Source organism: Mytilus trossulus, chromosome 11, assembly GCF_036588685.1.
Source record: "Mytilus trossulus isolate FHL-02 chromosome 11, PNRI_Mtr1.1.1.hap1, whole genome shotgun sequence".
NCBI lineage: Eukaryota > Metazoa > Mollusca > Bivalvia > Mytilida > Mytilidae > Mytilus > Mytilus trossulus.
Genome location: NC_086383.1, coordinates 27,755,537 through 27,827,625, shown reverse-complemented (window position 1 = coordinate 27,827,625; position 72,089 = coordinate 27,755,537). Strand labels below are relative to the sequence as shown.

At 31.8% G+C, this 72,089-nt stretch overlaps 1 protein-coding gene across 1 annotated transcript; it reads left to right on the top strand.

The window, feature by feature from the left end:
• The first annotated feature begins 46,729 nt into the window (after positions 1–46,729).
• LOC134690949 (uncharacterized) lies at positions 46,730–58,021 on the top strand. The gene is made up of 9 exons (XM_063551126.1): positions 46,730–47,028; positions 49,571–49,762; positions 50,797–50,935; positions 51,944–52,034; positions 53,056–53,638; positions 53,927–53,985; positions 55,035–55,171; positions 56,099–56,267; positions 56,776–58,021. Exons 1-9 carry the CDS (start codon positions 46,846–46,848, stop codon positions 57,059–57,061), a joined length of 1,839 nt encoding a protein of 612 aa, XP_063407196.1. The 5' UTR covers positions 46,730–46,845; the 3' UTR covers positions 57,062–58,021.
• Positions 58,022–72,089: the final 14,068 nt, after the last annotated feature.

The window sequence follows — 72,089 nt, the reverse complement described above, 5'->3', positions numbered from 1 at the left end:
GCCACTTAACAAACATGAATTCGATTTTAACCATCTGTTTAATTATGCCTCGTTCACACGGACATTTAATTCGAATTAAAAAAAGAAGAGTATGTGGACACGATTAGCGAATTGGATTCGCATTCGATTCGATTTCAATTCGAATTAAATGTCTAGGTTTTGATAAGCATGCACTTTTGTTGCATGTGGTAACTTTTTGCACCTATTCCTCGAACGCCAACATTATTTCACAGGTAAATTGTCTGTAGATCAAAGGATGTTCAGGGGCGTGGTGGGCGTGCGCCCCCTCTTTAATTTGCAAAGCATGGGTTGTGTCTATAGCTCAATAAAGTATATGAACAGACGACGAAAGATCGTCCGATTGCATTTGTTTTAGCATTCAGAGAAGTATATAAAACAGCAAGTTTAAAGGGTTACTATATAGCTAGCTATAGCTAAGAGATATATGAAAAATCTAAAGTAGGATTTTTTTTGTTAAATCAATAATGAAAGAAAAATAGTGAAATAATAATTCGCTTTAAGCTGTCAAAATAGTTAAATTTTGTCAAATTAAGCGAAGAAACATTGATATTTTCTAATTTACTTGCAAGTGAATCAGTCGACCTCATTAAATCCGTATTAATGTTAACTGCAATTTAAGGTTTATGTACCCTTCTGTAGCCATTTTTGTACGAATTTTTCAAACCTCAATTGTATCAAAACTACAGATATAATGAATAATAGAGATAGGCCATTTAGTACATATTCCAAGGGGAAACTTGATGCAAAGCATTGTTTTTACCGTTTCATTGCGTTTGATAGAAAAAGAGGACTTTGTGGCAAATAAATCAAGATTTTTATAGAAAATCCACAGCCTTTAATACAGAGATTTTTGTTATAAAATTTGAAACATAAGTTACTCGCTTGATTTTCTATGATGTGCTAGTGTTAGTTTTTTACAAAAAGTTCTAAGCAACCAGTAAATTCCAAAACACCTCGTGCTGCGTCACTAAAGTCGAGCGCACCCTAAAAGGTGTACTTGATTTTGGCCATATTTATATTTGTTTTAACCAATTACTACATTTATAAAGTTGTTTTGAGGAAATCAATGCTAACACTGCATGCAATAATCCTATTTCTACTAGTCATCAAATTGCCAAATATGAGAGTACAAGGATAAAGGCTGTAGATTTTCTATAAAAATCTTGATTTATTTGCCACAAAGTCCTCTTTTTCTATTATATGGCATGAAACAGTAAAAAAATACTGCTTTACATCAAGTTTCCCCATGGAATATGTACAAAATGGTCTATCTCTATTGTTCATTATATCTGTAGTTTTGATAAAATTGAGGTTTGAAAAATTCGTACAAAAATGGCTACAGAAGGGTACATAAACCTTAACCCCTAGCTAGAGATTGACAACGCATGCATTGTACGTGTAGTAGTTTTTTTTTTAGTAAAAAGAATGTCAACAATGAAAGTGAAACTACGGTAAACCATTTGATTACTTATTCGATTCAAATAAAATAATTCTTATACGGTTAAAAACAATAAGAAACATATATGTTGAATCTATAAAATTAAATCAAACAGACCTATAAAATTCCAATTGCACGTGCTGGTGTAATCTATTCATATCTTTATCTATGTTTACATCGCTTATATGGTCATCTGAGGTCAAATTGATAGTTAATTAGATGGCGCCTGGACTAAAATTCACACGAAACGAACCTACATATTATCTACCCTATGCTCTATAAACTGTTCATTTTGGACTTTTGGTAGTTTGGATAAAAGTTTTACATTGTTATAAATCAAAAATCAGTGACCATGAATTTGACAGCTAGTGCCCCTTTGACCGAATCAACGTGGTCACTTTTCAACTGACCTACGGTGTATCTAAGTTCTGTAAATATATTATACTTTGAAGGAAGGTGTCAAACGCGGTACTGCGTTTGATGACAAATATCTTAGGCTTTTAGCAGTTGAAATACTACAATTGTGACGGTGTAGTTGTGGATTTTATAAACAATTTCTTTGAAAATCAAAGTTAAAAAAAAACATCCCTACCTCACTTTTTTACAAAGTAGGTGAAAGTGCCATACACGCAGTTGGGTTGGTTATTTCTTCATTGCACGGCCAAGAAAAAGGTTAGATTCTTTCTTAATGAAAGATAGAAATACTGGTTTATGCGAAAGGTTGTTTATTAATTTATATCATAATTAATATCTCTGTATCAATATATGTTTCTCACTTGCAACCTGTAAAATTTGCCGAAGCATGCATAAACGGTCAAGGCCCAAACCCATACTTCCGTATTTCATAGTGTCTTATTAAAAATAAAGGTATTGTCGCAAGGATATCATTCTGATTTTAGTTGTTTGCAGTAAAAAATGTATATAAAAGGTTTGCCACGACCTCCGAATATCACAAAAAATAATAACGAATCTTTTTTTTTATAAAAAAAAAGACATTTAACAATCGCTGGCAAATGTAGAAATTTGTGTTTTGAAATCTAATATTGGTCGTCAAGTAGCTATTACTGAGTCAATGAATAGAAGCTCACAAATTTTGTTGTTAACTATGGTAATTAAAGATTGACAGGGGTGGATTTATGCGGTATTAGGTTGAAACTTTAATTTCTAGCTAATTTTGCCACAAAATCTTTTTCGCAACGTTTTCGCTTGGCAAGATATCTACATTGCACATGTTGCAAACTCTGTAGAAGAATATTTCAATAATCTCGATAAATATACCTAAAAAAAAATTCGCCTCGCTCCGCTCGCCACTCATTTAACTTTGTGCCCCCACCCTAATCAAAAATCCAAGATCCGCCCCTGATGTTGGCATTTAAGGAATAAATCTGTATGCTGACTTATAAAAGTGTTTTAGTCTTTAATGCTATCTAGTCTAAGCAATTTGTGTAGGTTATAAATAAAAAAGGAAAACCGTCAAAAAAAATAAACAACGGGTGATATATACATTGTATAGACGAAACGGGGTGATTGAGTAGTAAACAACAATGACAAAACCAGTGTATTTTAATTTTTGACATGACCCATTTCTTTCGTTCCATACACAGAAATACAAGTATTGAGATGCTCAACATGACTAGTTTTGCAATCTCTGTGTCAGTATCTATCTTCAGATATTTTGAGTGACATACGAATTTTAATTCTACTATTTTTGAGTGATTTTATTTGAAAAGTAGATCCATGGTTGCTATGGAAACCGAATGTTTGCTTAATTTAACCCAAATTCACTGATACTTATCAATAAATTTAGTTCACTTCAGTTACATTCTGATAATTTTCAAGACTAAAAAAATCCAAACACACAATGATACGTCAACTTGCAAGGAGAACTAAATTAGATAAACCTTAGAAATATTGCAAAGTGGTACTATTTAAAAAAAAAGTGCATTTCACAAAAATGACCATAATTCTTTTAATTTTGATAATTCGACCAAAAACTCTTTTCTGGTGTTTTTTATCTATGTGTACTTCATAAAAATGCAAAAAACTCATTTTGGTTCTAATACCTCCATAAGCCTGAAAATCTCATGGCTGGTCACATATGTGAACGGAAAATGGGCTTTGCATACGTGTCTCTAACGATTTAGAAAATCTAGAATATGTGTCAATAATGAATATTTATATTTTTAGACTTTAATATTGTTGTTTTTTTTAATATTGTCTCTACAAGTTTGTGACGAGTTAGACCTTGGTATTTCGTGTAGACACATGTTTTGTTGAAGACTAAACATGCGGTCTTGATTAACCTATAGTGTTTTTGTCGTTTGGTTGCCGTCAAATTGAATTATATCCCATATCTCCTATATTGTGTGCTTTAAAATCAGCTTATGAGAATTCATAATTGATAGGTTTATTTGCAATTCATTTATGAATATGCCGCAATATATTAATCGGTATGAGCTGTACAACATACTATATATGAACTTTATTAATTTCGATTTTAAAAAAGTTCCTAGAAATAGATATTTTAAAAAAATCTTAATAAACTGCAATGATCACAAATCTAATTTAAATCCATTTTTTTCGTGATTCTGAAATACGTTGTTCCTTTTTTTTTTAATTCTTTTTTATCTGATATGATTTGACTTTAAAACACTGATAAGATAAATTATGTTCACAAAGTATCATAATATTCCTAGTTTAAGAAAAATGAAAGACATTTTTATTTTGTTTTTTACAAAGTTGTTAATTTTAATTTGCTAGTCAGTCATATTCGGATTCCGGGTGACATTGCGTTCTTTGCCCTTTGATTTGAAAATATACAATTTAAGCATTATTACATTTTTTTATCTTTGCTACGCTCGATGTTTTTGCTTCCGCTGTATCAAAGCTAATGAACAAATCAAAATGTCCGTACAATGTATAGTAATATTTCTGTTCATGACTTGTTTATTCTTAAATATAAGCGTTGGCTATTTTTATCTGACAAGTTCACACATGGACTTTAAATTAGCCTAGAAAGTTCGCTATAGTGTTCCATCAATATCTTAGTTTACGTTCGAGAGCTTAGTGCACCAAAGCGGCCTGGGTGGGTTTTAGACGTACCAGCAAGTCACTGGCGAACAAAAGCACAACCGTCCTTTTGATGATAAATTTGTTAAATTGCTGGGACTATCATACTAATAGCATAATAGTCCCCGTTAAATCAGAGCTCTACCGTTGATTAGTAATTATTATTAATGTTATTATTTATTTTTACGCGGTCTTAATTTGTAAATAATTATTAAGTATAATATGTATAGTATAGCGTCGTGTAAGTCATTTTTGGGCTAGACATTGTTTGCTTTATAGTGTATTGGATAATTTTTATTGTAATCAATTTATAATTTATTACAAGGAAAACTAAAGTAGGTAGACCGTATGTCATCGCATACAAGACAGCTAATTTGATAAATATGATAGACTGTTACGCCTACATTGATACTTTTGTCCATTCGAATACCAACAGACACCTGTCAGTAAAAAACATTTGCAAGCTTGGATAAATTAGAGATTTATTTGTGTATTCGATATTGGAAAATAAATTAAACTATTCGTTTTATCTTTTTCAGGTGAATTTCAATTACTGTTTATTTACTTTCTTACAGGAAAGTATTTAAATATGAGCGTACCACATGTAATGGAATCTTACAAGCATTTTGTATAGCGACTTGTGTATTCCGGAACGTACTATTTTCAATATTTCACAGACCTCTGAAAAAAATAGATCATACAGGTTTCATCTACCATGTGTATAAAAAACACTATCAAATAATATTTGATAATTGTAAAAGATTAAGAATATTTTTTTTATGTACTAAATAATCTGAAATAAAACAACACATATTTTTCTCGGCCTGAATTCAACCGTAATCTAAAAAAAACATATTTTTCTCGGCCTGAATTCAATCATAAGCAAATTTTCATACTTTTTTTTTATCTATTTGCAAATGACGAAGAATTCTCCTTAAACTGTGATTCTTTAAACAGACAAGCTTTAAAGGACAAAATACAAGCGAGTACTACCAGCCAAGGAAAATGAGTTTCTTTATAGTAACTAATCTAAGTGGTCATCGATGTGTAATTTTTGACGCTGGACATTATTTGTGGACCAATGCAATACAAATAATGTTTACTATCAATCAAAATCAAATGCTTTCGAATGAAACAATATGCTACAAATTCATTTGATTCACTGTGGGTTTTTTTTGTTTTTTTTTTATCTAAATGAAAAAAAAATAAACTGCTCCCGTTTGATATAAATAAGAAGATTGGTATGAAACAACTCTCCGTCAAATCACATGGTATAATTTGATTAGGGCTCAAAAGTACGACCTCAACACGGAGCTTTGGTCCTCTTTGAACAGCAAGCTATAACAGTCCCTAAAATGACAAAAAAATTAAAATGGAGAACAAAAGTATAATCTATAAGTACGGTCATTTCGCAGATGTGCCTTAGCTTTGACATTGGATTTAATGACATAATGGCTGTATTATGGGTGAAATATTTGCCGCTAGACGTTTAGTAAAAAACATTCAAATCCAAATCAACCCGCTCTATATGATGCAAAAGAAAAGTGCAGGCAGTGCTTTCAGATGAATACGATCAGATATTTTTTACAGCCATCAGTGCACATGATAAATAAGTGAAATACGAAAACAAAGAGATGTAAGGTATACGCCAAAGAGACAGCAACCGAACTACAGAAATAACCAAAAGACATCTAGAGGGAGGCGTGTCGACTTCAACAAAAGACAAATATTCCAACTTTAGGTCTCATAAGTGCTATCAATTATTTTTTTCGGCCAGAACTCGGACATCGTAGAGTCTATACATTTGTAACATATTGGACTTTCATGTTACGTATCGAATTTTATTTTCAACAGATTCACATTTCTAAACCGTGCATCAATATGTTGATGTTTTTAATTAAATTTCTTAAATGTCACGTGTATTGTTCATTCATTTGTTAAAAATTGTGAATCATGCGACTTTACTAAGAATACACGCATTAAACTAAATTCGATAAAAGTTGATGAAAAAAAAAATTAAGGTTGTTTTTCTTGAGTGATTTACCTGTATAAAGCTCGGGTCGCAACGATGCTTAAAACGAATTGATGCCAGTTTGAAATAGTTTAACGAGGGCGTGGCCTATTAGTTCGACGTACATTACCAGCAACTTGATTTCAATTGATTCACCGCAAATGAATTTATTTCATTGGCGTTAAAATGAATTGAAATTAATTGAAATGAATTAAAAATATTTTTTTAATTTTGGTCAATCTTTATCAATTGACAATTAATCTCATTTTATTAGCGTTAACACGTTTTTGTCCGTTCAAGCTAACTTCGAGTTACTAGTGTATACACCAGACCCTGACTTAGGACAGGTGAAAACATTTGCAGCGGAATTAAACGTTTTAATTGTACCAAAACTTCTCACTTTTCCGGAACAATAGCATAATATCCCAACATAGAAAAACACACGATAAAATATCAATTGGAAAGATTAACTAAATCAAAAAACGTAAAAATACACACTATGAACGAATTAATTTAACCCTGTGTAGTCGATGATTATTTGTGTAGGAGATATCTCCCAAACCACTGTTTTCTTTCCACCGTAACCGTAAATTAAAGCGTACATGGTAAAGCCAAAGGGTCTTTTGCGAACTGTTGGTTGATATATGACCGTGATAAATATCAACCAGAAGTGACCTTAAGTAAACCGGAAGAAGATATTTGTGCAAATATTTTTTGGATGAAGTACCTAGAAACTAAATGTGTTTTAAATATGCGTACATGAACCTATTATTTGAGACCGGATATTAATTTCACTAAACTTGAAGTACCTGATATCTCCCATAATACGTGTATTACAGACAACAAATATAGAGACCATATATTTTTGGAATCAGTGTACATAAAGCTTCCATTTGAGACCAGAAGTGACATTTTTTTAAGCGGATGTCGATAAATATAGAAACATTTACATATTAAATCAGTATGAAAATACCTATGATTGGACGCCAAAAGTAACTTAGGGTTAAACGAAAATAGCTTCTCAGCAATAATTCATAAAATTGATGTGAAAAGACCTTAAATTGTTTTCTGAACAATTTTTATTTTTTTTATTTTTCTTGATTCTGTTGAAGTTGATTTTATTTGAAAATAAGCTGCATTTTAGAAATAAATACATTATTGACATATCAATTACAACTGAAATTATATCAATGCCATCTTTTTGAACTGATGCAGTTTGGCTCTTTAATCGGATACTGTCTTTCTCGGATTCATTGTTTGCATAGCACGAAAATATCATCAGATTACAAGGGATAGTTCATCAAACCGCCATTCATTCAATGTATATAAAAGTTCAACATCATATAACAATAGTTTAAGTTCATCAAACCTCCATTCATTCAATATATATAAGTTCAACATCATATAACAATAGTTTAAGTTCATCAAACCTCCATCCATTCAATTTATATATAAGTTAAAACATCATATGACAATAGCTGTTGCCCATCAAACCTCTATTCATTCAATTTATATAAGTTCAAACATCTTAATAGCTTAAGTTCATTTTACGGAAATATATGACGTTCCGTCGATATAATTAATGTAATTAAATAAACGAATCACGATCTAATGAAATTTATTTTAAAGAAGCAAACGGAAAAACGTGGTAACAAGCATGATGTTTATACTGTATTATAGATACTAACCGTGCATCTCAAGTATAACCAATAAGGAATTGCCTTACCTTCTATTATCTAAGTCTGCATGTTAAAACTTAAGTTTCAAACAATAAGTGAACATACAGCAATCCACCATCGTTGACAATACGATAGTGTGTTCTACACATAGATTTGATTTTAATAACGAAGAAGAGACGATAAGAAAAATAAAAACAAAAACTAAACAACTAGTCTTTGTACCACATATGGCTTAGTCAATTTAGTTATACAGATGCAGGATTCCCGTAGTATATACCGTTTTCTTATTATATTACGTATTGTATATAACTGTTTCGATAAAGTGATTGTTCGGACAGCCATGATAAACGAATGTATCCTACAATTAGCCTACTTATGTACAAATTATAGGTATACGAATAATACTTTACTTTATTTGTACTTCTACAAATAAAATATCCTGTTCATCCTGTCGATTTTTTTTAGAAATCTGAGACAATGATTTAGATTTTTATAACTAAATTCAAGTGTTGGGAGTTATTTCAGGATAAACACAATATACAAATGTATAAACATTGTCGAAAATATAAAATGCATTTGTGCTCGTTGCAAAACAGGACAAAAGCTAGACAGGGCCTCGATTTTCGCCCTGTTTCTAAAGCTCATACTAATAAATTATTTTTTCCGACAATATGCATGTATTGTATACGACAGGAAACAACGATTACAATATACAAAAGGTCAATCATGTCGTAAACGAGTTCAGTTTGCTAGGAGGTCCGATCTGTTTCATTGGTCAAATTGGTTTCATCATTCAAATCTAATCAATCTCCGTTTCTTGGATTGGTGATACATTGGTGACGGTTGACATTTTAGGGTGTATTATAGCTGACTTTGAGGTATGGGCATTGTTAAAAGCAGTACGGAAGCCTGTTATTGTAATAGATGCGTTATATGTTTCTGTCAAGTAAGAAACAAACTTAAATTTTGTTTAAAAAAATATTTTTTTATGATTCAGAATAGACTATTATCATCAGAAAGTGCATCATAAGCCTTTTAGACTGGCTTATTTTTTTGAGTTTTAAAACATTTATATTCTTCTTCTTCTTCAGGGGTGTGTAGTTTCTCATTTTGGTCCCTGTGAATTTTTTTTAAATATGATAGCTAGTGTGCAACAAAATTCATTTTTGGATAGCTGAGTATTAAAATAGCCTTTGTATTGGGTATATAAGAACATCAAGGTTACGTTATGTATGTAATATAGGCTTTTTTTCTGTATGACAGTCCGTATTTGCATGTCTTTACCATACATTGGTCCGGCAATTATTGTAATGTTTTATGGTAAATAAATGCAGAATGCTGCCATGGAAGCTGCAGAAAAGACAAGCAATATCGAATATTTTTGCATAACATTCATCTATTTCAACTACAGAAAACATTTAATTCAATTTCATATGTAACATGTCTTCTGATTGGCTAAAATGATTTGATGTGCCCCACATTTTTTATGTTATTTATCAATAGACAGCAAATAACACAAGAAGACAAAATAAAACATACATTTGTAGTAAATAAACTCAACATATGGTTTGAGCTCAAATGTGTTATAATTGATTTTTGTATGTAAGAATGCAATGAATAATATATCATTCGATATAAACTCATCATAGCTACTAGGATTGATGTTTGTAATCACGCCGACGCGCGCTTTTTGTCTACATAAGACTCATTAGTGAAGCTCCAATGAAAGAAAGTTTAAAACAAAATACGAAGTTGAAGAGCATTGAGAACCAAACATTCCTAAAAAAAATTGCAAATACAGCTGAGGTAATTAATTCTTGAGGTCAACTGGCCTTAGTATTTCAAAATTCAAAGTTCTTTTAACAGGTAATTTATAATTATTAATTCAATGTAACTCAAGTCAACACAGAAGTGCTGACTACTGGACTGGTTATACGCTCCAGGAATTAAAACTCAATCAGCAGTGGTATCAAAACCAGTGGTTGTAAATAGCCTCATCATAGAAACCAGGATTGATTTATTTTATTTACGCCGACGTACGTTACGTCTAAAAAAGACTAATAAGTGACGCTCGAATAAAAAAATGGAAAACAAAGGTTGAAGGGCATTGAACCAAAAATTTCTAAAGGATGTGACAAATACAACTTCGGTAACTTATTCCTGAAGTAGAAAAGCCTTAGTAATTCAAATATTCAAAGTTATATTAACAGCTGATTTGTAATTATGAACATAGCAATGATATCTCAAGTCAAAGAAGTGATAAGTACTGAGCTGGTGATACCATGTTAATGTAAGATATGATTCTACAACTTTAGTTTATGTCTAATAAATTCATCTACAAAATAAACACTTTCAACCTCCGTGACATTATTATTTTGTAATTACACATTAAGACAACCTTGTGATTATCTATATATAGTGTAAAAGTAAAGAATCAAAATATTAATGAGTTTTGTTTAGTGATCAAGTCATCATTCAAGTTAATTATACGTATCTAGATATAATGGTTAGCCTCATTTGAGCGCAATAACAGTTTAATAATCATAACAAATGGCCAATTCTTTTGTTCCTTTTAAACACGTACTACTCATAAACAAGGTAAATGTGTAATAAACACTGACTTATCATCGTCATCATCCATTATATGGTTATAAGCAGAGCAAACACTGTCAACACATCAATTTCTGAATCGCATTGAGAGATGATGAAGCCACACATAAATGATACAGAGAACATCACCACTACAGTAGCACCATATGTTTCTAGAACATTACCATTAGCAATTGGTGCACCAATGATCATTATAACAGTGTGCAGCATCGTCGTTTCCTCAATCGTCGTTATTTACCTCATTAGGTCAAAAAGTGAAAATTTCTTCAAATGGAAAGTGATAGATAGGTTTAGTCTTTATACGGTTGTATATGATCTTCTTTTTTATGCCGTTCAAACAGCATTTGGAATTCATCAAGGTATTGGTAAATATGCGAACATTAACCAATTAGCGTGTTCAATTTACGGAGTATTAACACTGGAGTTCGCATTTGCACAAATTTTTCTGACCACGATAATAGCCATTTATGCTTTCAACCTTGTAATCAGAAGTCGGAATTTGCCGTTAGGCAAGTATGATGTTTTTGTACTTTTCCCTACAATTGGAATTCCTTTGGTTGAACTGACAACAGCAGCATTCTTTGACAAGTTTTCTCCAAACCCAGTATAGTAAGTAGTACTAGTACTTAAGGCCAAATATTCTGTTTTGTTAAAGCAATAAATAACATAATATTACAATAACTTTTGTTCTAAAATAAAAAAGTGAATTAGGTCTGAATCTTTTTTGTCGCCAATGAAGGTAACTTAGGTCTGAATCTTTTTGGTCATCAATAAAGAAAGCATAAATAATGCAATTGCCTGCACAACTTGTATAGCATGTATAACATTTAGTGTTGTGTGTGCTCCGGTTTACAAACAAATATAAAACATTGTAAACGAATCTTATGTCTCATACTTGTGTAAATAAACTCATCATATATACCAGCTTTGAAATTTAGTATTTGCATGTTTCGTATACAAAAGACTCATCAGTGACACTAGAATCGAAAATAAGTTAAAACGGCAAAAAAAGTACAAAGTTGAAGAGCATTGATGACCCATAAGGTCTAAAAAATTTGCCAAATACAGCTAGGGTCAATTATTCTTGAGGTAGAAAAGCCTTATAACTTCATAATTTATTTTTTTGTAATCAGTTAGTGTATCGTATTCTTAGGTGGTTTTCACACCAAGCGCCATTAAAAAAACGTTTACAATTAGTTTAATGTAATGTACACTCGTTTCACCTATCATTTGTTTACATTTATACACATTGTTTAATTACCTGAACCTAAGAGTTGTTCATGTTTGTAAACTGCATGTCATTTAAATATTCATTCCTTAAAATTGAATGCAAAATTTTTATACGACTTTTCTAGAAGTTAAGGAACGACCATTTGACTTAAAAAAAAGGATATGGATTTTCTTTAAAAAATATTCTGACACCCAAATTGACAAAAAATCAGTTCTGGTCATACAGATGAAAATAAATTATCTGAATCTAGAGTTTCCCCATTCATTATAGTGTTAAATACTGGGGGGGGGGGGGGGGGGGGAAATCATTTGATTGCTAGCATCGAAACACACTAAACGTTTGCGAAAAAAAATCTAACTCACAAAAGAAGACATCTTGCAAGACCAGCATCAGAAAAGAGTTCTACTATCTACGAACGATCAGAGATGGGAACACCTTACCTGCCTCGGTGACTGCTGCAAAAAGTTTTGACTCGTTCAAGAGACTACTACATGCACATTAAATTTCAAGTCCCATAATTTTGTTTGCACTGTGTATAAATGGTGTGTACAGCACAAATCACTGCCTTTTTTTGGACTTGTGCAGTTTGCAAGCGCACCCCAAACAGTGACAGGATATTCAACCAAAATGACAGTGATCACTTAGTGGTAGAAGAAGAAGTGGAAGTAGAAGAAGAAAATAAACACCACCTGCCCCACCCCATCCCCAACCCTTCTGAAGTTAAGTGATTACTCCTCTATGAAAGCTATTTTGATGATTTGCAGTAGTTTAAAGATAATAAAGATGTATCGATTACGCATTAGAAAACCTAGACGTGCTTACAGACGAAAAAAAGGATTGAGATGTTAAGGATCACTACATTTCTATATTTTCTGTTTGTTTTGAATGGTATATCTTCTCTAAGAAGTATTTAGCAAAGGGAGGGGATAATGTTTTTTTTTATTATTTCTAAGTGTATGTAAACGGATTTGAGATACTAGACAAACAAACAAATTTACCTCGCACTTTTTTAGTAATGAATTTATGAGTGAATCGTTGTTTGACTAACCACCAGTGGCAAATATTTCCGTGTACGTCCAGTCGATGCGGAAGACCTGTTCAAATGAATTATGTGTTCGGCAAAAATGATGCTTTGAGTCTTGATAAAGCTTTCTAAAGTTTTTTAAACAAATACATATATCAAGTTTAGACAACTAATTCTTTCAAGAACTTTAGTAATAGTTGTTAGCAATATCAATTTTATTCAACAATCGTTTTTCCTTAAATAAATATAGTTAAGTTAATCTAATATTCTTAATGCCTTGTTTTGTGTACACTTAACCTACACAAGACCTACATTGACTATGGACTGCATGTAGACAAATCATGACTAAAACTACATGCGTTATCAATGTGATCGTAATTGTGTTTATTTTACGTGTGAGTTACACGAACACAGCACCGAGTTTATGTCAATGTAAACACGGCCTTGTACTTGTGCAAAACAGATTTTGATGAGCTGATTGAGCTTTTGTCATATCTAAATTTAACTTTGTCCTCAAAGTGAAAGTATTATTCCGTGGATTTAATTATTTTCATGGGTAGTAATTTTCGTAGATTGGTAAAATTTGCATTTTCGTGGATATTTAATTTCCTTGTTTTGCTGATCTTTGCATAAAAGCCTATAATATATTTTAAATTCGTTGAATATGTAAATGCATGGTTCACCTAAACCCACGAAACCCACGCAAATTGGTATCCAACTAATATATTTATTCACAGTATGATCAGATTTCATATTCGAAGATCAACGTTTTATTTATTTTTTATGAATCTGTATTCACCAAAATCTCATGTTTTCAGCAATTGAAATCACACTGTTAATTGATACGGTTTCAAATCTTATTTGAATAATTTATTTCGAAATGAACAAAACAAAGACAAGAAATTCGACGGATAGTCTTACACAACCCTTCATAATTTGTCTCGGACCAGATAGGTTTACTACTTGCATTTGTATAAAGGAGGCTCGCTGGTACAAACATAGCAGCGAAAAATTAAACTTTTTTTTTTATTAAAAATAAAATGTACTACATTATTCGCCATAACTTTATGATATGGTACACAAAATAAGCAATTTGAAACAATCGATTCTCTTTGGCTCCTGGTGACACTTACAAAATGTTTATATTATTGAAAAAACTTAAAATTATCTCCCTTTGGTGTAAAAGTACATTTTGTGTGCTTTAAAATTGAAGTATCTTTTTAAACTCATCGATGACCTATATTTTTTTATATTTGTTTTCTAAAAAGCTGTGCATGAACTAAATAATTGTAAAATAAACGCGATTTCTGTAATTATTTTTTGTTTGTTTCGATATAACCTCTATTTCTTCTATTAGTTTAACAGAAAAAAGGACATTAACAGAAATGTATGCTTCTTTCGGAGGCAGATTATGAGATTAAATGAGCGGTGATTCAATTTTTTATTTCATTTTTCGATTAAGAAGATGAAAGATTTCTTTTATAAAAAAAAATATAGCGAAATCCTATATTAAAAAAAACTTGATTTATACCCGCGAGCCCACTTAAAATAAAGATGTGTTAAGGTAAAATTAAAACAATCTAAAACTTATACTATAAGTCGGTAAAGCATCAGTTAAGGAACAAAATAAGCTGAAAATAGTTTTGAGATATTAGATATTTAAAATATTGCTAAAAAATACCTTTTAAGTGGTATTTGCATTGGTACTTTTTGGGTCTAAAATTAAAAAAAAAAGAAATCGTGATTCTGCCTTAATTGTGGTAAATGACCTATTTATGAGTTATTACGTCTAATATGAAAAGATGAATTGGTGTTAAAGGGCAAGCATATTTTACCTTGTATCGAACATGTCGAAGGTAAAAGCCAAGGATTTCGAACATCTGACACAAACTGCAAACGTACAACCTAGTTAACAGGATAGTCAACCATTTTAATTAATTGCTTTTACGCTATACTCTTCGTAAATTAGATATTCACATATTTTGCGGAACACTGCATGCTCCATAGTTGAGCTATAACAAACATATGTGCAGAAAATCGTATACATACATATAAGAAGATGCGGTATGAGTTCCAATGAGACAACGCTCCATCCAAGTCAGAATTTATTAAAGTTAACCATTTTAGGTCAAGGTACGGTCTTCATCACGAAGCCTAGGATCACACCAAACATCAAGCGTTAAAGGGTCCTCAAAATTACATGTGTTAACCCATACAAACCCGAAACCAACGGTCTAATCTATATAAAAATGAGAAACAAGTAACACTTATGCACCACATAAACAGACAACAACCATTGAACATTATATTCCTGACTTAGGACAGGTGCAAACAATAGAAACGGGATTTAAGGTTTTTAATGGTACCAAACCTTCTCCCTTTTCTGAACATATATATGGTATTTGAACTTTGGAAAGAATCACATACAACATGTATACACACATTGGAATTGAAAGAAAAGATTTGTGTATTTTTTTACTTTTTTAATTCTCTATATATTTTATAATTGCAACCACTATTATTGTATCTTGCTTCTTTTTCGTAAATTAAACATAAGACAGGAAACAAACTGTAATCCGCTAAAATCTTCTTTTTTCTATTTTTCCCTGTTTTATTTTACAGCTGTTCCATAAAAGAAGAGCGTGGGTTTGTCACCTTTCATTTTCTACAAATATGTCTCGTGACATTTTTGTCATTTGTCATCATAATAATCCTGTACTTGATCATCTGGTGTTATATCAAAAGACAGACAAGAATTATGAATGAATCCTCTGGGCAACAATCAGCAGTCAACTCGAGACGTCTTGCTTATAAACTATCGCTATTTGTGTTAGTTCATGTAATACAGTTTGGTGCAAATGCAATCGAAGGAGCGTGGATTTCAGTTGTAGAACCACCAATGGGTCTTCGATATGCATCAGTAATCATCGGTGCAGCAGGTGGAATAATGAACGGTGTGGTGTTTCTTACAGTGCGTAAATAAAGATTTAACAATAATGGTGGAGCTTCTCAAACTCAAGCTGTGAACATGACTGTTCTATTCATTATTTGTGAACCCTTTTTTTTTGTCGTTCGTTCATGTGACTGTTTAACATTATCAAAGAAACCCATTATTAAGATTATGAATATAAAAGAATTTGAACATTTGCATTATCTTTAAAAACAATGTTACAAAAACAATAAATTGCAAGGTTCTTTTGACTTTGTAAATACGACTGGCAAATGACTAAAAGGGACATAAAACAGAGTTGTAATGATCTAACTTCTATTCTTAGATTTTTTTTAATCATTTGTCAGTACATTACCAACGTATTTGAAAAAGGAACATTATAAATAGCTTCAAAAACGACTAAACTGATAATACTTTCATGACTTTTGAACCGTGTCTTTCTTTGACTTCATTTAGACGACGACGAATCCACACATGAATTGTTACCACCATGAGCAATATAACAATCGATACAATTGAATAAAAAAGATGATCTTTCTAGAAGTAAGAGTTGCGGAAGTAACAACGGGATAACTCGAAGATAAACAGACAAATTCATGATAAAAAAGATAATGCTAAAAGGTAATCAATAGTAATGTTATACAAAACACTCCGCGGAGAGAAGAGAAAAAAAGACTGATCAACGTTATTTAAAAAAAAGTACCCAGGAGATGATTTCAAGTTCTACAGAATGATAATCAAATACTGATTCCCATCTGTCAAGTTTCGCAGTCTGATACAAACCTGGTGATAACACTTATTTGGTCGGTCATATTCGAGAAAATATCATGGTTACAATACATGCAACATATCCGTCGTTATCTTTACAACAGATATCTATAATACTAAAATGACGAGGTCCAATTTGTCAGCCGTCATCGGGTAAAAACGACAAATAAAAAAAAATAACTTTATTTATCGCTAATATAGGACAATGTTGTAGATTGAAAATTACACCACTACAGACCCTTTTGTTTTCCACTTGATTAATATTGCCATTAATTAACAAGTTTCGGGTCGAATCCGATACCGATACCAATTATTCACCTGTTACCTATTACCTTATCTGTACGTTCCGCATCTGACAGGCGCACCACCAAACGGTGTATTCAGGATTTGCTATATACACGTGTCACCATCACAGGGTTGACACTACTAAATTCAATAATTATCAAATTGTTCCCTATTGTTGTATTTTAATCAGTAAGACTTTCTGAGAAAATAATATGAATACTAAAAATCTTGACTTTAATTAAGGCGTATAGGTACAGTTTTCAATTTGTTAGCGGGTATGACGTAAAACAGCGAATCAAAGACTATAACTTTATTTATAACTAATATATATTTTTTTTTTAATTTTTTTTTTTTACCTAATACTTTATTTGAATTTTACATTTGTTAGATATACATGAAGTAGCGGTACCTTATCCCGGCCTCGTTAACGTTAGTATATAGCATTTCATTGATAAAGTTGGTACTTGTTAGTGCACAATATATGTATATAGTAATAATGACATGTATGTAACTAAACAGAAATATGGTAACATGATGTATTATAAATTCTAATTTATGAAATTAATTTAATTTTTGCTGCAACCAGACTATGGAATTTTTCATATTTGCCTTCTTTATTTATCAATATTTCATGATATTGAAGAAATTCTTTTTTGAAAATTTCAAACATATTAATTTGTTTTGTTTTTTGTTCTGATATATAGTATCCTTTGTATACAGTCAAAAGAATAATTGTTATTAAATCATTAATACTGTAATAAGTTGTATCGTTTATTTTGTATCCGTACAAAAGTGATTTAATTGATATGATATGATGTCCTATTTTAAGTTTATCAAGTAATAGTTTTATTTGATTCCAAAATGATTTCAGATATTTGCATGTTAAAAAGTAGTGCTCATAATCTTCGATGACATCACAAATATTACATAGTGGAGTTTCAGTTATTTTCCAAAAGAAAAGTAATTGCTTGGTTGGTAAAAGGTAATGCAGAACTTTCCATCTTAACATTTTGGATTTATTATCTTGTAAATAATAAAAGATATAGTTTAGCATTTGCTGTCTTTTATTTGTTCTGTTTTCCAAGATAAATAGGTTGTCCCATTTTTGAAATCATATTGGTTTTTCATAATATCTATTTAAGAGGGAGATGTAAATGTCTTTGGAGGAAATGTTTTGAAGTGATACCATTTTTCCTTTTTTATCTTTAAATTTAAATTCGGAGTCAATGGCAACTTTTGTATTTATTGATTCTTCTTTAGTTAGCTCTTGTAACCACTGTTTTTGTTTTGCTTTCATTAATTTAGATTATTCTGAAAACCAGTGTTGTGGTGATATTCGATGTCATTTTGTCTCTTAGCAGCATTTGACTCGACTAACAGAGTTTTATTGTAAAGTGCTATGAAATCGTCTTGTCTTGCTTTATTTTCAGAATTTATTGCATCAACACGACTGTTGGATGATTTGATAGCCTTTTCCAAAATGATGGTTTTGTTTTCCACTGAAGCAATTGCGTTTGAACATTGAATGATTTGATAGCCTTTTCCAAAATGATGGTTTTGTTTTCCACTGAAGCAATTGCGTTTGAATATTAAATGATGTGATAGCCTTTTCCAAAATGATGGTTTTGTTTTCCACTGAAGCAATTGCATTTGAATATTGAATATGTTTCGATTCCTCCAGTTTCGAAATTTTATCAATCAAGATAGTTTGATTATTTGACTTATTACAATCAATCTTAACACTTAAGTTGGTCGATATCTACTTTATATTCGTTAAGCATTGTCCGAAGGTTTTCATTTTCAAGTTTCAAACCTGAAGTTTCACTTTTTAAATACCCTATCTCCTTTGACTCGGTAACTTTATTTATAGTCTGATTTTTTAGTTCCAGTACCACCCGTTGAATATTATGAAGTTGACCTATGTACTGTTCAAATGCAGTGGTTTGTTTTTGTCGTGCATGGCTTTCTTCGTTGATCATATCTAAAAGCCGGTAGTAATGTGTATCGGTCAAAAATGCTGCATTCTTCGACGGATCGCTGGTCGAAGGTTCTATCAAAAATTGATTTGAAAGAGGAAACACAATTGACAAAAGAAGCAACAATAACATTCTAAGTAGCTGAAAATAAAAGGAAACTTTACTTAAATTAAAACAAAAAGTGTTTATAAGATTTGATAAACTGTAATATTCAAAATGAATCTTGAAGGTGTCAATACTGATTTTTTTATAACAATTATAAATGTTTGATTTGCAATATGCTTGACTAGAGTTTCTTGACATAAAGTTTTTTATCGGACGTAACCATCATTTCACTGATTAATTAGGATGTAATTACTGGATATTGGTTTCAAAAAGCAAAATAACAAAAAGACAAAAATCTAACTTTCCATACACGTAAGAAGTTAGTGGAAGCTATAAAACCAAGTTTAATTAATGTGATGTGTTTGATCTTTAGAGTTTGCCATTAGTAAAGGAACTTTCATTTTTTTCAATTCCGATGTGGGTTTTTTTTTTTTTTTTATATAATTCCTTTTGAATTGCCTTTATTAAAACAGTAATAAATGCTGTATGTACTTAGTGATTGTAGAATGTTTATCGAGAGAAATAACATGTATAGCGTTTGTGTTAAACTCGTGATATAAATGTCAATTTGGTTGTTATCTCCTTCGTTATATGCCAATTTCTTTCATATCAGATATTTGAATTTATACTTTTTAAGATCTAAAAATCATTTAATTGATTTGTTTATCTCTTTATGTTCCTCATGAGCTTGTACAACATTCCAGTTATCTGCGTATATTTCCAATTGAAGTGGTATTGTGTCAATGTATGCATCTTTTGTTGTCTGCATACGTTTCCAATGGAGGTGTCACTGTATTCAATGTATGCATGAATTTTTTATCTGCATACGTTTCCAATTAAAGTGTCATGTTGCTAAAACATACACGCTTTTAAAAAAGAGCTAATTGTGTTTGTGTGCTATCAATAAACAAGTGTTGATTTCTCTTGTTGATGAATTTTTCAACTTATGGAGTAAATTCCCTTTACGGTGTGGGCGTTTCTGTAATGCCCTAAGAAAGAATATCTTTCATTTGTCCTCCTATAGCTGGTCATAGGTGACATGGTCACGAACGTTTTGATTGTCCACAAAGAAAATAATCCAGGTTCCAGTTCAGCCCTAACGTATCATCTGGTCGTCATTTAAGATCAAGTGTGTGTGATTACTTGCTTTATTTGATTGTTCCCATATATGGATCGTGTTGTTTTTTATTTACCTAATGCATATTTTATATTTACTTTGAGGGTTTAAAATTTGCAATTGATCTTCCTTATGAAACGCGCGTATTAAGTTATTAGCTTTGATCTTTGATAACTCTTAGCATGTCTCCTATACATTTACCAATTCAGGAAAATAGCAGTTGTTATCTTATAATTCGTTTCTGTAAGTGCTACATTGTCGTTTGTTTTTCTTGCACTTTAGTGTTTCTGTTCTCTCGTTGTTTTCCTGTTGTTGTTGTTGATTTGTTTCTCAAGATTTTAGTTTGTAGCCTGGACTTGTTTTCTCTCAATCGATTGATGACTTTCGAATAGCGGTATAGTACTGTTGCCTTTATTTATCCTGATTTATATATTTTTTTCAAATGTATTATTGAAAATAGTTTAGCATGCCTTTTTTGTTACGGGATACAAACCATTCTGTATTAAAATCATACGGACAGTGGCAATTTAAGTACATGAGTTTAGCTAGTTTATCATTAAGTGTTGATTGTTATGACTCTTGAGGGTCGTTTGGATACAAAACTTTACGACAAAAGAGATGAGTTCAGCTTTCCACTTGTGAACTTTCCATTTCTAATTAGCAACATTCAAGCAGCATATGAACACGGGGTAAATGTCTCCCAATTAATACGATATTCCCGTGCTTGCATTTCCTATCATGATTTTTCTTTAACTTTTACGGACGCTATCATGAGTTGGTTGACCGTTATGGAATAACCGTGTCACAATAATATGTTCCTTATGTCGGAACTACAATCCCCTTCCCTTTCATTAGTGTGACCTACCGAATTAGACTATTTACCGGATTAGTTATCAGAAAAGCAACACGACGGTTGACACATGTAGAGCAGGATCTGCTTACCCTTCCGGAGCACCTGAGATCACCTCTAGTTGATGGTGGGGTTCATGGTGTGTATTCCTTAGTTTTCTATGTTGTATCATATTTACTTTTGTTTGTCTGTTTGTCTTTTTCATTTTTAGCCAGGGCGTTGTCAGTTTATTTTAGATTTATGAGTTTGACTGGTATCTTTCGTTCTTATTTTAGATTATTGCAAATAATGTGTCGTTTTAATTATTTTGCATTGCGTAAAGTCATGAAAGTGGTTATTTTCCATTTCAAATATTTACGATCAAAAATATATACTCACGATCAAAATATTATAACTTTTTTAGTTAATTCCAAATAATATCAAATTTATCAATCGTGAGTAAGAATTTCATATGTCCAAGTTAATTGATCAATGTCAAAGTATGGAAATAATGGTTAAACAAATAGTTGATAAGGCATGAAATTGACCGTATAATGTACACGACATTAACGAAAATATAACCAACTGTTCTATTTGTTCAAGTCGGATTCAACTTCTAGCTAGGTAACAGTGCTTTCAAATTTTTAAATCAGTATGTCCCATTTATGTGCATTATGATTTCTGGTCCGTGCGTCTGTTCGTTCGTACGTCCGTCTGTCCCGCTTCATGTTTAAGTTTTTGGTCAAGGCAGATTTTGATGAAGTTGAAGTCAAATTAATTTGAAACTTGTTACCTACGATTTGATCTTTCTAATTTTAATGTCAAATTAGAAGTTTTACCCTTTTTCATGGTCCATTAAACATAGAAAATGATAGTGTGGATGTTGCATTCGTGTAACAGGAACACAATCTTGTTTTACACCTGTTACAATTTAAGAGCCTTCCATTGCTTTAAATTAACTTTAAAAAGGACAAGCAAAAAGTTGTTGTTAAATCTAAATTAAGAAATTTAAGTTGTATTTATGTGGGATTTAGGAATTCGTGTCAGATGTTCAAACTGCTATACAGGGTAAAACATTTTAGCCAAGAATACGCATTTTTCTTTTAATATAGGACGTCAATAGTTCATCATTGGTAATTTGGCGAAATTTAAACAAATTCTCGATTTGTTTTCTTTCGATTCTAAACCCAAATAGCATCAATGGAAATACAACGTTAAACTCTTCCGACTTAAAGTACCAATTTTAGATTCTAGATTTTTCAAATATCGCATGATTATATCACTGCCTGCATGGGTGAAGTTACTGAGGTAATAAAACATGTTTGATGTGTCCAAATGTAGAAGGAATACCAAATTCCTGTTAATCTGACAAAAAAGTCATTTTGTCCATTGATACAAATGTATCTTACAACATTTTTGGAAAAACAATAATTGCCTTCGTATATCAACCAAACTGTCATTACCGTTCATTATATTCCTTTTTATTAGAGGTGCGGCTAAGTATGGAAATTCAACAAAAATCATGCATTGGCTGATACACATATAGGAATTTGCACATACGTTCTTAAGGTGTACTTTAACATATCAGTGGGGAAGCCAAAATATTTTATAACTTTTTTATGGTGGCCATCATGAAATCAAAGTTGACACCATTTTGCTAAATATTTGAGAGCAGATCCACAACTTTTTAATCTGATAAAGGTCATGAAAACTATTAAAAATATAACAAAATGACGTGAAAATATGGTCCATTGCAGTAGCCAAGAACAAATAAGGTAAACATTGTGTTTGAGTTTGCAAACTATTTAGTGCAAGATGATCGCAAAATGTTGCATGTAGAAACTTTTGTATAAAAGATAATGAAGCATTTAAAATGTTGACGCTGCATTCGGAATCACAGGGAAATACCATAAAAAAAAAGGGTACAGTCTCTTCAAATTGTAATGCTTATATTGGAACCTTTATGATGTATCATTCATAACTTTGACCATATTTTGTTAATGGAACTTATAAAAAATAAATAGAAAAACAAAATTACTGAACTTCATGGGAAATTTAAAACGGAAAGTCCTTTATAACACGACAAAATCAAAATCTTCAACACATCAGAATTAATGAAAACAAAACTGTCATATAAATTTACGACGCACGTACTGTTTCTTTTTTGTAAATAATACTGCAATAACAGCTGTCAATATAATAGAATGGCAGTGAATGATATTGATATCATTACTCAAATATGCTTCACTTGCCTCCTGTTATAGCCTCAAATTTCTTATACTGCCATATTGACTTATACCAAACAGCTTTTACCGTTATACAAATGTTTTGTCTTTTTTATTTCTGTCCAATGTTTGGCCTATGAAATATATAGATCAGAGGGAGGTGGAAAATGAAAACAAGAATTGTCAAAGTTGAATTGACAATGCCGTGCAAAAAGCGAAAATAGTCAAAAAAACACTCAACAGTCAACACAATATATAAAGTAGAATCAAGCGAACCCAACTAGAACACAGAGATGGGTCCGATTACTTTCAATGTAATTGATTAACTAACAATTACTTTGACATTTGTACGATTAAATTAAATAAACGATTACATCATTTTTGAAAGTGTCTGATTAAATTAATGATTACTTTGACAAAGTAATCATGATTACATATAAATTACAATGAATAAAAAAACAAAAAAAAACATTTTGAATGATGTGAATGAATTTAAGTTTAATATATAGCACAAAGGATTTTGTTTTGTATATTATAAAATGACAACCTCAAACTTCATCTATTTAATATACCACAAAAGTTCACTACATACATACATTTGTGCATGAACATTGTGTCACCCATTACAAAGTCTTTATCATCATTTATCTCTGAATTATTTTGACTTCGATTGAATATGGCTTTATAAAGAGTTTGCTGTTTGTCTTCTGGCCTCTTCAAGACTTTGTATGCATTTCAAGGAGCAATGTATGAAAGTTAAAATATGGATGAAATAAAGTTACCAGATCAAAACTATGTAAAATTTTAAAAGAATTGTTTAAACAAATTGTTAACAAAATATAATACCATAAATCAATGCTTTTTACATGTCCAGTCCAAGTACATACTAAAATTTACTTATTTTAAGCAAGATATTTGTCCAACTTTTAATTTAGTTTGTGTTAATTAGATAAATTTTCACATGTCTGATTTATCTTTTATTTTATAAATTGTCCTACAGCTACATTATGTATACTCAATTGGAAATTGCAATAAAAACAAACCTTATTTGGTTTCCTACCTGTCAATTCAGAGGTGACAAAAATCACAATATCAACAAAAGATTATAATTCAGGGTTAAAGAAAAGTATAATACTACTTAAGTATAATAGGTTTTAATCATATATATATGTACATCTTTAAATTGTGAATATATGTACAATATCCTTTTCTAGAGACATAAAATTGTATGACATGTCTCTGCTTAGGCTAATGATGACTTTTAAATAATGCAGCAGTTTATTTCTTACTGAAAAAAGTAAAATCACAAAAATACTGAACTCAGAGGAAAATCAATTTGGAAAGTTCATAATCACATGGCAAAATCAAAAAACAAAACGCATCAAAAACGAATGGACAAGAACTGTCATATTCCTGACTTGATACAGGCATTTTCAAATGTAGAAAATGGTGGATTAAACCTGGTTCTATAGCGCTAACCCTCTCACTTTGATAACAGTTTCATCAAATTCCGCTACATTTACATGATGCGTTAAATAAACAGTTACAATTAATAAAATAGTCAAAATATGGGTACATCAGTCATCATCGTATAACAATTTTAAAAGGAACAATTTAACAGGACACAAAAACATCTACTATCAACGAACACATGGATTGATTTGAGTGTCTGACGTCAGAAAAATTAAATACGTCACATAAATTTGAAGTATACAAATCAATTAAAACATGCTTTAAAATGTAAACCAAACTATCTTAACTTGTTGAAAAAAGGGGTTCATGTATTGACCACAGTTCAAGATTTGTTTCATTGTAATCAGAATGTAATCATAAAGTAATCAGGATTACAGGGCATTGTGAAAAGTAGTTGATTAAATTAAATTACATGTAATCAGATTTTTGGCTGATTAATGATTACAATGATTACTTTGAAAATTGTAATCAATTACAGCTGATTAACGATAACAATTACCCCAAGTCTGCTAGAACATGAGTCGGTCTCAAATGCTCCTAAAGGTTCAGAATATACTGCTCTATCTGTGGCATCCGTCGTGTTGATGGTGAAAGAACAAATCAAGTGATAAGTCTATGTCGGTATACATTCCAATGAAAAGGAACGGGAGTATGGTTTCTACAATTAGAACATATCCTTCAACATCTGTGAAACGAATATTTCATAACAGTCAATCAACTAGTGTTGGCGTCCATAATATTCTCAACAGTAAGCATTTTAATCTATTGTAATAAAAAATCAGGATATCAAGTACAATGTGTAGATTTAGCTAACAAAGTCCTTATATTTTATAAAGTAACGTTCAATTATAGTATCGCTAACTGTGGTTAATTTTCCAATCAATCTATCATGAAGGGGGAAAAAAAATATTCGACTTTCATTGATAGTCTTCTTTGTAAATGACGAACGGTTCTTTATATTGGTATGTTATCGTTTTAAACATTTCAAATTCATGAAATTATATTCGTACATCAATATTTTTGATACACTAATAGCAAAAAATAAAATATATTAAATTGATACACTTTGTAATTATTCAAAATTTTATCAGAAACCTATACTTAATTATAAAATAACGAACCTGTTAAAGGGAGACAATACTCGCATTACTGTTTTTCGAATAGGCACATAATACAAAGGAATGTCACATAAATATAATTAATCAACTGTGCAATCGTGATTCACCTTCAACATGTTCAATTATAAATATAACCGAAAGTTGTTAATCTATAGGATAGTTAGGATTAATGAAAGCCAACCCCATGTAAACATATTTCTTTGATATATTTTTAAATTTCCTCAGAAAAATGCTCGAGCCACTTGACTTTCATAGCTCATATTTAACTTTTTTTTGCAATATTTTGATAGAGTAATTAAACATTTTTTGCTTCTCAAAGTGTTGGACGCAGTAAAAATCATTTGCTTGCATCATCTTACTCAAATACAGATTAAATTAAGTCTTGAACATTTCGACATTTGTTTGTTTATTTTTAAAAATACCGGTTTGTTAACAAATCACAAGTACATGTTAAGATCCGACTAAATATCCATATCCCGATATCGTTAGGTAATAATGCTACATCAGTGATCTATAATGCCCAAACTTCAGGCGCCGTTCGATCCATGGCCTAACCTACCATCGTCAGTTGCTTGCGACAGTCGTGCGACATTTGCTAGTACCCACGACAATGTGTTCGTCGCACGTTATTCGCATGACTGTGGTAAGACACACCCAGACAGCCACACGACAGTGACATGACAAAAAATCGTAGAGCAAAACAGGTGCATTGGAAATAAACGCATTTATTCTAAAACCCGTTATTGGCATGCCACATGCTACGTTCTTCTCATATATGTATAATGGTATGATACTCAACTCAACTTAACGGGAGGGAGTGACCTTGATTTTCATATGATAAAGACATAAATATTATTAAGTTTAATTGAGGTCTGGAGCTGGCATGTCAGTTACTGCTAGCAGTCCTTAGTTCATGTATGCATCATTGTCATTTTGCTTAGTTTCTTTTGTTACCTTTTCTGACATCGGACCTGGACTACTTTTGAACTGAGTTTGACTGTGCGTATTGTTATGTGTTTCCTTATCCTACACTGGATAGATCTAAAGGAGGATGGGCTTTTTAGTCTTGTATGTTTTTCTAGTTGTTCATTAATATGTTTTGAGTTAAGTTTGACGTTCATTTTAACTGAATTAATACAAATTTTTACGAAGGGACCAGCTGATGACTATCTCCGGTGGTGGGATTGTCTCGCTAAGACCCATTGGTGACATTCGGCTGTTGTCTGCTCTCATTGACATATTCCCGATTTCCATTCTAAATGTTAGGCTGAAGTCAGGCAATACAGTTTTTTTGGGCTTGACATGGGATTTGATCAATGCAACACAGTAATCCGCTGTTCAAATGTCATCAATCGAATTAGAGAAACCAAATTCGGGTTTGCAGATCCATGAATAACAATAACAATTACATTAAAAACGTGTTCTAAAATACAGACGAAAGTTTCTTTCAAAAGTGATATTCACTCTCAAAAGTCAAAAATAGCACAACACTGACCTATAGCCAGCAACAAACAAAACAAAACACAAAAAAAAACAGAAAAGGACGATAGGACAAACAATTTAACAAAACACAACATTCCAAACTGAAGACTCAATAACACGAACCTCGCTAAAAAATCGAACAATAGGATATTATGGTAAGTACTGGTGAATAGTAAGTAGATTCTGACTTACAGGTGTACTTAATGTCTGTTGATACTGAAACAACGTCTGTCAAATGTAGTATTACAAACTTATGATGTTTCGCTGGTGACAATATGTGGCTAATTTATTTTCTTGAATCTGTTGAAGTTGATTTTATTTAAATATACACTGCAGTAGTAGAAATATGATAAATATTTACATATATTTTCCGACTGAAATTATCTATTTTAACTGACGCAGTTTGGTTCTTTAATCGTCATAAGAATGTAAAGAATAGTTCATCAAACTTCCATTTATTCAATTTATATATAAGTTAACACATCATATACCAACAACTGTCGTTCATTAAACCTCTATTCATTCAATTTATATTAGTTCAAACATCACATTACAATAGCTGTTGTTCATTTTACGGATATATATGACGTACTTACTAAATAAGTAACTTAATTAAATACTAGTACAGGAAATCAAGATCTGGTGAATTTTGTTACAAAGAAGCAAACGGAAAACCGTGGCAATAAGCATGATGTTAATACTGTATTACAGACACCAATATAGCATCTCAAGGTTAACAAATAAGGAATTCCCCTACCTTCTTTTATTTGAATCTGCATACCAAAACTTTATTTTCAAACTATAACAATCCACAATCTTTGACAATACGATAGTGCTTTCAAATTTGCTCATTGTTGAAATCCCTACAGAAACCTAAAATTATAGGACATGAAGTTATTTGTGAAGTTTTGTCCCATTGTCAATTACACCACATATTCTTTTATTATTTCGATCAAATTGAGAATGAAAATGAGAAATGTGTCAAAGAGACAACAAAACGACCAAAGAGCAGACAACAACCGAAGGTCATCCATGGGTCTTTCATGCAGTGCGAAACTCCCGCACCCGGAGGCATGCCTCAGCTCTAAAGAAATATATACTTGTTCAGTAATAATGTACGTCATAGTTAACCATGAAATATACACAAGAAACTATAATTAAAAATCCTACTAGACTAATAAAGGTCAGACGCTCCTAACTTGGGACAATCGCAAAATTGAGGCAGCGTTAAACATGCTCTCTACCTCTATCAAGTATAGAAAAAATCACAACTAAACGTACCGTAAAACTCAGTTTAAAAGAAGTCCGAATACGATATTAGAATAGATAAAAAACGAAACTAAACAAAACAAAATACAATTATAAAAATAATAAAACAGGACTACTAGCGATTACTGAAATTCCAGCTCCAGACCCCAATTATAATGATTTAAAAATTGTGTCGTCATTCTATAAATATCAAGTACAATCCCTCCTGCGAAGAGTTTAGTGTTGAATCAACATAAAATATATGAGAAGAATATAACCCGTATCATGCTAACAATTGGATTTATGATAAATGTGTTCATTTACGATGCAAAGACCATAAAGGTGAATCAATAGTAAAGCCAAAATATGCATTTTTTTATTGACATTACAACAGTATCGTACCTATAGCCCATCTTAATTAGTCTGTTTAAAGGTTCTGTCAGCTTTTGAAGTGAATGCCGACATTTTGTGCTTTGTAAAGAATGTTACAATAAAAAGATTTGATGTGAAGTACCTGAACGTATAAGATGTCTGCATATTGAATCATATTTCGGAATAATGTCCTTGTACCGATGATATCATTTAATAAATGTTTTGACTAGTTTGTGATATCAAAAAACCCTGGTGTTATAATTTTTCAATAATACTCAAATTTATCTCGCAAAAAATCGCATGCATAAACAAATAAGTCCTCACAATATGAAATTAACACACTTTGTTAGAAAATAAAGGCGAAAGATATCAGAGGGACATCAAAAGTCATAGATTAAAAACAAACCGATAACGCTTTGGCTGCAAACTTTAAGGGAAAACCAAAAAAGACAAACAATAGTTCACAAAACACTACATAGAAGATCAAGACTGATCAAAACGAATTCCACAAAAAAAACTGGAGGTGATCTCAGGTGCTAGGGAAGGGTAGAAGAGATCTTGTTCCACACGTGACACCCATCGTGTTTCGCATGATTTTAGAAAACCGTTAAGTAGTCGAATTCGGTAGGTCACATTCGTGAAAACGAAACGGGATTTGAAGTTACGACATTAGGAATATATCCGATATCATAGAAAAATATCTTGAATTAGAGTTATGGTAACTAACAGTAAAAAGATGAGTTTTAAATGAAAGTTGAGGTTGCGTTATATCGTTGCCGGTTCTTCTTTTGTGACATATTATTGCTATTGAGATATTTAAGATTTAATCATTACTAATCGATAATTACTTGTATTTAAAACACTGTCATATACTGCTCCATATGTGCCAAGTTACGTGTTGCTCATGCGAGTACAAACCCGGTAGTAAGTCTAAATCGATAGGTCGTATATAAGAAGCTTTGGCAAATGGGTAAAACAAGATGCAGAAAATGTTGTAAATATCGAATACGTTTGCCTACCATTTTTTCATTATTTAATTCTGAAAATAAAATTCAGAATCAAATCATAATGACAGAATGTTGTTTTTTTCTGTCATTTCGAATAAATCTAGGTCACACTCTTCTAGGCGCTTTTCATTATGAATTTTCCTCAGAGTTCAGTATTTGTGTAATTTCTCTTTTTAAATAACGCACTACGCGGATGATTCGGTGTGCACCACATTTTTGTTTTATTTATTCATTGACAGAGAAAAAAAGAAAAAATAAGATAATATGGTAATATACGGCTTGAAAACAGTTTTGTTTTAGATTGATCTTTGCATATTTGTAAAAAATGTATAATAAATTATTCTTTCAAACAGTCATATTAATGTGAGATATTATTCTACGACAGTTACTTTTTTATATCTTATAAAGTCAATTATCTACCAAATAAACAATTTAAATCTGTGGGACATAATTATTCTGTGACAATACATTAAAACAACCTTTTGATTATCTATGTACAAAATATAGACAAAGGAAATCAAAATATAAAAGAATTTGTTTTCATATTGCCATTTCATTTGATACGTATCTTTTTGTAATGGTTAATCTTATTTGTGCGCTCTACAAGTTTATTAATCATAATAAATGGCCATTTTTGTTTGTGTCTTTGAGAAACGTTCTCATTAATTTGTAATTATCACTGACGAATCATGTCCGATCATATGATTATAACCAACACAAACACAGAAAACTGATCAATTTCTGAAATGCGTTCAAGAATGAGAAAGCACTACATAAATAATACAGAAAACATTACTACTTCCGTATCATCATATGGTTTAAAAAATTACCATTAACAATTGGTGCACTATGATATTGTTATAACCTGTCTAACGAACCCCACTAAAAAATCGAACAATAGGATATTATGGTAAGTACTGGTGAATAGTAAGTAGGTTCTGACTAAAAGGTGTACTTAATTGCTGTTGATATTGATACAACGTTTATCAAATGTAGTATCACAAACTTCTGATGTTTAGCTGGTGACAATATGGGGCTATGTGTTTTTTCTTAAATCTGTTGAAGTTCATTTTATTTTAATATAATATATACTGCAGTAGTAGAAATATAATAAATATTTACATACAGTTTTTGACTGAAATTATTGCCATCTATTTTAACTGACGCAGTTTGGTTCTTTAATCGTACAACAAGTTTATCGCATGTATTGTTTGCATAGCACAACATTGTCATCAGAATGTAAATAATAGTTCATCAAACGTCCATTTATTCAATTCATATATAAGTTAAAACATATAATAACAACAACTGTCGTTCATCAAACCTTTATTCATTCAATTCTTATAAGTTCAAACATCACATGACAATATATGTTGTTCATTTTACGGATATATATGACGTGCTTACAAAATAAGTAACTTAATTAAATACTAGTACAGGAAATCACTATCTGGTGAAAATTGTAACAAAGAAGCAAACGGAAAACCGTGGCAACAAGCATGATGTTAATACTGTATTACAGACACCAATCAAGCAAGGAATAAAGGAAATAAAAATATAAAAGAATTTTTTTTATAACGCCATTTCATTTGATACGTATCTTATTATAATGGTTAATCTTATTTGTGCGCAATAAAAGTTTATTAATCATAATAAATGGCCATTTTTTTGTTTGTGTCTTTGAAAAACGTTCTTATAAATCTGTAATTATCACTGACGAGGCATGTTCGATAATATGATTATAACCTACACAAACACAGACAACTGATCAATTTCTGAAATGCATTCAAGCATGATGAAGCAGTACATAAATGATACAGAAAACATTACCACTTTCGTATCATCATATGGTTTAAAAAATTACCATTAACAATTGGGGCACTATAATATTGTTACAACCTGTCAACACATTAATTTCTAAATCGCATTTTAAGGATGATGACGCCAAACATAAATGATACATTAAACATAACTACTTCAGTATCACCATACGATTTTAAATCATTACCATTAACAATTGGTATACCAATGATCATTATAACACTTTGCAGCATCATTGTTTCCTCCATCGTCATTATTTACCTCATTAGATCAAAAAGTGAGAATTTCTTCAAATGGAAAGTGATTGATAGATTTAGTCTTTATACGGTTGTATTTGATCTTCTATTTCACACCGTTCAAACAGCATTTGGAATTCATCAAAGAATTGGTAAATATTAACATTAACAAGTTAGCATGCTCAATTTACGGAGTACTAGTACTGGAGTTCGCATCTTCACAAATTTTTCTATGCACCGCTATAGCCATTTATGCTTTCAACCTTGTAATAAGAAGTCGAAATTTGCCATTAGGCAAGAGGGATATGTTTATACTATGTCCTACAATTGGAATTCCTTTGGTTGAACTGACAACAGCAGCAGTCTTTGACAAGTTTTCTAAAAACCCAGTATTGTAAGTAATAATTGTACTTAATTAAGGCTAACGGTACTGTTATGTAAACAATTTAAACATATCATATTGTTATAAAAAATAAGTATCCCTGGTTTAAAGAAAAGCATATTTCACTTATATAAAAAGGAAAAACAGTTGAGTAACTGAAACCAATTGTATAGCTTGTATATTTGTAATGTCATGTTTGTTCCAATTCTCCAAAATATAAAACGTATCATCCGCTCTATCTTATACTTGTGTATACACATGTTGTAGAGATGATTTTTTTTTTCATATCTTGCAACTGAATGTAAGTTTGTCAGGAGTGAAAGAATTATATAATTATACCTTATATAACAAAGTATTTGAAAACTTCGAAAATTGACGTTACAGCGATTCATGAATCTGTTTACCCCAAAATAACATGTATTCAAAATCAACTAATATTACACTGCTAACTAATACTTATTCCTGTCTAAAGTAACCATTTGTGAAGATAGTTATGTAATGAATAAAAAAACAGGAATTTAAAAAAAGTAAAACGTTTATAGGTATAGGGGTCTCATTTGGTGAGAGAAAATGGGGGGGGGGGGGGGCTAATTCCGCATCTGGCTTAACGTTTTGTCAGATTCCCGTATCCAACTTATCATTGTTATTATATCGTTTGTAATTGCGCGTGTCCCAACCGACTTCGTTTCTCGTTTCACGCAGAACAATTTGACTTTCACGAGTCACGCTTACAAAATTTCGGCCGATTCCAAGTCACGATGAGACCCCAATGAGAGCCACTATGTAGTGCTCTAAGCGTGGCCATACACAACCCTCGTTTTATTTCCTCAGAGGTGAAATACATGGATTTTAGTAGATTAAGGATTTCCAATTTCACTTTCTCAATTATTTTTTTCCTTTGAGTAGAAAACAAGGATTTATTAGGAATTTATTTTCGTCATGAATTTATTTTTTTTTTTATTAATTTCATGCTTTTCACTTTACTTTTTGTCCATTAGATTTACAAATTTTGCAAAACATCGCATGCTTGTGTAAGAATATACATTTATGCAGAAAATCGTATGCATCATTATGGTGTTTGAACATAAGATAAAACCAGAAGTCTTGAAAGAGTGAAGAAGCACATTCAACATACAAGCACATTCAACATACAAGCACATATTGAAGTTAATAAAATATTGGTGTATGTGATGAATTATATTTCTATATTTTGTGGTTGCAATATTTATTATTGTTTTGTTCTCCCTTTTCGTAAATCTAACACATAAATCAAATTGTATTGCGTTCTAATCTTTATTTTCTTATTTCTCCCGTTTATTTTTTTTGTTTCAGCTGTTCTTTGATAGAAGAGCGTGGGTTCATCACCTTCCATTTCCTACAAATATGTCTCGGTAAATTTTTGTCATTTGCCATCATAATAACCCTGTACTTGATCATATGGTGTTATATCAAAAGACAGACAAGAGTTATGAATGAATCTTTTGGCGAACAATCAGCGGTCAACTCGAGACGTCTTGCGTTTAAACTATCACTGTTTGTGTTGGTTCATGTAATTCAGTTTGGTGCAAATGCAATCGAAGGACTATGGATTTCAATTGAGGAACCACCAATGGGTCTTCGATATGCATCAGTAATTAATGGTGCAGCAGATGGAATAATGAACGGTGTTGTGTTCCTTATATATATAGTGCGTAAATAAAGATTAAGCGATAATGTTACGGCTTTGTAAAATTTGTTGTGAACATGACTGTTGTATTAAATAATTTGGTAGCATATTGGTGATTATGTGGATCGCATCTATCCCATCGAATTGGAGATAAAGGATACTACAGATACAGTAAAGTCGGCCTCATATCTTGACTTACATCTAGAAATTGACAACGAGGGTCGGTTGAAAACAAAACTTTACGACAAAAGAGATGATTTCAGCTTTCCAATTGTGAACTTTCCATTTCTAAGTAGCAACATTTCAGCAGCACCTGCATACGGGGTATATATCTCCCAATTGATACGATATTCCCGTGCTTGCATTTCCTATCATGATTTTCTTGATAGAGGGTTACAGCTTACAAGGAAGCTATTAAACCAAGAGTTCCAAATGGTGAAGTTGAAATCATCCCTTCGTAAATTTTAAGGACGCCATCACGAGTTGGTTGACCGTTTTGGAATAACCGTTTCACAAATGATATCGGATATGTTCCTTACGTCGTAACTACAATCCCCTTCCCTTTCATGAATTTGACCTACCGAATTAGACTATTTACCGGATTTGTAATCACATAAGCAACACGACGGGTGCAGCATGTGGAGCAGGATCTACTTACCCTTCCGGAGCACCTGAGATCACCCCTAGTTTTTGGTGGGGTTCGTGTTGTTTATTCTTTTCTATGTTGTGTCATGTGTACTATTGTTTTTCTGTTTGTCTTTTTCATTTTTAGCCATGGCGTTGTCAGTTTGTTTTAAATTTACGAGTTTGACTGTCCCTTTGGTATCTTTCGTCCCTCTTATATGTCGTTATCAAAGGTGCCGGGATTATGATTTTGTACGCCAGACGCGAGTTTCGTCTACACAAGACTCATCTGTGACTCTTATATCAAACTCACAGCTCATCAATTGAAACCAGAAAGCCTATGAATAGATAACAATATGTACATTTTGATATACATGATATAGAATACAAACAAATGGTTTAAATGACTTTTAAAACGGTTTTTGTAATTTACTTTTGCCTTTTAAAAGAACAAAACTAACTGACAAACAAAGAGATACCAAATCACACTACTATTCTATAAGGTTGAAAGTTTTAACAATCTGTCCATATATCATCCTGGCCTTTGTATATTTCGTGTTCAATTGAAATTACTGTTAACTGAGACTATTTCGAATCTTAATAAAAAGTCCTCTAATTTTTCGTCAATTTATTCCTTTCTGCATTCATTGTATAAAAAAATCAACGTATGGTTAGTTTGATCTCTTCATCGGTTTTTTTTTCCTCTGAATTTCCTGTTATGACGGCATGAAAAAAATGATCATGTCTGATGACGTCACATAGAAAGAACACATCTTTTTGCAGATCAGTAGCAAAGAAGGAATAAGTTTGCCTGCGTATTGCTTGCAAATCATTAGGGAAACAGATTCCACCACCAAATCTGGTGTAATACGATATTTATGCACTCCCGACAGTTAAATTTTAAATGTTTAAAACGCTCGGCGAGCCTCGTGCTTTAAATTTGAAAAATTAACTGTCTCGAGTGGATAAATATCGTATTACACTCGATGCAGTGGTATAATCTATATTTATCTTGAATAAACAAACAAATTAAACAATTTGATAAAAAATCAAATTGTTTTGTATAGTGACCAAAACTTTAATTCATACAAAACAATATGTATTTCCTCGGACCTGAGAGGTAAAATTTTTGTTTTTCAAATTATTAAAAGAATTTTCAAAAACAATAGCATGTTCCTGCTTTGTGTTACATACACCTTTAAAGAGAAAACAGGCATGTACAGTAGTTGTCGTTTGTTTATGTAACATATACGTGTTTCTCTTTTCCCGTTTTTTATATAGATTAGATTTTTCCCGTTTGAATGGTTTTACACTAGTAATGTTGATGCCCTTTATAGCTCTTTGTTCAGTGTGAGCCACGGCTCCGTGTTGAAGGCCGTATATTGACTTATAATGGTTTACTTTTTCTTTTGAATTATTATTTAGATGGAGCGTTGTCTCATTGGCACTCACACCACATCTTCCTATATCTACATACAGCATACACACATAAATTCCATTGAAAAAAAAACATGTGTGTCTTTTTTGATTGTTTTTACTTATTGTTATTTGTTTATCTTTCTTTATGACCGCAACCTTGTATTGTACTGTTCTCCCTTATGCGAATATTCCAAATAAATCAAATTGTTATCCTTGTTTTTCATCTTCTTTTTTTTTATTTCGCCGTTTCATTTTTCAGCTGTTCCATAAGAAAAGAGTGTGGGTTCGTCACCCTCTATTTTCTACAACTATGTCTCTTCATATTTTTGACAATTGGTTATCCATGTTATCATTATTCTAGGCAACAATCAGCGGTCAACTCGAGACATCTTGCATTTAAATTCTCACTAAACATGCTGTATGAGTTAAAGATAAAATATTAAAACATATCCACATTTTGGTACTTATGGATGGGAGAGGGGGGCTTATCAAGAACCTCATCAACCCAAACCGGCAATACAATTGCCTGACCAAACATAGCCTTGAAATCAACCACCACTTGGATATTGAAAGAATGAGGATGTAGCACATGTACTACCGCCAAAGATATCAACCAATGAGGTTATACACATATCCTCAGTGATTGATATAATCTTGCATCCAGTTCATGTTAAGTTATGAGCATATACAACTCTATAGTTCATACAGCATATTTGCAGGCCAATCTCAAATTACACCACTAGCAAGGCTCTTTCCCTTAAGGAATAGTATTCCCAATACTCAAAACAAAAATACCTTCACCACTTTTAATAAATATTATTCCTTATTACATTAAAACACTACTAAAGATACATCATTACATGTACACAGTTCTTTATAAATAATTCATATTTCAATAAATTCTCATGAATTTGACCACATTCAGACTTTTAAAAGTTGAGTTAAGGCAATGAACTCAAAGTGAAAATTGTCATTATTTTAATAACATCTTCAGCATGTGGAAAGCTTGTAAGCAAAGGGACTTCACATCCAAGTGTAAACTATGCTGGCTTGTCTTTTTCTTTACTGTTGTTGAATCAAAACACACTCTTTACTTCCTAATCAGGCACATTGGCAATTGTATTTCCACTCAATTCTTCACATGTCTGCTGAAAAAATATTAACCAATAACAAATTGTTTATTTGTACTTAAGACAGCATTAGCCACACCTTGGAAAGGAAAAATCATTTGCCTATAATCCACGTGGAAAACCACTAAGGAATCAGTGTCACTCGAACTGTAGACAAAGAAATTTAAAATAAGAAATTTAACCATACATACAATTTTTAAAGTATACATTTGTACTAGTATTCAAAATCATTCAACATTATACATGTTATATATATTAAATAAAACAAAACAAAACAAAAATATTGCAACCATTACTTAATCTCCCAAGACAAACAGATTTTTGTGACATATTTCAATACATCAATGAAACCATATCCAATAGTAAACACCATGAAATTACGGACACATTTTTAAAATTACTTTTAAATAGGTTTATTAGAACATAAAGCTGCTTCAATCACAGATTATTTTTTTTTACCGTACCATATTGGCATGTTATGTTGCTCAACACAGACATACATAATTTAATGCTGTACCCATATTTTCCCATTCATAATTTTCCTGCTTCAGAAATCAAAACATTACTTAAATTGCAATTTGCTCTCACCATATTCTGATCAGAAAAAATCTTTTCCTTTTAGGTTGTTCGAACTCATTACTCCGGTAAACAACATTAAGGTTCATGTGGACCCTATGGCTAAAATGGCTGTATTTTCACCTCAAAATTTTCTCTGAGTATAGGCAAACATGTGCATCTGGAAAAGATTTAAGGCATAGCATGCCCTAGATAAATAGAATTCAAATGCATTGTATGATTTAGAAAATTCATAACTTAAATGGATTTTGACGTACACTTTTTTTCGTCTCTGCAGAAGATGATAAAATGAACAAACAGTTGAGTTTACCTTGATATGGTCCACTCAGGTACACAGTTTACATAAACAATTATTGTCAGGTATCTATTGTCCATCTAATGTCCATGTCAATTAAAAATGCTCACCTTAATTTTTACCTGTGGGGAAGTTCTCAAACCTGTTTCCCAACTTAGTTTATTTTGGCACCTTCTGGAGGAATGAAAAAAGTGCACGGCAAAATCCTGGTAAGTTTTTATTTTTTTAAAACATAAAACATATTTAAAATTCATTTATCTAGGACATGCTATGCCTGAATTTTTTTACAGATGCCCAGGTTTGTCTGTACTCAGAGTAAATTTTGAGGTGAAAATACGGCCATTTTAGCCATAGGGTCCACATGAACCTTAATATCGGATCAAGTGACATGTCACACTTAATTTATCCAATTTCTCAATAATTTTATTCGTTTCTAACAAAGTCTTTAAAGAGCATTTTCTATCAGTATGCACGATGTAATAATCAATGAAAAGTCCACAACACTCAAAAGTAACAAAAGAAACTATAGGTTTCCAAAATGGCCAATGCCCCCACTTCCACATATATTTTACATAGCAATAGCACTTTGCCCTGCGTGTAACCGGCGCACGTCATAACAAATATCTGACCACCTGGGTTGATAATAACTACCCAAGGTCTAAATTCCAACACAGGTTGCCACCAAGGTCAAACATTCCCATCTAGTTCTATCAAGAAGCCGGGCCGCCAAGGCGAATATAAATGACCATCAATGTCTTGAGGCCCCCAAGGCTGGTATTTTTAATTCAATGTTGCCACCAAGGCATAGGTAAAAAATCATAAAAATGACCACCTAGGTCTATTATAAATAACTACCTAGATATATTGCCACCAAGGCATATATAAATGACCACCTAGGTCTATTGCCACCAAGGCATATATAAATGACCACCTAGGTCTATTGCCACCAAGGCATTTATAAATTACCACCAAGTTCTTAAAGTCACCAAGGCAAATGTAAGTAAAAGTTAAGGTTTATGTACCCTTTTGTCGCCATTTTTGTTCGAATTTTTCAAATGGATTTTCTATAAAAATCTTGATTTATTTGATACAAAGTCCTCTTTTTCTATTAAATGCAATAAAACAGTAAAAAAGGTACATGGCATTATTTTTCGTCTGGGGATAAAAATTTCATCCAAATAATAAATTTGGTCCGGTATGATGTCATCCAACTTTCTACAAGATTTTATCTGTTCACGCATTGGTATAGGTATAGGGGAGGGTTGAGATTTCAAAAAACATGTTTAACCCCGCCGCAATTTTGCGTCTGTCCCAAGTCAGGAGCTTCTGTCCTTTCTTAGTTTTGTTTGATTTTTTATTTTATTTTCTTGAGTATATTTCGAAGCTTAGTGTGACGTCTATTATCATTTCAAACTAGTACATTTTTGTTTAGAGGCCAGCTGAAGAACGCCTCCGGGTTTGTGAGTTTCTTACAGCATTGATGACCCATTGGTGGTCTTCGGCCGTTGCCTGCTTTCTGAACGGGTTGGTGTCTCTTTGACAAATCCCTCATGTCCATTTCCAAATTTTTAATTCAATCTGTATATAGTAGATATTGTGTCCGCTTTGAGCAAAACCTCTGTCGTACTGATATATGCTCATGCCAAGGAAGTTGTCTTTGTATGGATATGTTGACCGATAAGAATGATGAGATTACAAATTAAAATGAAGCTATAATATTCCGACACCTAAATGGTCCAACATCCCATTAGTCCGACGTTTCGATCATTTAGGTTATACACTAACGGGATTTTAACATAAGAAAGCCAAATGAAGGGATCAATATTAGAATAAACCTGTCCTCCGTTTGCAGCGGTGAAACAAGATATAAAAAAGTAACACTTAGTGCCAAAGTAGCCGAACGTCATCACTAGCGTAATTTAAAAATTTGTCAAGTGTTGTTTGATTAATTAGATATCTCAAGATACACAGTTTGACGTACAATGAGTGATCATATTTTCCTTGTGATGTTTTATATTAAAATTGTCAATTTGTTGATATAAATATACTAGTAGCGCTTTACTCATTTTAGTAATGTTAGTTAGTACTCTTATCATATTTCATTTAGTGATGTAAATGAAATTGCGGTATGATCAAGACTCAACATATTGCACTACAACAATAAAATAAAATCTGTCCTATGGTTGTCTGGTCTTGAAGCAGTTGGCAGACTTTCAAACTAACAGGAGACCATACACTTCCTCAATTTTAATGTACAGCTCATCATTGGACTGTTCTAAACAATTAAAAATATGTCATATGTTATATTTCCCCCTTGCTTTAAATATTTTGTTTCGGATTATTTATATCAAATTTGCAAATATATGTATGTAAATACGTGCAATCAAATGATATGGGGTATTATAAGGTTTAGATAATGCAAGGGCGACGTCAGATACATTTATGTGACTTAATACAAGGGGTACAATCAAAATCACGTGATGGATATACACACCGGAAGTAACAGTCGAGCAGACCGCTTGAAAGGTAAGTAGTCGTATTTACTTGTTTATATCAATAAAATTTAATAAATAAGGTAGTGCACCGAATGTCGGATACTATCTAGTTTTGAAATACACAAGTATCCTTGCTGGAAAGCGTGCAGTTAATGCTAACACTTCGACACAGTTCCAAAATTTCACCAGATAACTGTGTCGAAGTGTTTGCAATAACTGCACGCTTTCTAGCAAAAACAATTGTGTATTTTAAAACTACATACTATCCGACATTCAGTGTGCCAACTTATTAATCAAAATTTAATTGATATAAACAAGAAAATGCAACTACTAACCTTTCAAGCGGCAGTTCGACTGTAACTTCCGGTGTTTGTATAACCATCACGTGATTTTGATTGTACCCCTTGTAATAGTTGATTTTCAAAGACTCCCAGAGAAAACGTTACGTAACATGCGTTACACTCAACCAAAACTAATTAATACTATGATAGAAATATATTTTCCCAACAGTAATGCGGCATTTCTATAAAAAAAAAAATCGTTTTTGCATTTGTTTTGACTCGATTTTTCCACTGGAAGTATCCGTGTATTGAAATTGGACCCATGACCTTTGACCTCGATTAAAAAAAAATGCACCATAACTTCTTTTGACGACCGGGATATTTAGAAAGTACATATTCTTAGCTTCCAGTGGTATATAATTTAGCCGTGTGTTAGGTAGGTGCATTAAAAATGTAAAGGCTCTCATATCACTCGCTTATAAGCAAAATAAGGGGTGATGTGATGTGTTCCAGTAGGGTACACTTCTGTGTTTTTGTGTTTTTACTTTTTATCAAGTTTCTCATGTATCACAAGTCACGTTGTTCAGGGTAAATACAAAGTATCACATTCGAAGAAAAGAGGACAGGGTCGTATTTATTGTTCATTGTAAAGTATCCATGAACAATAACTTATAATGAAGTTATATAATATTATCATTGCAGTGATGGTCTAATATATTTTAAGAAACGGCCGTGAAAGTCGAATTTGAACAGTCAACGTATGTTCCACCACGCAAGAAAAAGAAATCATGATCTTCATAATTTATATACATGCACTTTAAACCTTGAATTATATATGTACTGAATGTAGAATAGATACTTGAAATAGACACAGATTTACAGAGGATACAAACTGTAATGCTGCCAATTAAACCAAAAATGATGCTGTTTAAATACCACGGCTATGCTGAAATAGTGAACACATAATGAGTCTTTAACTGAATTCAAGATATCAAATATTTGTGAAGATATTGATCAGGATTTGAGATAGGGAGCTAATTGTTGAGATATTACTCTATATACAAACGGAGGTAAATGAACCATATCAACTATCGAAGTACTGAACACAAGGCGTTAAACTCTTGACAGGTGCATAAACATTGAAAGCAACACCCCCCTTCCCCCTCGTCAGGTTTTTATTTTAACAACGAAAGTCAGCATGATTTTGTTAAGAATCGTACTTGACTTAAATTAGAAATCTGTGATTATAAATATATTAAAAACGTTTGTTTTTTATCCCTTTTTATCCCGTCTCGTTTCGGTTTAAGTCACAGATAGATAAGATGTCATATGTGACAATGGGACAACTCTCCATCCGAGTCACAATTTATAAAAGTACTAGTATACCTTTATACGTCAAAATACGGTCTTAAACATGGGGTCTTGGCTCACACCGAACAGCAAGTTATAAAGGGCCCCAGTTTAAAACCTTTTAAACAGGAAAACCAACAATTCAATATATATCAAGATGTACGTAATTAGTGGTGAATTGTCATGGAAATGGATATAAAAAAACAAGGATATGGAAATGGACAAAAAAAACAAGGATAAAGATCCCTATACGATTTATGAGAAATTAAATGGAATACATTTGACATAAATGTTATTTCTATTGAATTTATTTAGAGTGTTTTAAAACCAAACTTTCCTCCGTAAGTTAAATTTTATCAAATCCGTCTCTTACTCTATCTATTGCTTGAGCAAGTCAGCTAAATTAAGGCTTTACAGCTAATTTCCTAATGCATGTAAAGAAAAACTTTGATTGACTTGCTTGCTTAGTTTGTATAATTGTTTATACAAACTTTGTAAATAAGATTGTCATCTTTAAACAATATGTATCGGCATAGTTTAACCTGTATTTATATAATTATTATATTTGAATTAAATTGAGTGTTATCATAATGATTGTAAAAAATACAACAAAGCAAGCACGCTAACTAAAGTATTGCTTTACATGCTTGAAAAAATACGCTGTAATAGATAAAAAAAAATATATATCATACAGTGAAAATGCGCCGTATCATTATTCGACAGTAAACTAGTATATATTTGTTTAGGGGCCAGCTGAAGGACGCCTCCGGGTGCGGGAATTTCTTGCTACATTGAAGACCTGTTGGTGACCTTCTGCTGTTGTTTTTTTTTTTATTTGGTCGGGTTGTTGTCTCTTTGACACATTCCCCATTTCCATTCTCAATTGTATGACTCGCGTAAAGAAAGCATCATAGTGGAATTCAGTTCAATATGAAGAAACTGAATGACAAAACCTATTCTACGTTATACAACTTTAATAATTGTATTGAAATGAATATTTTTTCTGCAACAACATCTTACCTGTTTGTTATAAAACACCTGCACGATCTGTACGTGAAATGTCCTAAATATTCACCTATTTTGGTACACGAGACAATATCTGAAAAAAAATCTACTTTTCATGACCCCCACTTCACCAGCAATTATTTTTTTATTCAACCATCTTTTTTGAAAATTTCAGTATAAACTAAATTATATATGCTCCAACTCCTGCCAATTAAACACTCATTCTTGTATTTCTTCCAAAAAAATATTGTAATTTAAATGTCCAACCCCCCCCCCCCCCCCCTAAAATCATGTTGTCCCCTATGTTTTTTTGAAAACTAAATCATTCAAATAATATCCAAATTAATTCAACAGGCGTCCGATTCTCACATATATGATATATTATATAATAAACTTGTTCCTAATTTGTCTTTTTATATTATAACTAGAGCATGTAATAAAATTTTGCAAATTTTAAGAGAAAATTTTATTATCCCAAGGGGTGATTTCCCTCCTGTTACCACTAGGGTTTTTTACCTGTGGAAACGTTAACAAGACCAAGAGTTATTTTCCCATTATGTATTTTGAAGAGCATCATTTTCTGAATGCATTAGTACAAAGAAATAGATGGAAAGGCGGCCAGGTTTGAAAATTCAAGCCCATCCAAGGTACGAATTTATAGAAAAATACTTTATGGTGTTCTATCCTCAGCTGTTATAGCCTTTTCTTACACTTTCTGAGAATAATTTTATGTGTGCACCACAACATTAGGTGTGTTTTTATATCATCTTTTTAAATGTTACCTGATAAAAAGTAACAGCATAACCATCATCAGTAACAGGAAGGATGCTAAAGACAATTTCACTAAAGAATCGAAAAGTTTATCTACTATATGCCAACCATTTCATTTAGTTTATGTTATCACCACCTTATCAAATAAATTTCAAAATAATACACAGTATATTGAATAAATAAATAGGGTTTTTCCCTTTGATAACAGCAGAGAACATTGTGCAATTCTAGTATAGTAGATAGTAACAGCAAGGAATTTATTTTAGAATTTTTCATTACCTAGGCATATGTTTCATCTTGCAAATACAGTTTCAAAGGATAAATGACATTGTTTGCTGTTATTTTCCAATTGTGACCTATCTAAAATGATGTATTTTTCTTAAACTTTAAAATAAAGCAGAAAAATCCCTTCCGTTACCAATTCTATCCTGTTACCGTTGTCCTGTTACTCAAGACTCCGAGTTTCATGTTACCGACATATCTGACTATAGATTGAAATAAACAATTAATTTCCCCATAGGCGACAATGGTAGCCTTTTTCGAGATACAGACTTTAGAAAGTTGATTTTGTTAACGAAATCTTGCTAGAATCAAAGAAAAGTTATTAGGACAGTATTTTTTGGTCCAAAAAATATAGGTTCGCGTTGCTTTTCTTAGCGTATTTTCTACTTATCGCCCATGCCTATCAATTTTGCCCTTAAAAATATGTGTCTTGTCCTAGCGTTGAAAAGTCATCTCAGTGCCTTTAAGGCTACGGAATAATTATGATTTTGCCTTTGGTATGAAGCAGAGTGCACCAAGTCTCTAATAATAAAAAATAACGGGCTCACATATCGACCAATCAGGATTCGCCATACTCTTAATTCTGAATACCATGTTATGCTCATAAAATGGCTGCGCCCATAAAATCTAATGGTGTATTGTAACCTATATATATTTAAGGGAGCTTGATGGTATACCGCCATCTTGGATTGTACAATCACAGTAAAAAATCGGTCTAGTTATTTGCCTAAATCTGCAAATTTGGAGACAGATTTGCAATTCAATTGTTAGAAGATTCCTATATTCAAAGAAAACTTGTTAATCAATTGTATTATACAAAATATTTTAACAAATATCACTTTCTTTGGTTTTAAAATCATTTTTTTCAAATGAGCCATTTAAGGGTAGATAACTCTTTTAGTACAAAATTTATACTGGGCTAATAGGATTTTTTTTTTATATTTACTTGTAGCAAGAAAACAAGTTCGGTGACACCATGTTTTCTTTTTATTTTCTTAAAACATATTATGAAACCTTTCTTCTCACAATTTATTTCAAAATTCTATCTCATAGAATTTTTTTTATGCACACTAATGTGTTTTTTCATGAACAAACTAACCAAATTTTGGCAATTTTCAACAACTCATAGCTTGAAAAATAGCACGGTGACCCATACTTTTTATTCAATTTTTGAAAATTTGAAAAGAGCATAATAAAATCTTCATGTAGGCAAATTATAAAAAAATTCTGTCTCAAAAAATATATACTGGTGATCTACCTTAAGTATACTTCTAAACCTTTTGTATTGCAAATGCTAAAATCAATAATTGGTATTTGATAAACTATTGCAGGATATACTAGTAAACCACAAATAGTGTCTTAAACTTATTTCATATTCCCATTAGAAACTTTTTAAAATTGGTTCACTTTGGTAACAGGAAAGAACTGGACAACAGTTCCTATAGATCCACAATGTGTGTTCTTCGATTTGTGCTATTAAAATACCGGGTCTAGAAATTATTTTTTTGTTTTTTCTTATTGCCAAAAAATAGACTTTTTTTCAGATATATTGTCTCATATATATTTCACAGCTATTTGGATTTAGGCGCGAAAAAAACCCGGTCGCATCTCTTACTTTGTTTTATTAGTATTATGTGTTTCTTAACATATTCTTTTTGATTAATTTTCTTCATTTTCTTTAAAAATTAAAAAAAAGTCGTCTATTTATTTATCATTCTACATCAAAAATTTATGGCATATACAGTAAAAATGATATTTTAGGATCCGCACATACACTGATCATAGGGAAATATTTTCCTCCTGATAAAAAAAATCAACTACTGTGAATTTGTTTCCAACGGATCAAATTTCACCCGGCTATAATTTTGCTTTACTTTTGTAGGTATTTAATTAGAGGTAGATCTCTGTCAATTTTCACTCTGTTACCATCTTTAGCTGATTCGGTAGAAGTTCAGCTTTTTTTTCTGTTTTGGAAGCTGCAAGTAGAAAAGCTTCTTCCGTTATGAAGATTTCTTGTTGATGAGCCGATGCCTGCCCTCTGCATCGTTGTTTGTACGTGTCGGCTGGCTGATGACCACGATAGGGTACGCGTTGGTTGAGTACGAGTTGTTGTGTACCATACAGAGGTGCTCCAAATTAAAAATGGAGGAAAGATAAACAAGTGAAAAGAGAGATTTGATTTGATACACACTGTGAAAAAAATATATTTGAAAATAAAAACAAAAAATAAAACTGTATTGTAATTATTCTGAAACTAACATGTTCATTATGATATTTCTTTGTTTCAAAATATTTAGTTTCCATATATTCTTGTTATACTTGATAAACTGTTTACCTAGTACACCATGCAGAGGAAAACAAAAACAAACTGGCGAGGTGGCATTTGACCTACTGAAATCATATATAAAAATATATCTCTATAGGCTATAGAACAGTGTAGAAATCTACATATTTGCATACCACTGGTCAGCAAGATGGCGCAAGAAAGACCAAGACAGAGAACGAAAAGGAAGAAGTCCTTTACAGATGCGTTAAAACAGAAATATTGTGTGGATGAAAGCTCGGAAAATATGTCGGGCTTTGTGATTGAAATTGCTTTTCATGGCAAACCAAAGACGAGTGGTTCTGATGCTGAATTAGCTTACTTGCGAAATGTGGTGGGTTTATTTACGAACATTTAAGTAAAAAGAAACTGTTCATAGATTCTTGAAGTCATGAAATATCAACAACTGTAGCATCCTGAATCAGCTGATGAAAATTAGGGCAATTTGCCAGATACATGTATATTGTACAATTTAAATTTTTGAGTAATGTTTATTAATTCTTCACTGAGTCATGTAATATTTTTCTCACACCGGTCAGGAAATGTGAAAATAGCACAAAAATTAGAGAAATGTAATTTCTACTTTAATGGAAATAAATAAATGAATCAGCCGGTTGCAAATTGATGTCTTATCTCACATGACTCATAAAAGAAGATGTGCTAGAATTTAATAAATTGTAAAACCCTTTGTTGTGGGTCTATTAGCGTGACGCGGTATTGCTGATTTTTTTGTAAGCTTGATGCATGAAAATCAAATTATTGTTGGGAAATGACAAAAAATGAGAATTGCTTACATACAATGTACATAGTGTAAGCGGGATACAGGAATCTGACAAAACAGAAAGCAGGATCCGGGATCAGAACCCCCCAATGAGACCCCCTTTGTTCTGAATGAAATGACAGTCTGAGAGTTTGACAGCTGTCTGATTGCCTGTATCATTAGTCAAAGTTACAGTAAAAACCTTAAAAAGTACAGAATTGTTAAGTCTTTATAGTATAATATACATTATCTTTTCACAAGATCATGACATTCATAATAGATCAACACAGTGGCATGGAATATACGAGGAATAAGTTAATTACCTAGAGCCATGTTCATGATGTTATTATTTTTTGTATATTCTATGCATTCCCATTTTTTTATTAAACTTTTCCTTCAACATGTGCAAAAATGTAATACAATTTGGTGTATTTAATTTGATTTTAAGATCAGTAACTAGTCCCCTTTCAAGACTAAAGGTTTGCACTCAACCTGTTGTCTGTCCATCTGTCAGTCTGGAAATTCAGTTAATCACAATTTTTTCTTCATGCTTAAAAATATTGATTTGATATTTGGTATATATAGTTTTATAATGAACAGTTACAGATCAAGTTCAAATTTTGTTTGGTTTTGAAGGTTATTCTGCAGGGGCGGATCCAGCCATTTAAATAAAAAAAAGGGGGGGGGGGGGGGTCCGGGGTCCCTGGATCTGCCAATGTTCTGTTGCAGAGTTATGGTCCACAGGCTTTTTAAATTCACTCCAAATGATCAGTTTTCATCACTTGTTGCTTCGTAGAACTTTGTTTTATAAATTGCATGTTTACAGGAACATAGTGGTCAATTAGTGTGCAGGAAGACAATAATTCAATATAGCAGTTAACATTTATGAAGATTTTGATAATATATTTAAAGGATTTTCTTTTAAAAGAAATATCTAGTACACTTGTTTTACAGTTAAACTTAACCATTCAAGTACATCTTGCATTCTTGTACATGTATGTACATGAACATGTATATTTTTATAAACTTTTTTTTTAATTTGAAGTTTTATATGACATTAAACTCTGATGTTTGACATGTTAAACATTACATTAAGTTTTGAAAAGGACAGACTTAATGTGATCATAGACCAGTAAAGGACATAGACGTATGCATCTCTATTAAAATATCTACTTTCTGTGAGTTTGCGTCAATTGTAACAGGTTGCATGTATATCATGTATATTAATCACACTGGTGGTTTGTTTTTTTAAATCCCTCATTTTTCATATGATCAAAATGATATAAATAGAAACATGTGTACAATGTATATAATTAAATGCAAATCCTCAAGATAGTACATGTAGTAACAGACATCTGAGCTGAAGCACATAAACAAATACAGTTAAATTTCATAGATCTGTATCTTTGTGATAAAAGAAGAACTACAAATGTATATCAAGGATTATATATGTTTAGGGAAAAGAATGGGATAGATATATATATATATATACTATAGTTTATAAGGCCCATTTAAAAAAGACCATTTTCATTTTATTTATAGTCAACATTCATGACATTGTATATTCTGCTTGTTTTTGCCAGGCATAACTACATTACTTATAGATGTTGATTCTGTAATTTCTGTTACTTTAGTTTAAGATGTACATATACATTCCACCACTGCAACAAGTGTGTTGCAATATTTCTACACTCGAGACAGATAAATTGTATATTTAAAGCACCAGGCTTGACAAGCTTTTACTTACTATTGAGCATGTTGAGAGTGCAGAAAAATAGTAATACACTTATAGTCGGAGACAATAATCACAATCATTGACAATCATGACAATAAAATTTACAGATGTCTAATCTTTCTATTTTGCATATTGGACCGTACATATTATATAAAAATTAGGGCCATGTTGTATGATTGCCAATGACATAACTACATGTATCCAACAAATTTCAAATGAAGTTGATGTAAGTAATTATAGGCAACCGTACTGCATTCAAGAAAGAGAAAAATCATACCATACACTCAACTTTAAAAGACTCCAACATTCATGACATTAAAAATATGAATCAATTCAATTAATAAAACTAAGTTAACTCACTTAATTTTTTATTTTTTTCAGATTTTAAATAATAGTGGTGTATGGAAGGCAGGCCTCCCACATGAAGGACTGAAGTCGTTATGTCCTAATGTTGTGGACTTAGATTTGTCAGACAATTATCTACATGACTGGAGTGATGTGCTGGAATTACTTTCACAGCTACCATGTCTGAAGTTTGTCAACTTTGCTAGAAATCCTTTAAAAGATGAGTGTGTAAGTCACCAGTAGTCTGAATAGAAACTTTTTTTCAAGATTTTGAAGGGATGAAAAGGGGGCGCTTATTATACACAGGACAACTGCTTATTATACACAGCTAAATATGGTATGCATAACTTCTTGCAGGAGTGCAGGTACAGTAAGACCAATAGAACCACGGTAAAAAATTATACATCACGGGCCCGCAGTCCTATAAGGGCCTGGGGAGAACACTGGGTACATGTAGCAGGTTAGATTCATGAATCAGTTCAAACAACAGACTTTAAAACTGGTATTTGCTGCCTTAGGCTAAACATATGTCATTTAGGAGTTAGAGCAAAGACTGGTCTGCCCTGAATCAGAATAATGTGTCCTAGAGTAGGGTTAAATTTCTCTTGCAGATGGCTGTTATCTTGTGAACTCAAACTTCTTTTAATCCTGCTCAACTTGTTGGTCTGCCACAAAGCAGGGTTCATTTTTAAATAACATCGACATGTTCTTCATGATCTTGTCCTTAATTTACATGTAATTTACCACAGGGTTTTGAAAGAGTAAGAATTTACCATCTTCTAAAGTAGAGCTGGGATTGCTTAGTGGTCTAGGTAATTTAACCATGTTTTAACTATCATGACTGTAGGATCACTTGCCTGTCAACACCATACACACCATGATATTGGCAAAAATGTTTAAAGTGGCATTAAAAAGTCTAACAATGAATGGATCTACATGTATGTCCATATGTAAGCAGGATTTAATTAACACCTTGTACAAAACATATTGGAAATCAGTGCATATTTATATTCAGGTTAAAATAAATGACTGTGTTTTTGGCTAATTACCAAAGACATTTTGTACCTTAAGTGATCATGAGCTGGTTTAAATTTGCATGATATCAGAAAAAAGGATCAGTTTTATGTATTTTCCATTTCAATGTCGATAAAAACAGTAGAGTATAAAAAATGAAACATATATGTATATAAAAGAATCCATGGGAAATATGAACTTTTCTTGATATTATACATTGGTAATTAAATCCTATTGATTATTTTCAGCAAGCTTTAGAGAAATGGAGCACAAGTTTACCCAGTATAGAGAATCTAGTATTAAATGGTACTATGGTGTCCTGGTCAGATATACTTAACCTGTCCAAGAATCTCCCATCACTTAAAGAACTCCATGTTTGTGCAAATGGTAAATCTTCATATTACAGAGGCCCCTCATGGGGGTGCCCAAGTTAAAGTAATCAAATTATCACAGTCAATATAATCACATACTGTGGATTCATTATTATTAGTTGAATACCAATTTTCGTGGATTTCGTGTGCACAGTGAAACCACAAAATTAAATATTCAATGAATGATAATTTTTCTATAGGTTTGTATGCAGACTTCAGCAAAACCATGAAATAAAATATCCACGAATATGCAAGTTTTCCTTAATCCACGAAAATTGGTACCCACAAAAATAAATGAATCCACAGTAAACGAAAATAATCAAATAATCAAGAAAACAGTCCTAGATTATCAAATAATCATGAAATATTTGGTTTGATGATCAAATAATCACCTTAAAACAGCCAATTTATCACATACTGTGGATTCATTTATTTTCTGTGGATTGAGGAAAACATTAATTGCACTTTCGTAAATATTTTATTTTGGGGTTTTGCCAATCTCTGCATACAAAGCCTAAGGAAAATTTACAATTCATTAACATTTAAATTTGAGTTTCAACTGTACTCATGAAAGCCAGGAAAATTGGTATACAATAAATAATAATGAATTCACAATAATAAAAAAAAACATGAAGAGGCTCATTATAGAGAGATCCTGGAGTCTAATTATACTCTAATATCTTTCACACCCAATTAAGGACATCTTTAGAAAATGTTGAAAATATTGTCTTCGAATAAAAACTTCACATTGATAATTGTTATGAATAACCATGGTAACATAACAAGTACAAATGTAACGGACAACAGTTATATTGGTCTCTCAAGGGAGACAACTCCAGGTATTTTTTTTGTTTTTAACAAATGCAATTTCCAATTATGTAAAAAAAAAAAAAAAGGTCTTTGCATAAAACTATTTCTATGTACATGTATATGTGTGTGTTCATATTTCTTACTAGAAGGTCTAAGAGTAAAACATAGAAAGTATAATTGAAAAGAAAAAAAACGCTTTAAATATTTTTTCTAGATTTTGACAAAGTAACCTGTAACAATGCTGATGTAGCACAGAATCTGCCTAATTTACACTGTCTCAGGATGAATAATAATAGGATTCAGAGGTATGTTCTAGCTAATTGTCATGTGATAGATAAACATTTCACCACTGGAACACGTGTGCTGCAATATTTTTCTATTCAAGACAGTTCAATTTTAACATCTAAAGTGTGAGGCTTGCCGAGCTTTTTAAATGATTAAAATTTAACTATTTAGAGTGGCCATTTTTATTACTTCACAATAGGAAATTCAGAAGAAACCAAAATAATTTGATGTTATAATTAAATTTTGACCAAACATTTAGGGAGAGCAGATATTTATTTCACTGGTGAAGATAACAAATTTTCTCGCAGCTTATAAGAAATGTGAAAACAGCACATAAATTGGAGAAAAAAAATAAAACTCAAACACTGCTAAAGACAGTGATCGATATTATAGAAAGGAAAATTTCCCCATAACATTTAAAACAAGAATATTTTTAAGAATTGAGAGTTTAACTGAAGTATTGTATTCTAATTGTATACCATTAACAAGCAATTAAAAAATTAGTGGTGAAAAAAAAAACATAGTTGGTTGTTGGTCATGTTTGTATGGTTTATGACTATTTCCAATATGGTTTTGGTCATACCTGTTACTATGGATTCATTTATTTTTGTGGGTACCAATTTTCGTGGATTGCAGAAAACTTGCTTTTTCATGGAGATGTAATTTTGTGGTTTTGCCAAAGTCTGCATACAACATGAGAGAAAATTTGTAATTTGTTGAACATTTAAATTAGTGGTTCACCTGTCCCCACGAAAACCTCGAAAATTGGTATCCAAAGAATAATAATGAATCCACAGTATCTTTTACTTCATTCCAATGTGTTACATAATATAATGGAAAGTTGAAAGCATGATATGCATGATATGTGAAGAATATATTCAACTCAACTCTTCATCCATTGGTTACAATATATAAAAAGTAAACCATCATGTTTACACTTTTTTCCCTTTTTCAAAGTTTGTTATTACTAAGTATTAAAACTATTCACTCTTAAATTCAGTCAAAAATTTATTTGCTATTTACCTATATTTTTTCTTGCAGTTGGGAAGAGATCTGGAAATTGAGACATTTACCACAGTTACAATCTCTGATATTGTCAGAGAACCCTCTACAGAATTTGTCTTATGAGCACAAAGATGATGATGTCACTGATTTATGTGTATGCGATCAGAACAGAGATATGAATGGTAATGTTGAAGTTCAAAATGAGATTCAAAACATTGTTAATGATCTTGTGCATGACACATTTAGAAGTGTAGCAACAGAAGAAATGCAGATGGGAAGTTTTGAGGACACACTTTATGTTCCAGAGGAGGAGGAGGATGTTATAACATCACATGACACAGAAACATCACATGACACAGAAAATGATAGTCACATGGGAGGAATGGAACATGACAAGGGAGATAACTCAGAATGTGAAATATTTGATATGTCTATTGATGAAGGCTCTGACAGTCAGGGAATAGTTTGTTCCAGATGTGGAAAATTTAAAAAAGATATTTTAGGAACAAAACCATTCTCCAACTTGTCCAGTTTATGTCTGAGTCAAACAAAACTGGGTGATTGGAAATACATTGAAGCCTTGAGTAGATTTCCATCATTGAAGTCTGTTCGAGTTATGGTAAGAATAATTTTCTGCATTAATAAAGTGATTGGGAAAGTGATATATACTTTAACAATGTATAATGTACATGATGTACAGTGATGTGAATGGTACTCAAAATATTTTTAGTTTCCAATCACAATCAGTATACAAATTAATTCATTATTCCTTCAAAATATTTTGATTGATGTTTTTCATATTAATGAAGAAGATTTTTGGTATAAATTTTTAGCAATTAGCCATCAACACAAAAAAACAAATACAAATTAAGTATTTTTAACATGCACTTTTTTCTTATCTTTATAGGATATAGAACTGACTACAAAACTAAGTCAAGATGACAGGAGGAAGCTTCAGATAGCAAGGTAATTAGTGTAAATGCCATGTATAACTCTCTAAACTATTTTTAGGATTGCTTGATTCTTTGTTTATGGTCTCATGTAAATAAAATTGAAAATGGAAATGGGGAAACAATCTGACCAAAGGTCTTCAATAGTCTGCTATTTTTTACAAAAATATTCTTCCCTTAAACTACTCTCCCATTATAAGAAACAAAACTTTGCTACAATCATGACAATCATTCTTGGATGTATTTAGTTTAAACATGTTAAAACTGTTTTATGATTCTGCTTGCCAACCAAAATGGCATTTAAGGCTAAAAATACACAATAGAGGGTACAATGCCAGAACTGTGCATCAAATGAAATAGCAAATTTTGAATTTGCATAACTTCTTGTACTTGTATTTTAATGTTCTGTGCTGGCACAACACTACCAATTGTAAAGAAGATAGCATATTTTCAATAATATGCACTGTGCCACGCACAACACTATCTATGAGGGGGAGGACAGGGGTAAGGGAGACAGGGAGAAAGGGGGTAGGAGAAAGGAGAGGAAGGCTGGGAGAAAGGAGAAAAAGTTGGAGAAAAAAATAAAATATGAAAAAATAAAATATCTCTCTTTTTTCCGGTAAATTAAAAAAAAAATAAGGAGAAGAGGGATAGGAGAAAGGAGAATAGGGATGGGAGAAGGGAGAAGGGTACCCCCTGTCCTCCCCCTCATCTATACAAAATACATTGTATGGAAAGTGTTATGCACCACTCAAAACATTATTATAATACAGAATAAACATGAAATTTATTGAAAATTTTAAGTACAAGAAATTATGCAAATTCAATAAGGGCTATTCCAGAAAAAATGTAAGGAGGGAGGGGGGTTGGAAGGCAGTTTTTGTCCGCACCTGCCACCCAGAAAATTGTAATTGAGAATTATAGTGTGAAAAGTTGCTCTGATACCCATCACCCAACCCCTTACATTTTTTCTGGAATAGCCCTAATCAAAAATAAATCCCAAGTTGAAATAATAGCCTGCTTCAAAAAAATTGTGTTATTATGTATGTTACTTTTTTTTTTTAGCCTTCCAAATATAAGCATTCTGAACGGCAGTGAGGTGACCGTGAACGAAAGAGACAAGTCAGAATGGCATTATCTACGATTCTTTATGGACAATCCAAATAAACCTCCAAGATATTTTGAGCTGGAGAAAAAACATGGTATGTTTGGAACAGTGGATTGTATTCATATTCAATTTAAGATTTTCCAGCAAAACATCAGTCTTGTTTAAAATGAGATTTATATATATTTATGCCACTACTGCTAGCATTAAGGTTAACATTCTTAAGGGGGAGGGGGGAGACTTTGGTTAAGGGAGATAACTCTTTAAATCAGTTTAATGTTTTCGAAAGTCAAGTTTCATCAATGTAATTTAAGCAGTTTATGTGAAGCAGATTGAAAATAATCTATGTAACCTAGAAGCATAGAAAATATAAATGAAAATGAATTACACAAACTTACCAATGATTTTAAGTGTTATTTCCCTTTACCCTTGTCTTTATTCTTTAAAAGTCTGTTACAAATTTGTCTTTAAACTTTTGATTCTTTTTCCTAATGAAAAGTCTTTTATATATTATATTTTGCTGAAATAGAAATGTTTTGTGATAGAAAAATTTCTTCAATCAACTGAGTTGCTACAGTATTCTATATTAATGTCTAAAAATAATGAGACTAAAGGCTTAATAAAAATTAACCACATTGATGAAAGCATTTTAATAGATATAATATAGATGAATAAAATCGTATGATAATTAAAAAATTGAAACTTTAAAAAAAATTATGTATGAAAAAATAAAATTATAGTTAATTGTTTAAGGGAAATAGAATTTAGGTGTTTGATATTTTAGACCGCAATATACTAATATAAAAAAGAAAAACTCTTGTATCACATGTTCAAAATAGGAAAATAATTCAATAGTTAAACTGAGAACTATTGCTTTTTTCAATTTTTAAACGATCTGTCTTCTTATTTAATATTTTTGGATCTTCCTACTAACCCTTTTTGTCTGGATACAGGAAATTATTTATAAACATGATCCAATTTGAACCATATTTTATATGAATATTTCTATGATTTACAATTCCAGGAAAGCCTAAACCATTAAGAAACGTGACGATTGTTCCAAGAGGTTTCAAGGAATGGATCAATCTTACACTTGTGTATAAGGACCAGATGATAACATCCAGAGTAAGAGTTGTAGAACCTGTTGGCAAGCTGAGATTGTTTGTTGCCAAAAAGTTCTGTTTGTATGCCTCGTGAGTATATTTTAAGAATAGATGGACATATGCGAAATACAGAAGTTTTTAGTAAATGTATACTCAAGATTCCTTTATATTATATAGTATCATTTTTTAGAATTGAGGAACAACTGTTTTTATACCCCATTTATGGGCATTATGTTTTCTGGTCTTTGCGTCTGTAAGTTCGTCTGTCTTTTTCGAGAGAAATTTATTTATAATGAATAGCATTAATTTATTTTGAATTTATTGAACCATTAAATAAATTTTTGACTTTTCCCATTTCATAATCTGCGAATTATGAATAAATTTCTCTCAAAAATAAGGCGAAAGGACTTTTTAATATTATTTATATTAACAATAACAACGTACCAACATGTTGGTGTATGAATATACAACGTAAGAGTGGGTGGGTCACCATAAAAATTGACAACATTGAAAATAAAAGTAATACTTTTAACCAATCAGAAGACAGTAAATACACCAAATTATTTATTTAGTAAAAGAAGTATTTCATGTATTTCAGGGTAAAAAATTTCAAGATGTTTCATTTAGCATGTGGTCCTTTCCATGAGGAGGAAAATAAAGTATTTGAAGAATTATCAACAAGATGTGAAAATCTACCAATGAGCCGATTTGACATCATGGAGGGGGATCAAGTTCATATTGACCTTGACGATGATGATGACTTCACCAAGGACAAGGGATTCCTACATTACTTAATGCTGGAATCATATGTGGACAAGGGAGAGGGGAGCAAAACTCCAATTAAGAATACTCCACCCAAAAATATTGCATTTGTTGTGAAATGATAGACATGTTCTACAACATTGTAACGTGATAGTGCTTATTAACACATGTACATTAAAAGTTCCCCATTCCAACAAACCTAGCTTAAGAGGATCTCTGCATGCTCTAGCTGTTATCATACTCAAAATAAATTATTTATCATTGTAATTTAAGACATATCAAATTCAATTCTATGAAAGACACATTTCTTTTCTTGAGAATGTTTCTTTGCCATGCACAGCTTTTGTGTTTTCATTATCTGATCTCTTCTTCATTCTTCTTTTCTAAAAGTGTATTGTGTTTGTTGTGAAATGATTGACATTGCTTCTCTACAATATTGAATAGCATTATTTTATTTATTTGTTAAATTGTTATTATCTTCAATAATAGTGCTTCTTTATACATTACAATTGTCCATACCTGCAAAACCTAGCTTAAGAGAGACTCCTACTGTTATAAGACTGTTATGTTGCTAAAATACACTATGTTCTATTGTAATTTAAAACATACCTATTGCTAAGGAAGCTGGCTTGTCATGTTTTAGATTATTTGCCAGATTTTCAGAATCCTCTGGTTTTATCCGTTTGAATGGCTTGAAAAAATTTGCCCTGTGACCTCCATTTTTTTTGTAAATCTTTATCATGTATAATGAAAAGCCATCTGTAAAAGTCTTATAAATTTTAATTTTTACTTTTTAACCGTTTTTGAGAACTTCAACTTGCATGACTTGTCAATGATAAAGCTATGATAGGACGAGAGAATATTTTCCCGCCAAAATTTTGATGTCTTATATCTCGAAAACAAGCATGGTAACCTATATATTTATTTTGCTCTTTGGATTTCTTTATGAAACCCCTATCTATAATAAACTAAAGTTTTGAAAAGTTAATTACTTTAAAACTGAGAAGAGAACTCCCTTAATTCTATGATAGACATATTTCCTCCGTTTAAAATGTGATTATGTGATTACTTGACATCACACCCCCCCCCCCCCCCCCCCCCCCCCCAGGAAAAGCCTTGAAAAAACATGTGCAGTTCATTCTTTTTCAACTTTGTAGTTTCTACCTGAAGTGTATAAATAATGCCTAATGCTTTTATGTTACTATATGTTTTTTTTTTTTTTTTATTTTTCATCAAATATTTCACTTTTCAATATATTTATTTACCTTTTTCATCTTATTATGAGTTTGCAGTGCACTAGGTTAAACAATTCTATAACTTAATACACATTTTACAAAAAACACATTGAGTTATGAGGATAACTGAGTTCTTACACTTTTATGTATAGACACATCTTTTAGTCTGGTTAAACAAACTATCATAATTTTCCTGTAAAAATGAATTTTCAAATGCTTATAAAAATTTGTGATTTTTTCCCCTTGATTTTCCATTTTGACAATAAGAAACCACCTGGCTTAATATATATAGAATAATAGGTAATTGAGTTTTTGATACTGACTATATCATGTTGAATATCTAAACGAGCCCGTCACGCAATGTTATGACGTCACGCAATGTATTACCTAATATTTTCCTTGATACAGCCAGTACTTTGATACTCGAAAATATTAGGCAGTAAGATCAAAGGAAAAATATGAATTACCGATAATTAGATTTAACTATATCTACTATTTCCAGAATGTACAAAAATCAATTATGGAACAGAACCAGCAAAGAGAGGAAAGTTAACAAAAAATAATAAAAAAGTAATTGACTAACTGTATTGCTTACCAGTAGAGGAACTAGTATGTTTTGTAAGGGGGACCCACTGACTAACCTAACTCCACTTTGGTCGCACTTCAATGATTCCCTATATAATCGACCAAATCAACCCAGCTCCCCTCTGGATCCAACTATGCTTCCTAACAATATCTACTTTATACTTCATAATTGTTTGAAGACTTCTATGTTGTGGAATTTTTTATTTATTCCGTTAAATTCCACTGTAATGTTGTGAATTATGGCCATTTATAAAAATCAACATTTACATTTGTAAAAATTACAACATGGCTTTATATTTTCTTAGTTTATTGTTTCAGATTTGTTTGTTTTATTTAATTTGTTATATTTTTTTTTTATTTTTTTTCTGATGAATATATTATTAAATTAAATGCTGATGAATTATTTATATATTACACAAGATTAATTATATATGATTACCTTTGGTTTAAACAATTGTTTTAATGTGTTAAGTAAATTAATCTTTGTATTATGAATAATTGATGAATTGATATTTGACTATTGATATGAGAATCTTTGAGATGCTTTGTCTAATATACATGATATATGTAAAAGACATTAAATTCTTACTTTGTTTTAGTCATATATTTTACAGTATCATTGAATGAATAAAATTAAATAGAATAAAACTAGTTTTGTTTTAAGGTAAAATGGGATGTTGCTTGGGATTTTAATGTGATCTAGAATAAACTGCTGCAATGTGGCAAATACTTTGTGTGCCAAATACTTTGCTGGCAAAAAAAGATTTGTCTACCTTGCCATGTAAAACATGTAAAATAAGTAAGATTGCAGATAAGACATTTAATATTCACCTGAGACCAAATGATATGGATTAGATTGCTTAAGGCACTTCCACAAGGAGTGATAGTTAAATGTTATTGGAGGTTAAATATAATGCAGTGTTTAATGTATACAAGCTGAAGTCCTGCCTATATATAAATGATTGCAGATGCCACTATCTTGATCATAATGCCTGGACAAACATTTGTACAAACAAAGCAATGCCAACCAAACTTTTAAAATGCAACCATTAGATATATATGTTTACTGTATTTTAGTATATGGAGAAGATCTTTTATTTGTATTGGTTGTTGTACTGTAAAACACACTGCTACTAGATGAATGTTCCTGATTTATGATCGTCTGAATTTTAAAAAGCTGTGATTTCTTTACATTACCAATTGATTTTCTACACCAATATTATTTATTCAATATGTGTTTCTCTGTGTTAATTGATCTTAAGTTGTTTGTACTGTATGCTGTCACGTTATGTGTTCTTTCAAGAATTTGCTTTCATTGCCATATGAACAAGAGGTTTGGTTAGCATTTAAACCAGATTCAGCCAACCATGTTTCGAAATATTTTTTAACATTGCCATATAAGCAAGAGGTTTGGCTAGCAATAAAACCAGATTCAACCAACCATGTTTTCTGTAAAATGTCTTGTACCAAGTCAGGAATATGAAAGTTGTTAAAAGTAATAATTCTATGTATGTTGGCATTTGTTTTTTTGATGCATTTCAGTGTTGTCGTAGTTCCGTTGTTTTTATCTTATAGTTGATGTTTTACCTTCAGTTTTATTTTGTAACCCGGATTTGTTTTATCAGTGGATTAACGACGTTCGAACAGCGATAAAGTACTGTTACCTTTAAAAAAAAAACAGGTTTTATTCATCATTTTCTACATAAAAATAACTACCCAGTCAGGGAATATGACTATCAGTTTCCATTCTTTTGATGAGTTTAAACATTTCATTATGCAATTAGATTTCGGCATTTGTGTTGGTTTTTTTTGTTTGCCTAATTTATTGGCATTATGTTTTCTGGTCTGTGTGTCCGTTCGTCTGTCCATTCATTCGTCCCGTTTCAATTTTTGGTCGAGGTATTTTTTTATGTAGTTTAAGTCCAATCAACTTGAAACTTAGTGCACATGTTCCCTATGATATGATTTTTCTAATTAAAATGTCACATTAGAGATTTTCCCCCATTTTCACGATCCACTGAACATAAAAAATGATATTGCGGATTGGGAATCCGTGTACTGGGGACACATTGTTGTTCACATACTGATGATTGCTTTTTAGAAAATGGCCATTGTTATATTATAGAATGTTTCTGTGTGTGTTACATTTTAATGTTGTGTTTCTGTTGTGTCGTTGTTTTGTAACCCCGGTTTGTTTTTCTCTATCTATTTATGAATTTCGAACAGCGGTATACTACTGTTGTCTTTATTCATACTCGTTAGACGTAGACAGCGATGTCCGTTAAGTAAGTAAAATGAATGGAAAACCAATAGAGTACTAGTTATAATTAGTTGATTTAAAAATACAAACATGTTAAGCACTTTCCATCAGTCCTTTGTATGACTTACATCACTTAACACTTCCATTGGAAAACAATAGAAAAAGAGGACGAGGAATGTTACTTCAATGTCCATATGTATTATAGTTTTCCAAAAGTATCGGGTCATGGTTGTTAAATTGACTGTTCACCAATTGAGGATAGCAACAAAAAAATACTTATCAAAGCAGCTATAATTTATAGTCCAACATGATAGAATTAAGTTTAATACTAGTAGTATTTCCAAAACATTTATACATGTCTCATAAACCCCTAAGGTTTTCTGAGATATAAAACACCCATAATGTTTTTGGAGGAATGCACATAGGATTTCTCCCGTCTGTTAGTAAACCCAATGCTGGAAGGATGTCAATTTGCAATGATTTAAAAATATATCTCACCACTTCCTATTTGAAAATGGAGTCCCGGACATGTGGAAATATTTAAAATTAAATAATATTCTCGCAACATATATGGGCGATGTATTTCAATCAAAAGTATGCCAATGCAATACCATTTACTCCTTTTTCTTGCAGTGGCCCTAAAACCGCTCGTCCTTCATCATGTTTAGATCACAATTCAAAAGTTGCCTATGGAAGTATTGTCGATTTTTGGGGAAATGACGCAGTATTTGTTCAAATACTGGCGACCTGAACTTCATTACATTTCTCTGCCTACCGCGCTTGGTTTCGTATTTACTATTTTCCATACATACTGGAATCTGCTTGTGTTATCATTATGCATGATCATTGTGTAGTAATCAGCCAGGAACCAGTTTACAAACTAACTGGTTTCTGCTTGTATTCCACTATACTCGAAAAGTGTTGTAGCTTGACAGAAACCAGTTTAGAATTTATAAACTACAAAACGTAATCGGTTATTGTTCATTCCGTTTTGGTGTTTCATACCGACTTATATGGTTTGAATAAGCTTAAGACCCTTCAAACATTAATGTGATAGGTATATTAAAGACTGTTTTACAAAAGGATGGAACTGTTTTGCTTTCAAAGTCGTACTATAGTGATATCTGTTATGTATGAATTTCCACTCTCACCGGTTAATTTCTTCTTTTACACGTGCTTTTGAAACTTCCTGTTTAAACATCGCAAGTTTTAAAATTGTTTTTTGAGTGAATTAAACTTATTTTAATAATCATGAGGCGTTTGAGAATCATTTTCAAGCAATTTCGTCTTCTCTTTGATGATGGAAAATAGGTTTTCTCAAGACAATACCGCAAACGATCGCAGAGGAATTGAAACGTACAAGTCAAGTCGGCACCTGTTAAATTGGCATCTAGTCAAATCGGCACCTATTTGACGTCAATTCGGCATTCAATAATATTTGTTATAATATTTTCTATTCAATTAATTAATAACTGTTACCAAGTACATAGTAAATATGTTGTTGTGTATTTAGGTAAACAACGAAACCAAAGTGAATATTTTGTTGTGTATAAAGGTAAACAACGAAGTCCTTACCCAAGCTATTGTTTTAACAATTAGACAATTATTAAAATAAAATGGAAAATTATGAGTCCCTTTCAATAAATCAAACTTTCATGCCAAATAATTAGCAAATTTAAGGTGTTTTTTTCAGTAAAGTTTAAACAGCATTAAACAAGCAATCCTGTAAAATGCTCAACTGGTTAAAATAATGCATAAAAATATCCAATATCTCATGTATTAGTCCAAATAATAATGACGTCTGGCAAGGCTATTTTTTTTTTTTTCTGGGACGCCTTCCTTAGACGTTCGTAGGAAGGCTTCGTAAGAAAGCGTCCCAAAAAAAAATAACATAGCCTTGCGGTCATAGGAAGGTGTCCCAGAATAAAATTTAAAAAGCCTTGCCAGACGTAATAATTATTTGGACTACTCATATATATCATTAAAAATACACCAACAAAGTCATTTAGTCGAGAAAAATAAATACATGTATATACAAAATGTACATGAACACCCAAAAATGTGAAAGTTAGTATTTAACTCTTTTTTGCTTAAATACTGAAAAAAATTCTGGCAACCCCTTTCTTATTTTTACTCTTTTTGCTTAACCCTTTCCTCCATAATGACGCCTTTTGACACCACCCCCTTAACTCCATAATGACGCCTTTTGACGCCTGTGTAGTACCTCAGTTGAAACGCTTTGACCTCGAAATGTCTGCATCAGACTTAACAAAATTTGTATCCAATATGAAAAGGATATTCATGAGAATATCTTGACTAGAATTTCATTGATGAAATATTTGTTTTCCCAATGCATTGATACTTTAAACCTAACGATTTTTTAATGAAAAAAAACCTATGTGAATCAAGTGTGTAAAAAAAATGTCCCTGGAGAAAAGGGTTAAAATACTGTTAAAATATATATTTAACATGGGTAACAAATTGAATATATCAGGTGCCGATTTAAACAAGTGCCAATTTAACCAGGTGCCGGTTTGACTATAATTCTTTGGCAAATGTTTGAAATTACATGAGTTTCATTAGACCTTTGATAACAGTAACACAAAGATTAATTACTTAATATTTTGTGGGAGAAGGGGCCCTACACGTTCGCACCTCGCACGTTCACACCCAATGTCCGTTCGCACTCTACTCATTCGCGCCCAATTTTAATTCAAATTCAAGTTGAATAATTTGAAAATCATGATTTTTGTTTTAAATTGCTTTGGTGTAAATACTGAATGTATTTATAGCTTGGTATGAGTAAAACATTGAAAATTTTAAAGGAAAAACACAAAAGATAATTGTTTTTAAGCCCTTTGATCTGAAACAACGAAACAATAAAATATAGGAACCAAAATATAGCAATCCACTATTATAACCAAAACATGATAAAATTTATTCAACACACAGAAAAAAACATAGTCAGAATCTCACTTCATTTTGAAAGAAGTCAATGAAACAAAGTTATACATGTAGCAATACACTAACCAAATTATGATTAAGAGTTATTCAACACTAAATAAAACGTTGACAAAATACCACTTTATTTAAAAAGGATTATTATTATTTTTAACAATACGCTATCCAAAACATAATTAAGATTTATTCAACATAAAAAAATGCTGTCTCACTTGATTTTGAGACAATGACAACAATTATACTTATAAGAAAACACTTGCTTACAGAGTTATTAAACACAAAACCAATTAAGATTGGGTGCGTACATGTAGGGTGTGAAAGTGAAAGCGGGCGAACGTGAGTGGGCGCAAACGTGAATGGACGCAAACGTGAATGGGCGCGAACAGACCCGGATTCAGACTATGTACCAGTGAGAAATATACAAGCCTTTCTACGGTATTTATTTGTACAATTAAGGTAGTCTTGACCTATTCATTTGTCTTAAGAAAAACCAGCCAGTTGTCATCTTCACTTCACACACACACATATACGAATATCAATTATATGCTTGCGAGAAATGTTGTATTGTTAAACTAATTACGGTATGTGAAAATCAAGACTTGCATAAAAACTATCCCAATATTAGAGACAGTGGCGTCATTTTTCTTCAGAGCTTTCAGCTCTTTGATTATTATAAGCATGCTGTATTTGTCACTCGACTTTTAGCAAACAAAATTCAGTAAATCAATCATTTTATTTCTGTAGGTGCAATAAATGTTAATTGTGTTAATGTTAGATATCTTGGTTGATTCGAAAAGTATCGTAATTATTTTTTATAATTCTATCAATAATCATTGCATCAAACAAATTACACAAAAAGGACAAAAAGAAAACAGTAATAAACATGCGCACTGGCCATTGTTTTCATCTACGTCTTCATCTTCCTCCATCATCATTACTGCATCATACAAATTTTTCCCATATTGAACAATGTTTAAAACAACATCAATACACATAAGTACAATCACAGTTATTGTCAACTCTGTCATACTCCATTCTGATAAAACGAGACTATACAAAATTATCAAAATATCGAAAATAGTTTCTTGTACTCGGTAAACAAGTATAAACTCGATGACAGTTGCGTCGATGTCAGAATACTCCTTTAAACTGTAGCATAAGTAAGTTACGGTACCATATAACAGCAACATATGTACAAGGATAACAGAAAATAGAACTATAGCTGCCACGCTCTTTATGTAGTTATCTGCATTAATTACGCATACAGTTGTAAAAATAATAAAATTTGACAAAAATCCAATAATTATACGAATGATAAAAATCAGTTTCTTCCATTTTTCAATTTGTTCTACAAAAACATTATCACGACACGATTCAAATGTTCTGACTAAAACCAGAAGAGAAGAACTCGTTATATCCAAATAGTAATCCATATGTATGATATTTTAAATATGATTTTCCCACATTAACATTGGATAAATGGTTAAAAAGATAATTTACTTATTGTTTGGTTTTCCGTATATAAGAAAACTGTGTAAATTAATTTCCTGTACATGTACAAAACATGTCCGATAACAACGTAGTCATTCTTTATTAGTCTATTTTTTTTTTATATCATTATCCTTGTTTACAGCACACATTTAAGGGAGGATAAGGCCATATAATTCGTTGCCCGGCCCATTGTAGGGATATGTTTCTTTCTTTCAAACATGATTAAAAGACATTTTTTTAGTAAAGCATTGTATCGCAATATTCAGAAGTCCAGTAATTTTATTTTATAGAAGTCCGTAGTCTAATGAATTGATATCATGATTAATGGGAATGGCAGACACTGGAATTTTTTTAAGTGTTTGCATGTATTCCGTTGAATATCAAACCATTAGTTAGCATCGGACTTTGTTTAAAAAAGAAGGAATCGAGGCCACTGATCAATACAAACTTCTTAATCTAAATATTCTGTTAACATTTTTTACCTCATTAAGGGTAGCAATCGAATCGAAGCTGAAATCACCGAAGTGTTTTTTATGAATGATAAATGTCCAAAATCTTTCGTTAGATGAACCTGAAATATGAGGCCAAAATCGGCCCTTGCCCCTTTGAGAATGGACACAGGGACTGTGTAAAAAAAACCGTCTTAAGAGCAGAAATCTTTCTTAGACAACCAAAGGGTGTTAAACACAGAATACCATTTTCAAATTGTCAGTTTAAGTACTAATATCGCCAACTTAATATTATCTATACAAGTGTTTTATTTTTGCTTTTGCAACCTCGTATTCAACCTGACCTTTAAATGTCTTTCATTTGAACGCCATTAATGAATGCTGTACTTAATTACAAGCATATGATTATGCAAGATTAAGAAATAAGAGAATATGATCACAACAAGATTTAAAGATAATAGAAACATGATTATGAAAAAAGATTTAAAAATAAGAGAAAATGATTATACAAAGTTAAAAAAAATATGAGAATATGATAATGCAAGATTAAATAGTTTTCAATGATACGGTGTATAACCCATCATTAAGTGCATTCATTTTCATTTTAGACGTAAACCGTCTAAAAATTAACCAAATGCTCAAATTTTGAAGATTTAATAATTTAGTAGGACTTAATGATGCCAGCACGCGATATTTGTGCATTGTATTGTCAAAAACAGCTCATATTTATGTAGCAGAAACCTTTTACTTTCCAAATTACAGCTTAAAGATTACATTTTCACAATTTTCTAAAACTGCTACATTTTGGGGCCAAAAAGGGGTCTTACCGAACCTACTCATTAATATCTTTAAAGAACTAGTCGTTAATTATAATTTGTGTGAGGATCGATAAAATGAATCTTATCTGTTGCCTGAGACAAAGACGCATACATCTGGCTGGATTAACCATAAACCCGCCCGGATAATTTGATACCGACTAATAGAAATGATTTTTTTTCAAATTCGGGCCTTGAAAAGATTAATTTAAAGGTAGGTTCACACTGCCTATCAGATCAACTCGATGATCCCGATCATCCAAATTTCCACGACCAAGCTCAGGCAAATTCCTGATCGGACCTGTTTACGACTTCTACCCGACCGCCATCCGACTGTACACGACCTTAACTCGGCCATTAACGACTCCTTAATGATTCCATCCCGACTCCATTTCGACAACAAAATGAATATTTAATATTTCCGATCAAAAAATACAATCTTTACTCGACTAGCTTATACAAATCAAATATTCACGATCTCAGCCTGATCCCGACTAGACCAGATCGACTTGATCGTATATAGTTCGTAGGGATAATCGGGAATTGGGAATTGGTCGGATATGCACATTTTTAGTATTAAAACGTCCTAATTTTTTATTCCCTGCCGCTTCGGAATGGGAAATAAGTGTTATCCTTACGCACGTACGTCCAAGCATGACCCTTTACATGTATAATGTTATATATGCTAGCTGAGGCATTATTGGTGTCACATGGACACATTCTCCGTTTATTTGGTTATATTCAGAAGAAACTCCGAGTAAATTCATACATTTTAAATATCTGCATAGAAATAACGCAGTTGGATTTGTGGACAAGGAGGTAACAGCTCAGAGGGACAGGTTAATAGCTGTGACGGAGCTTGTAGAGTGCATATAAGATGAAAAGGATTGTGTAGACATCAACAGGCGCCGCAAAATCTAGATGAGGCAGTGGCTCCCACGACGACAACTGTGTGGGCAGTTTGAGTGACTTGCACTAAATCAATGAAGAGAAACACGGGGCTTATAAAAAAAATTCTTCATAATGGACACTGATATTTTCTATTGCTCTTTTTTGGAAATGACACCACAAAATGAGATTTGTCACTGGACAATAACTTATGTTAGATAGCAATATACATAAACTTTACCCTCTCCAACTCCTTGTTTTCTTACAAATAAATGCGTACTGTTTGTCAAATATATGTGCATAAGTATGTAATCAGTATTTTTCATAAATTTGATATACAGTAGTTGAATGGTTCAAGAAATTTGTTTTGTTTGCTGTATGGCAACAACCTGTATGTATTTGCCAAAAAAGATATTGCAAAAAGAGGGCAAAGATGTCACATATTTCCAAAATATTTGACCCAAAGTAGAATTTCAATCTCCTGGAGTGATACCTTTTTTCAAAACAGTTTACAACTTTACATATATCTATCAAGAGTTCAAGAGTGCATTTCTTTCTAACCAAATTTAGGTAAACGTTGTGTTCCGTTTGTTGGCTTTAGATGAATTTGGCTATTTTTGTTAGCTATTTTTTACGTATAGCTCCTCAACGAATGTTGGGTGGGTACTTATAAGGTTTCTATGTTATGTTGACTGCTGATTGTCTTCATTTGACCGCTGATTGTCTTCTTGTCGGTAACAGTTGTTCGCTATGACTGTGTCGGTTTGTTTTCGACCTCTGAGTTTGATTGTTCCTTCGGTGTCTTTTGTATTTTCTACGCTATATACTACTATTCCCCATGCTCAGTTGAAAGATCAACTTCACCATCTCATTACACAGAGCTTTTTCTATAGAAATGGGAATCGCATATACACATTTCTTGTTTAGGGATACAATAAGTCATATTTTGTGCAGATTCACACTGAATCTTCCAGAAAATATACTGAAGATGATATTATTAAAATTTTTCTAAGTATCCACATCTGATTCACGCCACCTCTAGAATAGGCAGTTTCACAATAACTTTGAAACCCGTCTTTGATTGCTGATAAAATGGATGTTAATAATTTAGAAAGAGGTTTTGTGGAGCACTTGGAAGACCCAGCAATATACCGCTGTTTGTAAGGACACTTATGTAGTTTAGGTATCCAATACAGTGATGGAAGATCCAGTTCTTCATCTTTGGTTGAAATACCAAAGGAACAAAGAACAGACCTATGATTATCCAGGATTTCCTCTTTGGTAAGTTTCGTGAGGGTATATGTTGAGTTTCCAAGTGACTTGTCTATACCTAATTCGTTTATCAAGCAATTAATGTAATGACTTTTACAGACAAAAAAAATGTTATTTGGGGCTTTGTCTGCGGGGACAACAACATATTTATCATGGAGGTCGGATAGGTGTTTAGCAACCTTTGGGTCTTTAAAGATTGACGTAGCATGGGCATTGATGGACCCATTCAGTTTCTTAATTCTGATTTGTATTAAGGACCTCGCTGCCTTTATCCATTCGGATAGAGTGTCTACGTCTTCCTTCTCGCGATTAGCCCATTGCCTGGCATAATCCTCGACTGAATCCATCAAAATTTTAAAGTTGAATTTCCAATTGATGGATTTAGGCTCACGATATTTCGGACCTTTCGATAACACGTTTCGTAGAGAAGTGTTATTAACAATGTTAATAATTTAACTAATTTATGATGAAGGATATTGCCAAGGTTGACGCCATCGAGACCTTTGTTGGCAAAGGAAAGATTTAGAAAAGATCTTATCTCTTTTTCATCTTTTCCAATGCGAACTGGCTTGAAAAGTCTGTGACTTGCAATATCTGAAATTATAGCTTGAAGTTTGTATTGGTTTGAATGAGGGTTTGTAACAGTGGATTCCAAACATAACTTGAACAGAGAATGAAGTTTTGAAAGGGGTAATGAATAAAGTTTCGTGCGAATGTGATGAATACCTAACGGTTTTTGTATGAATATGCAATATGCATTTTGTTTAAATGTAATATCAGTTTTTAGTTCTAATATACATGTAATCTTAAATCAATCTGATTCGGATGTGTCTATTCTGTGTTGGTCTTAGCATTATGTATTCGGGTTTAGTCTGTAATTAGTTAATACTTCAGTTTCATTATGTATATCTCTTTCATAAAATTGAGAACTCATATTCATATGATAAAATTTACTGTTTGCAATAACATGAATTGTTCTATATAATAAGGATGTACTTATCCCGGGCATTAAAACAATGCCGTATTTTGCACAACCTTGTCAACTTTTGATCTTCAGTGCTGTACAACTTTGTACATTTTTCACTTTCAATCTTTTATATTTGGACGTCACTGGTGAGTCTTGTGTGGACGAGGCGCGTTTTTTGCGTATTAAATTTTAAACCTGATGCTTTTTGTTATCTATTAATCATGTGTTTCTTTGTCTAATATGTTCTTTTATTTATTTGTAATTTAGTCCTGTAATATTATGTTGTCATTTCAATGTTATATTTAATTTTGCCATTAAAGTGCGAGGTTTTGGCATGCCACAAAACCAGGTTCAACCCACCATTTTTATTCCCCTTTAAAAATGCCCTGTTCCAAGTCAGGAAGATGGCCATTGTTATATTATTGTTCGTTTCTGTGTGTGATGCATTTTTACAATGTGTCGTTTGTATTCTCTTATTTTTGAGATATTAAGATAAGACGTGGCACGGTACTTGTCTATCCCAAATTCATGTATTTGATTTTGATGTTATATTTGTTATTCTCATGGTATTTTGTCTGATGCTTGGTCCGTGTCTGTGTGTTTGGCGTCACGGTGTTGTGTCGTTGTTCTCCTCTTATATTTAATGCGTTTCCTTCGGTTTTAGTTTGTTACCCCGATTTTGTTTTTTGTCCATGGATTTATGAGTTTTGAACAGCGGTATACTACTGTTGCCTTTATTTGTCTCTCTTTTAAAACGTTACATTTCCTTGCAAAAGTAAAGACACGTACTGTACATGGAGGAATTTTTGTACAGTTAAAAATAATGTTGTCAATATACATTTGCGGAAGCATATTTATAAGAGTTTTAATCAGATCTGCACACACTTTAAGAGAATCGTTTAGCAGTCATGTGATCTCGTGTATGGCCGAGAAGAGATCGAAGAGTGGCCGAATGTGTTCGTGAAGGGATCGGGTATTGGTCAAGTTGGTCTGTGATAATATTAATATGCAAGTCGCAGCGATTTGGAAGCGATCGGGAATTGGTCGAGTTAATCTGGAAATGATCGGACATTAGCCGAGCATAGGTCGAAATAATCGAGTACTGATTGGTAAAATTTGTGTATTCCGACCAAACTCGATCTCTACACGATCCTTTCCCGATCAATTCGACTCAACGAATTCTCGATCTGTTCTCGAGCCTATTTCCAACCTTACAGTTTTAATGTTGATGAACAGAAATGACAAAACCAATTATATTTTTGAGACTGTACCTAGAATGGTGTGAAAATCTGACATTTCCCTCAATTAAAATAATCATGATAATGTCAAAATAATCCTATTCACTACAAATCAACATTATAAACACGATAATATCATTTAAGGTCTAGTAAGTGTGTAAGTAATGGAGGCGATACACACTTACAAGTATTAGTAATACTAGTGTTCATAATATTTTATTAAGAATTTACCGAATTACAATATATATACCCATTTACAAGAAGGATTCAGAAACAAGCAACAATTATATTTTTTTTTCAGTAAGTTAATATAGATTTACAATGTGACCCGATATTGTCTGATTTTCTAACCGACGTTTAGACTTTTACTCGATTTTAAAGAAAACGGTATACATTATAAATGTTTGATAAAGTGAAAATCAACCAAACGATGTAGGTAGAAAGCCCCAGAATATTATATATAATTAGGAAGATCCCCGTTTAATATTTTTGTGACTTCAAAGTTAACGTTTGTCACTAAAATGTATATTGCCAAGTAAATAAAGAATAAACATGTAATTTTCTCTTCAAGTTCCTATTGAAATGATTATTAAATTAATCATATGGTTTTTTTTGCCAAATTTTCAAACCCATACTCACTGGTTATCATCTCTTTTTGGCTATACACATTATAGAAAAGCACACGCAGTGTATTCTATGCATAGACATAATCAGTACATAAAAATAATTAGACAAGAAAACAATCATCGGAAAAAAAGATTGAAAAAGAAACCAAATCAAATTAATATCCGGAATATCAAATTTGAAACTGTAAGCATGGTACGTAAATTACTCTCTTATGCAACCATTATATAATATAGAATTATGTATATATATATCAGATGTGATACGTTTATGACTCTCTTATTTAGTGACAACTTGCAATGGTATGACGCTGATGTGAACAACTAAAGAGTTGTAATAAAACTTCTGCTTTTATTTTTTAGATA

Coding starts and splice junctions, on each gene's coding strand:
- LOC134690949 (XM_063551126.1), top strand. CDS start 46,846: ATGGCGCAAGAAAGACCAAGACAGAGAACGAAAAGGAAGAAGTCCTTT. Junction 53,639..53,926: donor TGAAGTCTGTTCGAGTTATG/GTAAGAATAATT, acceptor TTATCTTTATAG/GATATAGAACTGACTACAAA. Junction 53,986..55,034: donor AGGAAGCTTCAGATAGCAAG/GTAATTAGTGTA, acceptor TTTTTTTTTTAG/CCTTCCAAATATAAGCATTC.